General features: G+C 38.6%; 2 long non-coding RNA genes across 2 annotated transcripts; both read right to left on the bottom strand.

The window, feature by feature from the left end:
- Positions 1-30915: 30915 nt before the first annotated feature.
- Positions 30916-37426, bottom strand: LOC104001488 (uncharacterized). The gene is made up of 4 exons (XR_010147998.1): positions 37288-37426; positions 33127-33186; positions 31266-31359; positions 30916-31120 (listed from the first exon to the last, which is right to left on the bottom strand). It is a non-coding gene; the product is annotated as an uncharacterized LOC104001488 (long non-coding RNA).
- A 10649-nt stretch (positions 37427-48075) lies between these two features.
- Positions 48076-59658, bottom strand: LOC134807468 (uncharacterized). The gene is made up of 3 exons (XR_010147997.1): positions 59575-59658; positions 58291-58401; positions 48076-48176 (listed from the first exon to the last, which is right to left on the bottom strand). It is a non-coding gene; the product is annotated as an uncharacterized LOC134807468 (long non-coding RNA).
- Between the last annotated feature and the right edge of the window lie 12431 nt (positions 59659-72089).

Genomic DNA, 72089 nt, shown 5'->3' with positions numbered 1-72089 from the left:
CACAAAACTAGAAATGTCATCAGCTGACATTCTTACTAAAAAAACTAAATATAAAAAAACTATTAATATATAGGGAAAAGATTATTCAGCTTTACAGAAAGGTAGCCATCAATCTGAGTGGTTGCATTTTTATTAAATGCAGAGGAAAACATAGAGATGTTTGCCATTACCATCATTAACTAAACTTTTGGGGAGGTCTTACTGAATGGAATAAAAAAGTAAAATTTAAAAATTAATATAAATATTAGAAACAATGAGATACTATGATCTACTTTGCAGATAATACGCTTGCATAGTAAAAATTTAGTAGATAGTATTTAGTAAAAGAATTTGGTAAGGTGGCTAGATACAAGGTAAATATATAAAATAGTGTTTCCATGTTAGCAATAACTATCTAAAAATGTAAATGGTAAAAGTTCCAATAAAAGAGTTACAAACAAAAGTATAAAGTCTTATTGGGGATATGAAATATTATCTGAACAAAATTAAGTATGTTCTTGAATGGGAAATATAAATTATCCTAAAATTAACATAAAAATGTAATGTCTCCCCAATTTTAATCCCAACTCTCTTATTTTGGGAGAGGGGAAGAAGAGCTAGATAAAATTATCTTAGGTTTTAGAGAAAGAACAAATTTCTGAAATAGTAATCATGAATTCTAAGAGTATTGAAAAGGAACTTGACATTACCAGTTAACAAAGATAAAACCAATATAATCAGAAATAAATGTATGAAAAATTAAGTGTGAACAGTTTATAAAATAATGATGGTGCAATAAGTTATCTTCATATCTTACCTATCTTGTACCATATATAAAAAATTTCAAATAAAATTTTTAAATAATGTAAAATTCAAAAAAAATTTACTAAAATGTGTATGTATAATCTAGGATTTGGGATGATATATATATATATATATACACACACACACACACACACACACACACACTTTTTTTTTTTTTTTTTTTTGAGATGGAGTCTCGCTCTGTCACCCAGGCTGGAGCGCAGAGGCGCGATCTCCACTCACTGCAAGCTCCACCTCCTGGGTTCATGCCATTCTCCTGCCTCAGCCTCCCAAGTAGCTGGGACTACAGGCACCTGCCACCACGCCCGGCTAATATTTTTGTATTTTTAGTAGAGACAGGTTTTCACTGTGTTAGCCAGGATGGTCTCAATCTCCTGACCTCATGATCCGCCTGCCTCGGCCTCCCAAAGTGCGGGGATTACAGGCGTGAGCCACCGCGCCTGGCCAACTTATATATATTTTTAACTATACGGGTAAAAAAGTTCAATTAAAAAGTCAGTAGGAAAACCATAGTTTGTGCAAATATATTTGTAATGCTTTTTAAAAATAAAGGATTGATTAATATTAAAGAGGTTTTGTTTTAAAAAAAAGTTTTAATTGATCATGGATATGAATTAGCAATTCTGGGAAGTACCAATCCAAATGTCCAATAAATATGAAAATCTATTCAGTCTTCCTAGTATTCATTCATTCAACAAATATTTATTGGGTTTTGAGCAAATTGTTAATGAGATATAATTAAGTTTTAAAAGGATTATTCTGATTTGCTGAGAACAGACCAAAAGAGGGTAAATCCAGAAGCAGAGAAGCCAACTGGGAGAGGACTGTAATAGTCCAGGCAATATATGATATATAAATTTGGTTGTTAAGAAAACATTGAATTCTGAATAATTTTTAAAGAAGATTATAAAGAAGATAGAAGGGGAGTACTCTGGAGGAGTAGGTTTGAAAGAAAATAAGAAGGTCTATTTTGTGTATGTTACATTTATAGCACCTATTAGACATATAAAAGTAAACTGTTTGGTAAAAGTGTCTAGAATTCGGGCATTAAGTCCAGATTGGAAATATAAATGTTGGAGTTAAGAGAACACTGATTAAGTAATAAAACTAAATGAGGTCACACAGAGAATTAGTGTAGATAGGGAAAATGTCCAAGGGCCAAACCTTCGCCCACTTTCATATTTAGAAAGTGAAGAGAAGTAACCAGCAAAGAAAACTTAATGTATTCAATGATAGGAAAAAAAAACAACAGTAGAATGTGATATCCTAGAAGTTAAGTGAAGAAAGTATTTTAAAAAGAAATTGTAATAAATCAACCGCTGACGGTTAAGAAAGAAAATAACTGAAAACAGATTTACTCACATGGAGGTCACTGGTGACTTTGGCAAAATGCATCTGTGGAGTGGTGGGTCAAAGTGTTGAGTAGGGTAGGTTCAAGAGAGAATGAGTATTGTTTTAAGCCAGTACATTTCAAGATAATTTCTCATACATTAAAAGCCAGTACATTTCAGGATAATTTCTCATACATTAAAAGTTAACTGATACAAAGAGTGTGGTATCAAGAAAGTTTTTTTGAAAGTGAGAAACTTCAATATATTTTATGCTGATAACAATATTCATAAATAAAAAAGAAAAATTGCTGGAGTGAAGTCTTTGAGCAAGGAAGATGAAATCCAGTACACAGGTGAAAATGTTGACCTTTGATAGATATGTGGATAATTCTTTGGCAGTAACAGGAAAAAAGGAATAATGGGAACTAATATAGGTAGATTGGGAGATGTGGTGTTAGGAGTGTGCAGAAGTTCTCTTCTGATGGCTTCTATTTTCTTGGTGAAATTGGAAGCAACATCATTAGCTAAAAGTAAGGTAGGAGAGGAAGTTTTGGAGATTGGTGCAGAGAAAAGATGTAAAATCAAAATCTAGCTTAGTGGAATGAATGGTTTATAGAAATATTTTAAGATTGTGGGCAGCTTTAAGGATATACTTATGATTTTGTGGTCATGAATTTCAACTGAGAACAGTGTGCACAGTTTCTTATTGTTTCCAGTACATTCACATGGATATGTGCTGACTAAACAGAGAGTTGAGGATTATGGCTGGCAAGCACAGCAAAAGGACAGAAAGACAAGGGCATCATTTCTTATAGTGAATGACAATCGAAATTATGCTGAATAAAAGAGAAAAATGATTTCAGTGAAGTGAGGGATAGTAAGAAGGTGGTAGATTTAGGTGGAGTAGAAATAATTTTGGGAGTTGGAATAACGGCAGAAGTAAACTAGAAAGACGGGAAGTTGTGGTCAGAAAACAGAATAACTGAAGTTATGGTTATGAAAAGCTTTTAGTTATTGGTAATAAGTCTTACATTATGGCCCAGAGAACAATAGTTGGCTAAGATAGAATATAGGACAAAATAATTAGAATAAAGGAGATTTAGGAATTGAAAAACCAGGATATTTGAAAGATTATGTTGATATTACAGTCACTAAGATGAAATGCAGACAGGAGCAGTGTTGGGGGCAGTATCCTCAAACCTGAAATTCAACCACTCAGGAAATAACGAAGAGTGATTAGTGAGTTCTACAGTTGCCTCCAAAAAGTTGAGGTAGGATGTGGTTTAGTTTGACAGATTTAATATTAGTGACTTTTAGTGTAAGAGGGAGACATAAGAAAAGTAGCAATAAAAACCTAAGTGAAACTTTGCTACTTCCACATCAATGGTGGAGATTTGAGGAAGACTTTAATTAAGAGAGCACTGTAAGAGAAGTAGGGTCTTCAAGGAGACTCAGGTTTTATTCAGTTAGGACAGTAAGTGACATAATGTTCAGAAAATGTACATAAATACATAGTATCTTTCTTGCTCTAGGCCATTATTTCTCTCTATTTCTCTCTCTCTCTCTCTCTCTCACACACACACACAGCTACTTATAAACATATGCATCAGACAATGCCATCTCTTACTCCTCTTTTTCAAGTAATCTCCCATCATAGGTAGTAAAGGTGTTAGCACCAAATCACTGTTTTCTCTTCCTTAATACATCTGACTCTTGCTGATTTCTTTTCTTTTCCTTTCTCCTTCTCCTTCTTCTGTCTCTTCCCCCTCCCTCCTCCTCTTCTTCCTCTTCCTTTACATGTAGTTTATTCCAGAGATTGCAGAAAACACAATTTAGAGAGTATGCAAAATGAGACAGGGAAAGAAGAAAGCCAGTGAAGGATGCAAACATGTGAGTTATGTTGTGAGCTACTGTACACAATCTTTCTAAAGACCCACTGAGGAACCATACTGAATGTAACAGAGTGGCTCCACCCAGGAGTCAGGGATGTGGTGGCATTTATATTGCTGCTTATATCAGCTGCCAGTTTTGTTTTTGCTACCTTTATACAAATTTCTCCTTGCTTTTTTTTCTTTTTATAGATTCAGGGTATACACGTGCAGATTTGTTACATGGATATATTGCATAGTGCTGGAGTTCGGGCTTTAACTGTACCCATCACCCAAATAGTAAACATTGTACCCAATAGGTAATTTTTCAAGTCTTACTTCCATCTTACCTTCCTCACTGCTGATTTCAATATTCCCCAATGCTGATTTCAATATTCATTTATAATGTTCATTTTAGATCTTAGCCTTTCAGTTCTCAACTTCCTTACTCTCAATGATCTTACCTGCTATCCCAATTCAGCCACCCATTTCCATTGTTGAAACCTAGATAGTGTCATTGCCAGTAATTGTTGTGGCAGATGTTGACAACTAGCTATCCAAAGATCATTTTTAACTCTCCCTTGCCTGCATCTACAGTAGACAGTGCAAAAGCTAAAAGCTTTATTCTAGGGTCCCACATGGTGACCACATTAAATATAAATGAAAGTCCACAGCCTCTTTCACTTTCTCTTTCTTCTTGCCTGGAGCACAGACATGTGACTTGGAGTTGCAGCAGTTACTGGAAGCCATGAGGTAAGAATCATAAGGATCAAAGCCAATATATTGAAGGTCATAGAGCAAAACATTGAAAAATGTCTAAGCCTTCCACTTCTGGCCATGGTTTAATTTGTATCAGTCTAATTGTCAAACTGAGAACTAGAAGAGCAGGATAAGATGAGGGTGGGGGAGAACTGATAGAAGACATGGAAGAAAAGATATGAGAAGTAATAATCTCTGGGAAAACAGAAGCCACGCATATAAGAAATACTACTATTCCACTGTGATAAATACAAAGAAAACCATATTGAGAAACATCACAGTAGAATTACTGAACACCAAGAGCAAAGCAAAAAATCTTAAAATCAGCCAGAAAAACCAGACATAATACCTTCAAAGAAGCAACAATAAGAATGTTAGCTGACTTCTCTAAAGAAACAATGGAAGCTGAAGGAGAAAGTAAAATTTATGCCAAAATATTGGAAGATAATAACTGCCAACCTAGAAATCTACAATCAGCAAAACTATCTTTAAAAAAATCTTTTAGGCCAGGCGCGGTGGCGCACACCTGTAATCCCAGCACTTTAGGAGGCTTAGGCGGGTGGATCATCTGAGGTCAGGAGTTTGCGACCAGCCTGACTAACATTGTAAAACCCCATCTCTACTAAATACAAAAAAATTAGCCAGGCGTGGTGATGCATGCCCTGTAATCCAAGCTACTTGGGAAGCTGAGAGAGAAGAATCGCTTGTACCTTGGAGGCGGAGGTTGCAGTGAGCCGAAATCATGCCATTGCACTCCAGCCTGGGCAACAAGAGCGAAAGTCTGTTTAAAAAAAAAAAAAATTAAATCTTTAAAATTTTAACGTATGAAAATTTTAAGATAAAGAAAAAGAATATATTAATTACTACAGAACTGTATACTTAAAAATGGTAAAGATGGTAAGTTGTATTTTATCTCAATAATTTTTTTTTTAAGAAAAATTGCAGCAAACCTAAGGAAACATAAGGAAAACACTACAGGAAGTTCTTCTGGGAGGCAGATATTTAAATAAATAAATCAACATTAGTAAATTTAATATATGGCATATCTAAATGCATATAAAACAATAATGCCTTGTAGAATGTATAATGTTTATAGAATTAAATACATAATAATAATGCAAAAATTTGCAAGGAGTAAATGAAATTACAGTACTTAATGTTCTTACATTTTCGGGAAATTGCCTTAAGTACCAATATGAGGACGATTCTAATAAATCAAGGATTTATACTGTAATAGGTTAACTACTAAAAGTGCAGTGAAAATTTAAGAAGCAAAACTAAGAAGTCAACAGAAAAAAATAAGAATAAAATTAGGCAAAACCTAAGTTAAAAAAATAGCTAAGAAGAGAGAAAGTTGTTATAAACATGAAATTAATAGGGAACAGATATAAAATGGTAGATTTATGAACATGAAATAAGCACTTCAATTAGAAGACAAAATTTTAAACTTGACAAAAATTAAAACCTATTTATACACCGCTTTTGAGGGACACACCTGAATTATGACATGTAAACATTTTTTTTAATCTCAAAAGGATACACCATGAAACGCTAACTTAAAGAAAATTGTCATAGCTATGTTAACACCAGGTGAAGTAAAGATAAGTCAGTGCATTATTAGACATAAAGGGGACCATTTCAGTGACAAAACTGTCAATCAACTAAGGAGATATAACAATTCTACATTTTTATGCATTGAATAATGTAGCCTTCAAATAAATACAATTTAATGAACTAAAACCAGAAAAAGACAAATTCTAATTGTAATGGGAAATTTTAACATAATTATCTCAAAAAGAGATAAGCAAATACATACAAGAGGTAAAACAAGTAAGCATGAATAAGATTTGAACATTAACAAACCTGACCTAATTAATATATATCAGCACTATACTAAAAACTTCAGCGTGCACATTCTTTTCTGGTTCACATGAAACCAGTACCAAAAATGAATATATACAAATTTCTAAGAACTAACATCATACAAAATATACTTTCTGACCATCATGAAATTAAGTTTGAAATAAAAAGCAAAAAAAAACACAAATATTTAAGAATTAAGCAAAACCTGTCTAAATAACCCTTCTATCAAAGAAGAAATCACAGTAGAGAATTAAAATAAGATAATAATATTATGATAAAATAATAATGAAAAGACTGCATACCAACATTGCAGGGTACTGCAGAAGCTTAACAGAGCAGCAGTTCTTAAACGTTAGCATGCATTAGGACTACCTGAGGCCTTCTTAAAATACAAGGTGTTGTACCCCATCTTTAGAGCTTCTTATTCAGTAGGTCTGGCACATGGCTTAAGAATTTGCATTTCTAACAATATTCCAGAATATACTGATGTTTTTGGTTAAGGAACCACATCTTATCCTAGGATATATAAATAACTTTATGACAATAAATTTTATTTTAAAAATATTTTTTAGAAAAACAAAATTTACCAAAATTCGCACAAAAACAAATATGAAATCTTCATAGCTTTATCTATAGTTGACCCTTAAGCAACTCGGGTTTGAATTACATGGGTCCACTCATACACTGGTTTTATTTCAGTAAATATACTGAAAAAATTTTTGGAGATTTGTGACAATTTATTAAAAGCTCTCAAATATTTAAAACATATAAGAAAAAGTTGGATATGTCTTGAATGTATGAAATATATGTAGATACTAGTCTACTTATTTACTACCATAAAACATACAGAAAGCTATTATAAGAAGTTTAGGTTTATCAAAGTAAAGCTTTATGTTTAACTAAAGTTACGTACACAAACATACACCATACATGGTACCACTTGCAGTCAAGAGAAACATAAACAAATGTAAAGATGTGGTTTTAAAATGGCATGAAATTAACTGTAGTTCACACTGTACTACTGTAACAGTTTCATAGCTACCTCCTATGGCTATTGCAGTGAGCTCAAGTGTTGCAAATATCCATTTTAAATGCCTTGTGATGCTAATCATCTCTGCATGAGCAGTTTGTCTCAACAGTAAATTGCACATCACAGAAAAAAAATGGCCTCTTGCAGTTCTCTCATATTTTTTATTGTGTTTAGGGCAATACTTTAAACCTTGAATCACACCATGTGATCCATACGAAGTGCCACTAGTGATGCTGGCAATGCTCCCAAGAAGCACACAGCAGTCACGACATTACAAGACAAAGTTGAATTGCCGGATATGCATCAGAGATTGAGATCTGTAACTGCAGTAGCCCTGCCATTTCAAGAGAAATAAATCCAGCAATAAGGACCATTGAAAAAATGGAAAGGAAACTTGTGAACCCATAGCTGCAGCTACACCAGCAGGTGCAAAAGCCTTACACTTTTTGTCAGATACCCTTTTATCTTATATTGAAAACGCAGCTGACAGCTTAAAGCAAAAAGAAGGATCTAAAGCTGGAGAATTTAATGCCAGCAAAGGATTGTTGGATAATTTTAGAAGGAAGTTTGGCTTTTAAAATGTCAAAATAATAGGAAAAGCAGCTTCTGCCAGTCAAAAGGCAACAGATAACTTCCCAGATGCCATTAAGAAAATGATTGTAGATAGGCGAAGCACAGTGGCTCACACCTGTAATCACAGCACTTTGGGAGGTCAACGTGGGTGGATCACCTGATCCCAGGAGTTTCAGACCAGCCTGGGCAACATGGTGAAATCCTGTCTCTACAACAACAAAAAAAATGTGTATATATATATATTTATATATATATATATATATATACACATATATATATATACACACACATATATATACACACACACACACACATACATATACACACACACACACACACACACACACACACACACACACATATGAAGCCAGGCATGGTGGCATGCACTTGTAGTCCCACCTACTCAAGAGGCTGAGCTAGGAGGATCACTTGAGACTGGGAGGCGTAGGTTGCAGTGAGCCCAGATCCCACCACTGCACTCCAGCCTCCAGCCTGGGAAAGAGAGAGAACTTGTCTCAAAAAAAAAAAAAAAAAAAAAAAGAAAGAAAGAAAATGGTTGAAGATAAAGAACATCTATCTAAACAGGTTTTTAATGCAGATAAGAGTGCCCTATTATAGAAAAAAAGAAATATCACAATGAACATTTATTAGTAAGGAAGAGAAGTGAATGCCAGGATTTAAGGCAGAAAAGGATAGTCTAACTCTACCGTTTTGTGCAAAAACATTTGGGTTTATGATCAGGACTATTCTTATCTATAGAGCTGCTAATCCCTGAGGTTTTTGTTTTTGTTGTTGTTCGTTTTGCTTTGTTTTGTTTTAGAGACAAGGTCTCACTGTGTTCCCCAGGCTGGAGTGCAGTGGCTCAACCATGACCCACTGCAGCCTTGAACTTCTGGCCTCAAACAATCCTCCCACTTTGGCCTCCCAAAGCAGTGAGATTACACACATGAGCCACCATGCTCAGCCTTCCCCTGAGATTTGAAGGTAGAAAATAAACACCAGTTGCCAGTCTTTTTGTTGTACACAAGAAGGCCTTGATGAGAACCCTTTTTCTGGATTGATTCTGTCAGTGCTCTGTCTCTGAAGTCAGGATGTACCTTGAGAGTAAGAGACTGCTTTTTAAAGTTCTTTTGACATTAGACAATGCCCCTGGCCACTCAGAACTCCATGAGTTTAACACCAAAGGCACCAAAGTGGTCTATGTACCCCCAAACACAATGTCTCTGATTCAGCCTCTAGACCATGGGGTTACAGGATCTTTAAGGCTCATTGCCCATGACACTCTATGGAAAAAATTTTAACACCATGGGTGAGAACCTTGATAGAGAAAACATCATGAAAGTCTGGAAGAATTACACAATTGAAGATGCCATCGTTGTTTTAGAAAAGGCCATGAAAGCCATGAAGCCTGAAACAATACATTTCTGTTGGAGAAAACTTTGTTGAGGGGTTGTGCGTGACTTCACAGGATTTATGACAGAACCAATCAAATAAATCATTAAAGAGATTGTGAATATGGAAAGCAGGTATGGATGGATTTCAAGATATGGGTTTTAGAGAAATTCAAGAGCTAATAGACACCACATGCAAGCAGTTAACAGAAGACAACATTATGGAGATGAATGCTTCTCAACCGTACCAGATGGTGGGGAAGAAGTCATAGAAGAAGTGGTGCCAGAAAACAAATGGACATCAGACAATTTGGCAGAAGGGTTCCAATTATTCAAGACTGCCATTGACTTCTTTCACTACATGGACCCTTCCATGATATAGGCACAGAAACTAAAGCAAATGGTGGATGAAGTATTGGTACCATATAGAAACATTTTTGGAGAAAGAAGGTGCAAAGTCAGACAGAAATTACTGTACTTTTGTAAAGTTACACCTAATGTGCCTGCCCCTCCTACCTCTCTTTCCACCTCTGCCACCTTTGAGACAACAAGGCCAACTCTTCCTCCTCCTCCTCAGCTTACTCAATCTGAAGAGATGAAAATGACCTTTATAATGATCCATTTCCACTCAATAGTAGATCCATTTTCTCTTCCTTATGATTTTCTTAATAACATTTTATTTTCTCTAGCTACTTTATTGTAAGAATACAGTATATAATACATATAACATATAAAGTATGTGTTAATCAACTATTTATGTTATCAGTAAGGCTTCCAGTTAACAGTAGGTGATTAATAGTTAGGTTTTGGGAGACTCAGAAGTCATACATAGTTATCTGACCACATGGGGGTTGGTGTCCCTAACCCCCACATTGTTCAAGAGTCAAATGCATTGATAAATTTGAATCTTTCAGAAACATTACACCAAGAAAACTCCAGACCCAAATGACTCTACCAGGGGAATTTTCCAGCCACTCAGGGGAAAAAAAAATACATTAATCTTACACAATACCTTCCAGAGAATAGGGGAAAACAAAAACAAAACGGCAGAGCTTCTTTGATGAGGTTAGTATATCACTAATCAAAGCAATAGAAGGATATTACAGGAAAAGAAAAAATATGTAGTTCAGTCACTCTTATGAACATAGATCCCAAAGTCCTAAAAATAAATAAAATAAATATGTAAACAAACTGCATCCATCACTATATAAAAAGAGGGAGCCAGGGAGGGAAAACTGAGTTATTGATGGCAACAGTAAGTAACTGTCTTGGATTGTCTACCTGGAGGCTTCTTGATAAGTATCAAAATTAAAGACTTGGCTGGGTACAGTGGCTCACGCCTGTAATCCCAGCACTTTGGAAGGCCGAGGCGGGGGGATCACGAGGTCAGGAAATCGAGACCATCCTGACTAACACGGTGAAACCCTGTCTCCACTTAAAAAAAAAAAAAAAATTAGCCGGGTGTGGTAGCGGGCACCTGTAGACCCAGCTACTCAGGAGGCTGAGGCAGGAGAATGGCATGAATCCAGGAGGCAGAGCTTGCAATGAGCCAAGATCGCACCATTGCACTCCAGCCTAGGTGACAGAGCGAAACTCCGTCTCAAAAATAAATAAAAAATAAATAAATAACAAGACTTAACTATAAAGACAGCCTTAGTTAAGTTTGCTATTATAGGCAACTAAGTGATTTATTTACTGACATTATTCTCTTATCTACAAAAATCACAATCTAAGCATCTAACCATTGACTCCTATATTTCCAGTACCCCAATTTCAACAACTGTTCATCCCAACTTTGAATCTAGTCCATTAACTTGGTCACCTTTTCACTGTCCACCCAGACCTCACTTCCCTTCCTTCCCACCTTAGCCCATGGTCTATCACCATTGTCATTTCTTTATGTATATCCTCAACTCTTTTGGCATCATACTTCATTGCATTTGCCTGACAAAAGCCCAACTCTAGTTACATTAAATCTCTGCACACTTCATGACTGCACATAAGCAGCTCCCATGATTGATAAAAACCAGCCACACTGCTAACCAGTCTCACTTTAAACCACTAACTGTGAGCCTTTGGAACTGCCCAGAAAACTTACCACATTTTCTCATCGGTCGATTCTCCCCCTCTTCATGTTGACAGTTTCACAGCCAGTCCTCTACTTTCAAACATCCCGTACTTCTTCCTGCCCTCCTCACTCCCATCTGATGACTCCCTATTCTACTACCAAATAGAAACAATCAGAAGATAATGCCATCATCTTCTCCCACCAACTCTACCAACGTATATGCAGCTCAAACCTGCCTTGCTACTAGTTCACTTCACTATCATAGAAGAACATCACAATGACCCTGGTTAAAATCAGAAAGATGCTTAGAAAACATGATACTAGAGCAGTGTTTCTCAAAATGTGGCATTCAGACCAGCAGCGCCAACATCACTTGAAAACTTGTTATAAATGCAATTTCCCAGACCTATTAAATAGGAACTCTGGAGGGTGGGAACCAGTACTCTGTGTTTATGAAGGCCTACAGGTAACTCGGATGCATGCTAAGGTTTGAGCACCCCTGATCTAAAATGTATGGATCTAGTTATGTTTTAACTCCTGCTCAAAACAAAGTAGCATATAATAACTCATTGTTTTATTATTAGGAGGAAAGAAGAGAAAGAGGAGCACATTTAAGTACACAATTTTTGACTTGAAGAAATGTATGGAAACTTGAAATTGCCCCAAGGTTCTAGCCCATTCCTTTTCTAGATGAAATTAAAATCCAAGTATAGTAGTAACACATCCAAGTTCATATAGCTAGCCTTGAATCTGCCCTTTAATAGTGATGTGTAATGCGCAAATCTATTAACTCCCTCCTAAAATAGAGAGCTAATCTCTACCTTTCTATATTACTTTCCTAGGACTGCCAAAACAAATTACCACAAACTGAATGGCTTAAAACGATGGAAACTATGGACACAGGGAGGGGAACAGCACACACTGGGGCCTGTGGAGAGGTGGGGAGGGACAGCATCAGGATAAACAGCTAATGCATGCAGGGCTTAATACCTAGGTGACGGGTTGATAGGTGCAGCAAACCATCATGGCACAGGTTTACCTATGTAACAACTGCACATCCTGCACATGTATCCTGGAACTTAAAATAAAATAAAATAAACAAACTTATTCTCTCACAGTACAGAGGCTGTTAGAATCCTAAATCCAGATGTCAGGAGTGTTGGTTACTTCTGGAAGTTCTGAGAGGGAATCTGTTCCATGCCTCTCTGCTAGCTTCTGATGGGTGCAAGCAATCTTTGACATTTCTTGGCTTGCAGATGCATCACTCCAATATCTACCTCCATTTTCACATGGTATTCTCCCCTACATGTCTGTCTCTGTGTCCAAATTTTCCTTTTCTTAAAAGAAAATCAGTCATTTGATTAGGGATTACCCTAATCCACTATGACCTCATTGTAACTTGATACACATTTTTAAAGACCTTATTTCCAAATAAGTGTCGGTTACATTTACATGTACTGGGGGTTAGGACTTGAATATCTCTTTAGAAGGGAGAGAGAAGATAATAATTTAAACAAGTAAACTTTTCTACCATCTAAAAGCCATGGATAGGGGGCAACAAATTTTCTCTGCCTAAAGGAAAATGGAAATCCAAACTTCTCACACAATCCACTACTGACTCACTGTGAAGTGTGAAGCACAGACCAGCACATCCATTGACGCTCAGGACCACTGCCTACCACCTCAGCCTGCCCCCCTATGACAAATGTTATATGTGCTTGCTTGTTGCTAACTGGCTACCTCGACCACCTATTCCACTTACTGGACCAAGGATGCTGATTCCTGAAATCTGCCTCCACGGCTGCCACTGCCCATGGGACCATCCCAGTGCAGAATGCTCCATCTCATCCCACATCTATTAGGCCTCTCTCCAAGGCCACAGGTGAATCTAAATCTCGAGAAGCAATAAAATGACATAAATTCATATTATTTTATTTTTTAATGTACAAAAACATTAGTGTTCTCAGTAAGAGAATTGTGGTATGAATATGTTGGTGGGATTAATCATCCATATTTTACTTTCTAATGTGGCCGACCAAGCAGTTGTGCTAGAAGCAGAAATTACAGCAGCTCTGCCATTGTCTTCTTTGCTCACTCTTGCATTGTTAATTTTTGTGAATCCATAGTTTTTTTCAGTAACCTTTTACAACCACTTTTCAATTTGGAAAAGGGTTACTATAGTTAAAACCAGATATTATAATTTATAAATTCACTGCATTAGGCTCAGGTAAACCACAATACACTGTCAACCCTTCCATGCTGTAAAATTTCTGCTTATCGTTCAGGATATATTGGGAAATGTACATTATACATGACTGCTTCATGTAGGTCCAAGAAAAGGGGAAGAATAAGGAGAAAGAGGAGAAGGAAGAAGAGGAGGAAAAAGGAGAGTAACAGAAATAGGAATTAGAAGAAGTAGGAAGAGAAAAATCAGAAGAGCAGAAACAGTAGCAGCTGACACCACCACTAGGATCAATTTATATGTTTAATAGTAATAAAATATTTATTGTTCATAACTAATATTATGTAACTAGTATTAGATTAACATTCTAACATTTCCTTCACACTCCAATGGTTCATCTTATACGTGCATTTTGAGAACACCATCTAGGTGATGTCACCATTCATCTGAATTAAGCACCAAATAACTTGCTCTTTCAGTTCTTGATGTTCTTTCAGTTCTTGTTCTTTCAGTTCTCAATGTTCTCCTTTTATCTCTGCACCTGGTCTTTTCTTTTGTCATCTGTTAATACTTCCCACCCGACCTCAAGCTTCTGTGCTTCTAGATTGCTTAACTATTCCTTTAAAATGATCTTATGTTGCCTAGAGACATCCACTCTACTAATCCCTGTCATCGTCCATATATATCCCCTTTACGGTCTTCACTTCCTTTCCAATATGACACAAAAGACACAACCAAGTACATTGGTCAATGTCTAGGATTCTAGGGTCCCACAGACCTGAATGTGTAATGCAGGGTGAGTTGCTTTACCTCTCTGAGCTTCAGTCTCTTTAACATGAAAAGTGGGGATAAAATAGAAGCTGACATAGTCTTCTTAGGAATATTTAATAAAATAAGGTATGCAAAGTATCATCTAGAATGCTTGTGGTTCTGAAAAAGATCAGTCAACTGCATGAATGTCAGTGAGTGGCCAAGTGGATGAAGTCTAAAAATAGTGAGCTTTGCAGCATAAATGAGTAAATATTCTGTAGTATTTTGATCATTTATGCCTGTTGATTTATTGGCTTCCATTCATCCCCATCTGGACTCTGCATCACCCTAACACAGCTGAAGATAAAAATGCTGACAGTTTGCCACTGTCTGCCTTCCTCACAATCTTGTCATTTCATTATTGATCCTTAATACTTCTCTAGATCTTGAATAACTCTCCTCTCCCAGCTTCACCATTGACAGCTCGATTTGGACACTATCAACGGGTTCAGTGTTAAAAGCGCTGAGACACAGAGAAGTCAAAAAATGCAGGGTGAGTAGGCTGGGATAATATATATCCTGAGATCTACCTCCAATACTGCACTGTAACGTTTAGGATTGGATTTATATATTGCTTTTAGGATTGGAATTTAGGGTCATAAAATAATTTGGTTTAGAAAATGATTAACAGTTATAGAAAATTAAGTTGGGGGCTTAGAAATGCTTCTCCATTTCTACCTGAATAATGCAGTCATCAGCTTGACAATGAAACATGCTCAGTGGCCATTCTTCACACAGTGCATGTGGTATTTTGGGTCCAAGTCATCAGTAGCTGAGCAGATAATTTTTAAGGACAAAGTGTCATTCTTGAATTTTGGGTTAATTTGTACATGCCAGGTTTGATTTTGAATGCATAGACTTGGTGAAAATGTAGGTACATGTGGCTTAAGCTGTCACTTGCAGTAACACTTTCTCACGTATATGTTCCTGAAGTCTCACATCTATAAACTGCAAATGTGGAACAATTGCTCTGGCAGTAATTGCTAAAGCACACAGGAAAGTTTCTCCTTCAGATATTCTCATTTCTCTGGTTTCCAGGCAGTCTCCCATCCACCGCACCACCCCACCCCACCACATTCATTCTCATTCTGCCTCAGATCGTTTCCCCCAAGTGGTCAAACCTTGTAAGTCAAGTGGCATTTCTGTGATGCCATTCTTTCCAAAATTCTGCAGATGGGCTAAAACTAATGAAAGCTAAACCTGAGCATAAAAGGCAATGACTTTTATACCTCAGGTACACACAATAGCAATCATTTAAGTTTACTGGAAACTTCATATTTTATATTACTAGAACCCAGAATAGAATTCTGAGCACTTAAATTGGGCTTCTAGGATTCTATTAGAGGTTAATTTACACTGAAAGCATCTAGGATATGTAATTTTATAAACGTTGAAGCCCGGAAAATGTTCTTAGTGTTTATAGGTTGGAAGAAAATAACTGAAAATGGTAACAAAAAGAAATAGTCTGTTTATGCTTTTTTAGGATTATGTATAGGGTTACATTTTGATAGTCTGCCCAGAATTTTAAAACATTGGATATATATCAAAAGTGCTTCAGACATGCCTTCATCTTTGCCTTTATTATTTTAGAGACACAATTTCCCTCCACCTTGGCAGAGGCTGTATGCCATAATTTCTCTTCTGCAACATGTATATCAAGATAGCATGGCCAGACCTCAATTGAGAACCTTCATGCTTTCCTGAATGCCAAACAGACACAGCCATTTAAGATGATGTCACTTCAGAAGACATTGCTAACTCTGAACCCATATGGTGCGGAGTAAAATTGAAATGGCCAATTTCTATCAGCCCTCACAATATGGACAGCCATTTTCATTCAGCCCTATGCAATTCCATTCAGGTTCTCCATCTTTTTCTTAAGTTTTAGATACCAGGGCTATGTAGTGTGCATTTTATGAGCTTAACTACTGGTGAACAAAACAGGAATACTGTACTTTGTGAACTGTTTATACTAAGCATGTTTATTCATTCCAGCATTATTCTGGCTTTTAAAACATGCAACATATTTCACACATCCTAAACTTGTTCTGTTCAGTAAGTCAGAATGCCTTTAAATCTTTCAGTGGTACAAATAACAGCAAGTAGTACCTAAGAAAAGAGGAGGCATGAGCATACATTTCACCCAGTAGCACTTGTATGCAAAAAAAAAGGCTAACGTTATTATTTGGGAATTGCAAATAATAAAAAAAAATAATTTTTGCTAGGAGGACCAGATTTTGAACTTATGTATCTGCAAGGTATGCTAAGACAATATTAGACTTAAAATGAGGCTGGGCGTGGTGGCTCACACCTGTAATCCCAGCACTTTGGGAGGCCAAGGTGGGTGGATCACTTGAGGTCAGGAGATCGAGACCATCCTGGCTAACACGGTGAAACCCTGTCTCTACTACAAATACACAATACACACACACACACACACACACACACACACACACACAAATTAGCTGGGCGTGGTGGCAGGCGTTTGTAGTCCCAGCTACTCGGAAGGCTGAGGCAGGAGAACGGCGTGAACCCAGGAGGTGGAGGTTGCAGTGAGCTGAGATCACGCCACAGCACTCTAGCCTGGGCAACAGAGCGAGACTCCATTTCAAAATAAAAATAAAAATAAAAAAATAAAGAAAAGAAAATGAGAAAATTGTGGTGAGAAAATAACTGTAATGGATGTAATTGGACCAGGATAGTCTGCTCACCAGCTGAATGTGCTGATGGGGAACATGTTTAAGAGGAGACACTTCTGCACGCCTCAGCCTTAAGAAAAAAAAAAAAAAATTAGAGAAAGTAGAAATGGCCCAAAGGTGAGTAGCTTTGGTAAGCTACCTAACGTCTATATTGCTTCATTTATTTGCCTTCACAATAGGTTGCACTTATTTTTGTAAGTCTTGTTCAGAGGACAAAAACAAAGTAGGTTGGGGCTAGCCATGAGCAGCTGGGCGTGTGTCATGATATGAGGGTACCAAGGACTGGATCAAACGTGGAGAGCAGAGCATGGTCAAAGCCAAAGCTTTACTGTGACTGTTAAGTCCAGAGTATGAAGCTGAGGTAAAAATAGGGTAGTAAGTAATGAAGTTTAAGACCAGGACATAGAGTGGGACATGTACTAGGTATTAATTAAATGTTCGGGGGGATATTATTAACGATGTATTCTGTGATTTATGAATAGGGACCAGAGAGCCCCTTCCATGTGACGCCTATGACAGCACCACATCAGCTTCAAGGAGAGGTGTCAGCAGAACGTAACTCATATTTCAAACCTCTCCCAGCTCTATAATCTCACAATCATTGTTCCTCTTTTTCTTCAAGGCCTCAACTTGAAACCAACCCAGTCCAATTGCCCCATGGGTTCCCATCTTCAGAGAAACTTCCTAATCTCTCTATGAGGACTTAGAAGGTTATTTTCAATAATCTCGTTTGTCTTTTACTTGCCAAATTTCTTATATTTCTTCTGTTTTTTTCTTTCAACACACTTTTTATTTTTCCCTGCAACACACTGCATTAGGTCTTATTCTATGCTTTATTCTAACATATTTATTCTTTATTTACTTTCTTCTAATGTATTTTATTTCACTAACATGTCATTCTATTCCTTTTGATTTCCTTGGGAAGCAAATTCAATGGTGTATATATTAACAGTCTTAAAAATTATTGTCCTGTTTTATTTTCCACAAAGAAAAAGTCACATTATGATAGAGTTTTCTATGTACTTTTTGGTCTTTTTTTTTTTTTTTTTTGAGACGGAGTCTTGCTCTGTCGCCCAGGCTGGAGTGCAGTGGCGTGAACTCCACTCACTGCAAGCTCTGCCTCCCAGGTTCAAGCCATTCTCCTGCCTCAGCCTCCTGAGTAGCTGGGACTACAGGTGCCCATCACCATGCTCAGCTAATGTTTTTGTATTTTTAGTAGCGACGGGGTTTCACCATGTGACCCAGGGTGGTCTCGATCTCCTGACCTGGTGATCCGCCTGCCTCGGCCTCCCAAAGTGCTGGGATTACAGGCGTGAGCCACCACACCTGGCCTCTTCATGCATTTTTCTATAGCCATATTCACTGAAATATTTATGCTATTGCTCCCTAAATATTTAAGAAACATGATAAGTTACACTATTTCTTAGTTCAGGCTGCATTTTATCATAAACATGTTGCCTTTTCATGAGATGCAGTGTTGGCTCCTAGGTCTTGGACCATCTAGAAAGTGTGCCAGTCCATGCATCCAATAAAATCCAAGTTTGGAAAAAACATTCATTCTCCTTTATATCAGAGTCCAGGATAATTCCGGTTTCTTTGAATTTCAAAGCATTATTAGAGTGTGGGCTACATTTTCTTGCAACTAGTATTCCTTCCTATATAATTTTTGCTGTTGTTTCTTGAATTACTAAACGTTTTTAAAAATTCGGTGTATTTCTATCATACAAGTCAAATTATAATAAAACTCAAGTCTCTACTTGTTTTCATTCTGGATTCTTTTCTGGGCCAAGGAGAGCCCAAATTAAGATAAAAAATAAACCCCTGGGCTGCGTGATAACACTTAAGTTCTAGTGCTCAATCCAGGGCCACCACATTGAGCCAGGCAGGCCACATATGCCCAATATTGTACAAGGTCCTCAAGTTGTGCAATTCGGCAAAGCCACGGATCCTCCCTGATGCCATGACTTATTAGCTTTATGACATATGACAACTTAACTACATGATCCTAATAGTATCCCAGTGCTTCACCATGCAGTTGTATTGTGAAAGCATTTCATAAATCGTATTGTTCTATACAAATCCATCTCCTTTTCTCTTTGATAATCTCAAATTCAAGGAGCTTTAAATATACAATATGTTTTCATTATACTTTTGCTGTAAAACTGCCACTGTTTCCTGACATTTAAATTTTCTATATAGGCTCAATCAATAGATATGGATATGTTTTCGATCTCTGAGTCACCTAATACCTAAGTGCTCTGAACAGGTGTCAGCTAAGAAACATATAATCCATTTAGTGGAGACCTATAATACTAGTTTTGTTTTCACAGATGGTGTTGGATTATTAAAGTGGAAATAGGCCAAGAAGTTTTAAAAGTACCTTTCCATTTAAGAGAGGGACATGTATTAAGCTGGACCTTGTATTATTTAAAGCTATGGTAAGTCAATTCAGCTCTAATCTTCTCATAGCCCAGTCTGACTAAATCTATTATTTTCTATGGCTCCTAAATTTTAGTTTTCCTGTTACTAATCCCTACATCATACAAATAGTTTCTGGGAAGAAAATATATCATTCACCTTCAGTGTGTTTAGTTCGTGGCCATATCCTTTTATTTTCAGAAGGCAGGTAATGGATACTAACGTGTTGAAACAGAGTTAGGAAAAACAAATAATGCTAAATCTACCACAGTTTGACCATGCGGAAGTCACTTAATTTATCTTTAACTCAGTTTGGGTATCTGTTAAATAAGGCAATAAGGTTTTTTAAACTACTAAGTTTTTTAGTTTATAGAAGTGTTAAAGTAGTTCAAAACGTGTTACTTTTTGAGATATAAATCCAAAGTGTTATCATTATTTACCTAATCATATACAATATCTACTATTCGTCTTTTAGTTAATAAAGGTGACAGTGTTGTGGAGCAGAAAGATTTGGAGTTAATGAATTCAGCTCTTTCACTTAGCTCTGTGATCTTGGGCAATTACACTTGTATGACTTTGGCTGCCTAGAATCTGACCTACCTTTATATTTCTGGAGAATTCCCAATGGTATGTGTTCTGTTGAACAATCTCCTTTTACAGAACCTGAAAAGAGCCAAAACCTACTTGTCTCTCTGACTCCCACCACCAGCACCAAGAGCGTTGGCACAAAATCTGGGCTTCTCCAAGCAAGTGCTTCCATCTGAGACTCTGAACTTGGATTGAGTAAAACAGGCAAAGAGAGAGTGGAATTCATTTTGTCAATGGGAATTGCAATGGTGGTACTCTTTTGGTCAGGATGGAAGTTCCAGGAGTTTCCATTTGGCTATTTCTCCCACGTGACTTTTATCTTATTGTCAAAATGCCGACTGAGAATTTAGCTGATTGTTGATATATGTATTTCAGCTTTATATTGAGAAACAGAGGGAAAAAAAATGGGATGGATTCAGGGTGTGATTTTTATATCAAAATTATAGTTATCATCTGACCTCTCAAAAACTGTCACTCAAAAAAGTGGATTCAACAGTGTTCGAGGTTCCAAACAATTAGTTTTTACCTCAGAGTTAGTGCTGATTAAGTCCAAAAGCAATTTTTTTTGTAATTTTTAGGCTGTCCTAGTCTATAGGGTAGGCTAGAGGAATGTTTACACTAATGACATGAAGCCATACTCTACTGCCCATCCTCAAGCATATTTGGGCTCCCCTCAAGTGATGCTGGATATGTAAAAGTACTGTTATCAGATTACAGTAATTTTCCTCTCTTTATGAGGATACTCTCCAGGCAAATGAATTTATCAGAAACTACATTGAATGTAATCCTAAAAAAAACTAAATTTTTTAATGTGCTGAAACTTGAATATCTAAAATACATTAAAATCTCAAGCATATGTAAATGCTAAATAAGTAAATACCATTTAATTGAAAGATATTAAATCTGTCATTTTTTTATTACAAAAAACTCACTTTGAGGTACACGCTGCATCAGACCATTTTACAGTTGAAGAAATAGGCAGCGAGCAGTAGCCTTAGAGGATATTAACTTAGAATTTAAAACTTGTGGGTTTTTTAATTTAAAAATCAATCACTCTATACATAAAATCCCAAAGGTACCAATACTAAGAAAATATTTTAATTTCTTCCATTTTAGAATATTCAATAAATATTTGATTTCAGAATTAATTTCACTACTTTTGAAACATGTATTTTGAAAGGAAAATAATTAAGATGGATAATACCACATTCAAAATATACTTAATCTATGGATCATATTATGAAGTATCTCTTTAATCTAAAAAATTATTTTAAAAATTTTAACAATTGGGGCTTGGGATGAAACTATGATAATTAACAGAGTGGGTGGCCTAGTGATTGTCAAGTTGACCAATGGAATAGAGTACAGAAGCCCAGAAACAGAAATATTCAAGTATGGAAATTTGGTATACGCAGAGATGAGAAAAGAAGGGACTCTTTAATAAATGGAGTTTAAAAAACAGTTATCAGTTATGAGAAAAGATAAGTTTGACTTGCATATCATGTCATAATTTAAAAAAAACTCTGAATTGAATAAGGATTGAAAATGTAAAAACTGGGGAAGGTGGCCAATTAAAAGCAGCTAGTGTGTGCTGCTCTCATGGAGAGAAATAGAAGGAGCAAGTGAACACAGTGCCTTCAACTGAAACATCCAGGTGGATGCATTGGGATTCATCAAGAAAACAATTCAAGCGATGAAGAATGGAGAAACGCAAGGCAGTACAATCATCAAGCCAGAGGAGGCTCCCCAGCCCAGGGAAGTGGTGAGTGAGTGAGCAACCCCGGACACCCATGCTTCTGCCATGGATCTTTGCACCCCTGTGTCAGGAGATCCCCTCAGGAAACCACTCCACAAGGGCTTGCAATCTGATGCACAGAGCTACAAGGAGTCTTTACAACAGCCACTCGGGCACACATGAATCCCTGGGAGCTTTGGATAGCCAGGCTTCCCAGCAAAAGTGGCTGCAACTCTGGCAAAGTGGGAGGCTAGGCCCTCATACATACATACCCCTTGGAAAGCAGCTGATTCCAGAAGGCTGAGCAGTGATGATCTGCAGGCCCCACTTCCGTGACACTTCACAGGACCCGCTGACTTGGAACTCCGGTAAGCCACTGGTAGCAGCATTGCACCTCTCTGAGGGAGCTCCCAGAGTAAGGGGTGGCTGCCATCTTAGCTGTTTCTCAGTTTTAGCTATCGTTGCCTTCAGTGTAGGTGCCCTGTGAAAAAGTGGCCAGACTGTTTTTTATGCAGGTCCATGACCCCCACTCAGTGGGACCTCCTGATGGGTCACCAGCCCTTCTTGCTGGTGTTTTCCAGCTGGCAGTGGTTCTGAGTCTCTCTGAGACGGATGCCCCAGCTGGGGGGATGGACCGCCGTCTTTGCTGTCTAACAGCCTTAGCCATTGTTGCCTTCAGGCTCTAGGGAGTCCGAGGAAACCAGGGAATGAAGCGCTCCCCAGCACAGTGCAGCAGTTCTACAGAGAAGCAGCCAGACTGATTTTTCGTGCAAGTCCTTTATCCTGTTTCTCTTTACTGGGCAGAATCTCCAAACCGAGGACGACAACCACCCCCATAGATGTGTTCAGGCAAGCAAATAGGTTCGTACCTCCCTGGGATGGAGGTCCCAGAGAAAAGAGCAGGCTGCCATCTTTGCTGTTTTGCAGGCTTTACTATTGACACCTTCAAGCACAGGAAAACCCAAGGTCACTAGGGACTGAAGTGAACCCTCAGCATACTGCAGCAGCCCTAGGGAAAAGTGGCCAGGCTGGTTGTTATGTGGGTCCCAAATTTTGTATCTTCTTACTGGGCGGGTCTTCCAGGATTGGGTCTCCAGCCACCCCCTGCTGGGACTATTGAGCCAGTAGGAGCTCTACAACTCCCTGGGACAGAGCTCCCAGTGAGAGGGGCAGGTTGCTATCTTTGCTGTCTTGCAGCCCACACCCTTGCTGCCTCCAGGCTCTGGGGAGTCCATGAAGCCCAGGGGCTGGTCTGGATCCCCAGCACAGAGCACCCACCTCACAGAAAAGTGGCCAGACTGTTCTCTGTGCAGGTCCCAGTCCACACTTCTCCTCACTAGGCAGGGCTGCCTGACGTGGGACTCCAGTAAAACTGCCTTGCCCCTGCCTGATTACCTCAATTAGAAACAGCCCAGCAGTTAAAGGAATACCAACATGCAGAGATGAGAAAAAAACAACACAAGAATTCTGGCAACTCAAATGGCCAGAGTGTCTTGTGTCCTCCAAACAACTACGGTAATTCTCCAAAAAGGGTTCTTAACCAGCCTGAGTTGGCTGAAATGACAGAAATAGAATTCAGACTATGGATAGGAATAAAGATCATTGAGATTCAGGAAAATAGCAAAACCCAATCCAAGTAAACTAACAATCAAAATAAGACAAAATAGGAGCTGACAAACAAATAGCCAGTATAAAAAAGGGACCTAACTGATCTAATAGAGCTGAAAAATACAGTACAAAAATTTCACAATGAAATCACAAGTATTAATGCAGAATAGATCAAAAAATGTCAGAACTCGAAGACTGGCTCTCTGAAATAAGACAGACAAAAATAAAAAAGAATAAAAAGCAATGAGGAAAACCTCTGAGAAATATGGAATTGTGTAAGGAGGCCAAATATACAAATTATTGGCATCCCTGAAAGGGACAGGGAAAAAGTGAAAAACTTGGAAAACATATTACGGGATATTGTCATGAGCATTTCCTCAACCTCACTAGAGAGGCCAACAGTCAAATTCAGGAAATACAGAGAACCTCTGTAAGAGATCTACTGTAAAGCACCTATAGTTAACAATACTGTCTTACATACTTAAAATTTTACTAAAACTATAAAGTAGTTCTTAAGTGTTCTCATCACAATGACGGTAGTAGTAATAATAATAAGTGAAGAGGGTGTGAGGGAATTTTGGAGTTAATAGATATCTTTATGGCAGATTGCAGTGTCTACTTATATCCAAATTTATGATGTTGTATACATTAAATATATATAGCTTTTTGTATGTCAATTGTACCTCAATAAAGTGGGTTTTTTTAATATATAAAAAAAGAAATGCCTGTAGTCCTGGCTACTCAGGAAGGTGAGGCTGGAGGATCACTTGAACCCAAGACTTTGGGTCCAGCCTGGGCAACATAGTGAGATCTCATCTCGAAATTAAAAAAATAATAATAATAAGACATCACAGTATCAAGGCTAGTAATCTTTTCTGTGGCTTTCATTGTACTGCCTGATGACACACGGGATTATAATGAAATATGAGGTGTCCTAATTGCAGTAACTAGACATAAAATAAAGTAAAATGAATTTGGAATGGTAAGAAGGGCAGTAGTTTTTCAGGATGTAAAGAAATGAGAAACAGGAATACGATTGTTGAAACGTAAACAGGAAGAATCAACAATATGAGAAACATGCAAGTGAATAGAATTAAAGACCTCTGCCATAGAGTATTCTAATTTAATCTGCATTTGGCAAGCATTTCATGACACAGCTTCATCCACTTTACCACTAAGCTAGCCAAGACAGTGGTCCTCAAATTTTAGCTGAAATCAGAATCACCTGGGAACCTGGTCTAACCCTCAGAGCCTCAGGTCTATCCTCTTCAATAAGCCTGCCCCTCTCTGTTCTTTCTGAGTTCTGGTGTTGTGATATGTACTAAAGTTTGAAAGCCAGCGATTCAGAAAATACACAGAGGGAAAACTCATAATGTCACCAATAGCTGTAATTATTCCCCAAAAGATAGAACAGAAAACTATTCTTTTCCCTCGGTGCCCATGCGAATCTGTTTTCTGAGGCTCTTTGGATCATTGTAACAAAACCTAGGTAGATGCCATGTCTCTTCTGATCACTCAGAAAATATAAAGTCCTCTAGTCACTTTTAGTTACAAAAAGCTTGATTTCGGTATTCAAAATATTCTGAAGTAATAGTTAAAGCGCCAAACTTCATTTAAAGTTTATCCTCTCCTGGCTCAGGCTAAGGAACAGGTTGCTAGACTGCAGAGTGGAAAGAGCAACGTTTTTGGGTTTGTTTGGTTTTTTTTAAGTTTTAGGTGTTTTTTTTCACTGCCGAAAACGTTCACCCCACCTCCCTCTCTCAACAACTGGTTTCAGATCATCTAGATCTATGGGAGGCATATTAAAAAGCAGTAAGGTCCAAGAAAGTTCTCACTTGACATGCACCAATATGGTCTGGATTTGGTTTCTCCTGATTCTTGGAGCATTTTTTACTTCCTATGGAACCCTGTCACTGGCAATGGAATCTCCTCTCCCACTCTTGCTCTTTAAATACAGCTGAGGTCTCTTCTGCCTGGCCATTTACAACTTCACTCTGATTTTTTGAGGTCCATTACACTCTCCAAGGAGACAATCACCACTCCAAGGTGACTTCAGGTGTGTTTCTCTCTTCCATTTGGCCTTCAGGAGCCTTCCTTCCGAAGACCTTTGGCAACACAGGCTGTTCCTAAGGCAACCAGCCTCCTCTCTGGACAACTGCTGGGCTGGTCAGGGCAGCCTGTGCCTTTAGGCTTTTCTAGCAGCAATTTCTGCTCCATGACTCCAGGCTCACAAAGCAACCTCTTACCCTGAATCCCCTCTTACTCAGCTGGAGGGGAGTTGAAGGAGACATGTCATAGCAGTCCAATTCAAGTAATCTCAACTTAAAGAGATATAATTAAAACTAAATAGCATGAAAAGGTAAACACAAAGCAATCGGCCACAATGTATTAGGTAAAATAAAGAAAAATGTAACAATAGCCATATTATTTGAAGAAAGTAGAATTGAAAGTAGCTTTTTTTAACATGAGTAAAAAAAGGGTCATTAAGATAATATGAGGTAAAACTCATAAAATATATCAAAATTCATAAAGCAAAATTCTTGATATTTAGCAATAATTTGACATAGAATTATTCAATTTTATACATATTTTCTGTCCTTTAAACAATTACACAGAATATATATTAAAAATTAGAATAATGAAATTCAGAATTTTATATATATCAAATTTTGTAAGCATTTAAACAGAGTTAACAAGTGCACATAGTCCTTAAAAAACTATATATATAATAATAAAGTCTATATATATAAATAATATAGTTTTATATATAGTTTATAAAATATGATTATATATAAAATAAATAATATATATAAAACATATAGTATGTTATATATATTATATTTTATGTATGATATAATGTTTTATTTATTATATAATATTAATCTGCAAAAAAAACTAGATACATTCCAAAGTGTCAAAAATGTGCTACCTATATTCTTTCTCTAGTAAAACTAGATATTTACAGATGAAATACTGAAGAAAGACCCAAGTCAGTTGACAATTTGAAACATTTCTTAAATATTGGAACAAAAATATCAATCTACAATTATAAATTATTCAGGAACTAATGATGATGAGTGACCTCTATTCCAACATTTTCAGGAGATGGTCAAGGCAATTTTGTTTTTAATTATGATTTAAAATCATTTAAAATGAATTATTTGTCTTTTATTTCATAAAGTTAAATCCAAGAATTTGGAAAACAATCCATAGAAATCTAAGGAAATCAGAAAGAAGATATTAATAATTTGGAGTTTTGGGAATACAATTCTAGATAAATCAAAATGCCTACCTTTTCATTTATTTATCTAAAAACTTATTGGCTGCTTAATTTGTGCTCAGCATTTTTCTATACATAAAATAGGCAAGATTCACAGGTCTTGTGCTCAAGAAATTTAAATTCAGCAAGGATTTATTATTTATTTACTTCCTTTATGTAACTAGATGGTTAAAATGTAAGTGATAAGCTCCCTGATAGTAATAAGTACAGGCAACAGAGAGAAGGTAGCTGGACCCCCTACCAGCCATAATGCAGCAGTGATGGTTTGCTGAGGGACAAATTACATAAACTAAGTCCGGAGGGTAAATAGCATTATCCATCAGGAAGGAGAGCATTCTCAGCACAAGGAGAAGAATGTGAAAGGAGAGAAAAGTGAGTATGTTTGGAGAACTAAAGATATTTCAACATTGTTAGATATTAAATGATGAGATGTAGTCTGAGAGAGGTAAGCTTTAACCTATCATAAAAGCTTTATAGAAAATATTAGGCCGGGCGCTGTGGCTCACATCTGTAATCCCAGCACTTTGGGTGGCCAAGGCTGGCGGATCACGAGGTCAAGAGATAGAGACCATCCTGGCCCACATGGTGAAACCCCGTCTCTACTAAAAATACAAAAATTAGCTGTGCATGGTGGTGTGCACCTGTAGTCCCAGCTACTCGGGAGGCTGAGGCAGGAGAACTGCTTGAACCCGGGAGGCAGAGATTGCAGTGAGCCAAGATCACACCACTGCACTCCAGCCTGGCAACAGGCAACAGGCAACAGAGTGACACTCCATCTCAAAAAGAAAGAAAGAAGGAGAGAGAGACAGTGAAAGAAAGAAAGAAAGAAAATATTAAGGAATTTCAACTTCATCCTGAGGAGGTAGAAAGGATTGTGTATAGGAGTGTGACTTGAGAAGATGTATATTTGAAAAATGTTATGAGATGGGAAGGATACATAGCCTCTCCTTTTCAGGGTGAGACCCACACTATCCTAGGAGGAGAAGGAGTTCGGAAGAAGAAAGGAACACCCCAAACCCAAAACATATGTAAAGGGAGCCAGAAACTGAGTACCAAAATATACTGACTACTAAAAAACAGAAGTGCCAAAAGTGAAGGGTAAAAGTAAAAGCTGCCAGAGAGAAAGGGACAAGAAGAACATAAATCTTGAGTGAAGAGTGGAAGTGCAATACTATAAAATTAACAGAGACTTTATAAATGACTAGAAGTGAGGGAAATTGGCACAGCATCCATTGATAATGACAGGAGAATAATTTCAGCAGAGGGCTGCACCACAATTTCATTAGGTTTCCTTTAGGTATCCTGGAATGCTACTTTCTAGAAACTGGCCATCAGTCTTATTCTGTAACTTTAATTCTCCAACCAATTTAAAATGATTATATTCTCATCCCCAAGATGCCTAATGGGCTGAACCGTAATACTTAAAATTCAGGTTTGTCTATGAGTTAGTGGTGATTGCTTGGAACTGGTAATAGTGGTTACTCTAAGCAAGGACTTTAAACAAAACAAAAGCTTTATGAGAAATTTCTGGCTAATATCTTTCAAATAGATTATTAATTAATAATACTGGAAGGTTTTAATAAAATCATGCTAATGTCATTCTCAGCAACAGTGTTATTATAGCATCAACTTATAACCAAAGCAATATATATTAGAAGTGACTGGCTAAAATCAGAAATGTGAATTATGGGAATATATGAAATGGCAACAATAAGTTATTAGAGGTATGATTAATGAAGCATCCGCCATGTGGCAAGTCTCACCCCAGAGCCACTGAGCCCTTCTGAGTTCATCAGTTTGGTTACCAGTTATTTCCCAATATCCATTAATGGCAGGCACTAATTTTATTTTTCTCTATAGTATTCTTAAAGTACTCTTAAGGATAAAGTAGAAGGGAAGTGAATCATTTGTTCTTGCTGTAATGACTGGCCAACTCAAAACATTAAATGCCAGCTCTGAGTGTTATGATGAATGCCACCTTAAATACATAAAATGAAAAACTTAATTATGTTGACATAATAGATGAAGTCATAATTTGCAGAATTTTAGTAAAATCGGAATTCTAGGATTACATATGCATATGATTAGCTGTTCATTCATTTATTAATTTATTCACTCAATCACCTGTATACCAAATATGTATTAAGTATCTGTTATGTGCCAGGAACCTGTTCCAGGTTCAGAGAACACAGTGAATAAACAGACTGAACCCTGCTCTCAATGAACATCTTCATGTTACTTGATATGAGTTCATTCCTTGAAGTAAGAAAAATTCATTATGAATTGCCTGTTTTAAAGACAGGGCATGTGTACTTTGAAAGATTTAGATAGAGATTGGTTTGTGACATATAGTTTCTCTCTTTCCCAAATATATTTAAAATATTTATTGCCTCTCTTTGACAAAAAAATGAAATCATGGCTCTCTGTTGAAGGCCAAGGAAAAGGATCCATAATATATTTACATTTCTATCCTTGAAAAAGAATTCTAATCACAACAGAAGACTTTTTTTAAATAAGCATTTTAAAGAAATTATAATTTCAAATTTGAAATCTGTCAGCCAAACACTTAATTCATCAGTCATCTGCATATTTCAAGACTCAGTAATCTCCAGATGTGTCTCAATTATACCAATAAAATAAGACTAAGTACATGTCAACCCATGTTTTAGAACTTGCATAGCTTACTTCTAATGCCTTTGTTCTGCTTACATATTGTGAGGAAGTGTTTATCTTTTTGCATATTTCTGAGTGATAGCATATAAAGACATACAGTATTTAGGATTTTTAGAACTTTTTTACTTACTCATGAAACATTATCACTCATAAATGCAAAAGGCATGCATAATGATAAGGAAACCTCTGTGGTTTTCTTTAAATTCAGAAAGAACTTCATTAAAATTCCCACAATTTTATGACTGTTGCAGTCTAGGCCACATAATTTATTTTTATTTTGTGACTTGCTACAAATAAATTCTTGCTTAGTCCCAGACTTCTCTTAGCTTGATAAAATTTAAGAGCCTCTTTTAAATTTGGATACATTTTGACATCTTCAGTGGGTTTTATATGTACTCAAGTTGTTCTTTCCCTACACAGTTTTCTCGTATTATCGAATGAGCTAAGGAAAAACTGATGTTATTACTATGTTTGGTGAATTTTCAAATTTAGTATTAAATGTGTGCTCTTTTGTAAAAATCTACTTGTAATTCATGTGTTGAAATGTTTCTTCACCCAACATGGCACATGTATACATATGTAACTAACCTGCATGTTGCGCACATGTACCCTAAAACTTAAAGTATAATAAAAATAAATAAATAAAAAGAAATGTTTCTTCATCTTTTACTCTAATTTAATCCACCAATTGATCAATCATTAATTCAACATTTATCTAGCCCCTACTCTGTTCAACACACTACTCTGGTTGCAAAAAATATAAGTGAAGAAAATGAACGAAATTCCTGCCCTCATAGCACTGTCATGCCCTCTCAATAGTAAACATTTTTTTTTAGAAATGCAACCTTCTAACCACAAAATTTAATTGTGCTCCACTGTCTTCAACCTCTCTTAAAGTTTCAATTATTTATAAGCATAGTTTTTCCAAAAAATAGATTTCAAAATCACAATAACATAAAGCACATTTCACATCTCTCTTGTTTCCTAAATTTTTCCAGGGCTTACTTTCCAATTAGAAACACCTTGTGTTATAAATGTCTCTTCTTATATCTAAAATTTTTGGTAAAACAATTGGCACAAACAACAGAATGCTCGATAGTTTTACCATTGAAAATATGAATACGAATAATTTTTAAAATTTAGTAGTATACTTTAAAATTTCATACGTTGAGAAAATGTAGAAATTGTGGCAGAGGTTGATAGTAGTCCTCCAATGGATATTTTCTCCTTTCTTTGTAATTCAACCTTGCCCTTGTTGGGTTCTTTTTCGTTTCTGCCAGCTAGAACATCAATAAGATGCTGGAGTTTAATCAACCACAGCAGACTGTGAGGTGGAAGCCACTTGGTGATTGTGGGCCAGCACCAAGATCGAAGGCATTTGGATCCCTGGTGATCACAGACCCAGCATGTCATCTCTGCAAAGGTGACATTAGATTCTATCTGAAGAAGAAGACATCCATATTGTTTAAGACATTGTTATTTGGAGTTTTCTGTCAGTAGCAGGCAAACCTAATTCTAACTAACATAGCCTACAACTTACTTTCACAAATTTAACAATCTATGCTACATCCTGTATAATTCTTACCATCTTGATTATTTACTGAAGATGACGAAATGTTCAGTTATGTCACATGCCTATTATTGGCAACAGCATGATTCACCAACTCTTGGAGATTTTCCTGAAAAATAAAAACACTAGTGTTTGTTATGACCTTATTTGTATATAATCACAGATATATAGAAATAAACCAAATCAATCTTGAACAAAATAGCGAATAACTGGTGATAATAAAAATATCTATATGGAGAGAGACACAGCTAAAAAGGTAAGAGGAAGCCCCACCAATACCAGCTAAGCACGGGGAAGGCAATGCTGGAGTATTTAATTGAGTCATTTCAAGTTGTGTATATGACTTTTACTTGCTTTTATCAAATACAATGTTTATTTCATTTAACCACAGTAAAACGAAAGCTGTGACTTGTGTTTCACAGTGAGTATAACTGATTTAATGGAATTGTTGCAGTTTTATCACTTTTCTGAGTTAAAGTTTGCCTCCCCTAACTATTCTGGAAAATAAAAATTCACATATTCTCTGTTCTTTTTTTCCTTCTTCTACTTAATTCTATCTTACGCATGACATTTTATAGAAGGCTCATCTTCATTTTCTAATCAAGATGGCATATATTAAAAATCAGATCCGTCATGTGTCATGCAACTATCATACGACACTGATTATTTTTCCAAATTCCAATGATTTACAACTGCCGTTTAATTGCCTGAGAGCATTTTAATCCGGGGTAGTTAACATTACTTGAACTGCTACATCATTTAATTGTAACATTATAGGTTTACAAGCAAAAGCAAGCCTTGAACTAGAGACAGCAAGTCTACGAAAAAAAAATCCAAGAGGAACTATCTAGTTTTAAAAGTTGATGTCAGAAATATCTCATTTCGTTCAAATAAACTACTGTGAAACAACACACTTTAAAACACGTAAATAAAGAGCTAAGTACCTAAAAGTAAAAAATAATATCTAGATGAAAGAGATAATTTATGTGTTGGATAGTGAGACTGGGCGTAAAAAGTCTGGTTCCCAAAACATTTATGAAATATTTACACCATTCCTCAGGAAATAGCTAGAATATAAACAAAGTACCCTACCTAGAAGAGCTTCAAAAATCATTTTTATAGTGGCAATTAATTTAATTTCTGAAACTCTGAGGAAATTACAAATCTATTGTGAATGTTTATGGTACTTGATAAATCAAGACCAGAAATGTTATCATCATTAACAATCATCAATAATTACAAAACTATTCAAGAGAGTCACATAAGAAAAAAATACTTTTAGCTGAGATGCAACTGAGCAAAAGTATGTTTCAAATTGTTTTTTAGCATGATACACAGAAGTCCAAGTTACATTTTAAAATTTTTGATTCTACTACACACAATTTTAATAGATTTTAATACATTACTAAACCAGAATAGCAAATGCTATACCCTGGTATCACACCAGCTAAAAAAAAAAATATGATCAGAAATTCACTTATTTCATAAATATAAAAGTGTGAAAATTTATGGACTTTCTTTTTTTATAATTCTAAGTAAGTTTTTAAAATGTTAGCATCTCTGTGTTCCCCACTGCAGCACAGAGAAGCACTATGGTGTTGCGATTAAGAGTGGTTAATCAAACTGTCCTGGGTTCAAATCCAGGTTCTGTGCCATCTGTGTAATCTTGAATAAATTACTCATCTCCACTTGCCTCAGTTGTAAAAATAAGAATAACATTTATCTCATAAGATCATGTAAGGAATAGCTTGCAAAGCTCAGAGCTTCAAGTAAGAAGTGGGCATAAAAATCCAATTCTGGCCTCATTTACTCTCATTTATTTACTCTTTTTTAGGTCTTTGAGCAGGAGCCCAAGGAAGGAAAAATAAGGACACACATTTTTGGCTGGATTAGTAACATCTTTCCTTTGTCTTCATCCACCAGGGTTCTGGGTACACTGAAATGAAACAAGAAATTTAAAAAATCTTATTTTCCATGTCAGAAGCTATTACATCATTCCATTTGCAATAACATACTTTAATCTTCTCCAGGTTTCATAAATTCTTGGGACAACTATAATAAATGTTATTTGCTTGGAAAGCTAAAGAAGAACACATAGTTAAATTTTTCAAAGTATAACCCCCATTACACTAATACTGAAGGAGAAGCTAAGTGGTTGAATTGGAAGGATAGGCGATAATATTGCTATGCTACTGAAAGAGTACCCATTCAGGAAATATTAGGAAATCTTAGTATTTGGATCCAAAGCCCTTGCCAAGAGACCTTGGCAGATGCAGCGAAGCAGTCCTTTATTAGATGTGTCAGTCTCAGCTGCACACATATCTTTGTAGTTAAGATGTAAATGCTCCTCCTCTAGTCCCAATGGAGATAAGTGCTGAAAAACCTCTAGAGACAGGCTATTTAACAACTAGTGAGATTCCTTGGACTACCCATGTAGAATCTCCTTCGTTTCATTGAGGTTTCCTCCCAATATACTCAGATAATTGATTTTCTTTTTGATTTTTTAAATTAATTCCACATTAGATTCTGTATTACTATGAACCACACTACCGTTTATGGATAATTAACATCTGGTTGCAAACAACGGTCTCATTGTTTTAACCTCATGTGGGCTTACAGGATTAATGGAAAGTTCACTGAAACCAACACTTCCTTATTCTGTTTAAGGATTATCAAAGATTTATGAATTCATTTTATAAAATTTCCAGCCTTAACCATACTTTTTAAACACCTTCTAAAAATCAATTACCTCATTTTCAATTAATTAAGCCAATTAAACTATGAAAAATGTTCACGTGATGATGGCTCCCCAGTTAACACATTTCAAGAAGCTGTTTTGCCTTTCACATATCTTCTGTTACATGCCAAGTACTAATCTCTACCCCGATCCTCTCTATATTAATCCTAATTTTTAAAGGTAGAGACCCATACATTACATCTTAATATGTATTTTTTACATTTAAATTGTAGTCAAGCTTTTTAAAAATTATATCACAGTAAAATGCCTATTTTGCCGTTGAAACAGTTGCAATATGACATTAACGTATGAAAGCATCCTTATGAACCCCACAAATATGTACAATTATTATGTGTCACTTTAAAAAAGTAAAGAAAAAAAGAGCACTTAGCGTTTCAGCAAATCAAGTCTTGTAAGTAATGCAAATATTGTCTTCTAGCTTCCCAGAAAGTGTGGAATATTGGCCTTCCTTTTCAGATTCATGTGAAAGCTTGGTAAGTATTACTCTTAGATAGATGAGATAGATGAGTGTTCTAAGCTCATCTTTATGATGCCTACTTACACTCAGATGCACTGGGTCATATACCTTCACCAGATCACAAAGCCCAGGTCAGATACATATGTGTGATGGTGTGTCACTTTCTACCTAGATGAAGGCTACCATTCCATCAGCCTTCAGTGTGTTTCTTCTAGGGGCATAAAAGGTAAGATGGCAAGGATGCCTAATGCTGAACACTAAGTGGACAAGTGACCTCCAGCAGGTTAGAGTAGCATAAAAGAAGGCTGAGTTAGTCGTGAAAGGAGCTAGAAGCCAACAGTATTTATTTCCTAGCTATGTTCCTCTCCTAGCCTCAATTTACTCTTACATAAACAGAGTAAAATCAACATGAGTGACCCACTAGAGCAGAAGAGGGTGAAATATATAGGAGGGCAATGATTTAGACCAGGCAGAAAAATGGGCTTGAAGAAGTCTTTCCCAGAGTAGTTGATGCTTTAAGAGAGGTATAGGACTCACCTGGGTGAAGAAGATTTTGAAAGAAAGGTGGCTTAGACAGAAGGGATAGTGAATGAGCAAGGTTATTGTGAGGATTCATGAGATAATCAAAACATTTATCCCACATTGTGCTTGGTCCTTAACTGTTAATACGTTCGCTCTTTAGTCCAACAAGGCAGATGTTGCCTAATCCAACAAGAAAATGTTTGCTTTTGGCAAATGTGCTGCCAGCGACATTCTTAGCACTCAACAGCAGAGCACCTTAGAACTATGGAAAGGCATGTCAAAGCCACTGCACTAGTGTATGACTTCTGCCATTGCACAGAGCCCTGCACTTAGGAGGTTTCTAAGCTTGTTAATGCTTTGCTGTTGCTGTCTTAAAATTCTTAATAATTTTGAACAAAGCACTCACATTTTCATTTTTCACTGGGCCCCACAAATTACATAGCCAGTCCTATTTGTGCTATCAGATAATCCCAATTTGTGTAAATCAGATGGATTGACATTCTGGTTTTCTTACTTCCTAGCTTCATGAACTTCTAGGAGCTTTAACGATAGAAATATCAAAATTTTTTTACTCATTTGTGACGATCAAACATATTTTGATTATAAAACTAATTTTTATTTTATAAAATATTACAGAAACAGAGAGAACAGTATTCAGTCAGCTACTGAGATCCTTGTTTATTTAAAAAATATTCACTATTTGGAATGATTTCAAATATCTGGAAATTAGTACATGCCTATTGCCATTTCCTCTCTCTTCTTCTCCTTCTCTTTTTCTCTGTTCCTGTTCTCTCCTTTACAACTGAGCTTATAGTATATGGTAAATACTGTACTGAGTGCCAAAAACACAGATCCAAGCAGACACAGTCTCTTCTCTTGAGGAGCTTATACTTACATAGAAGAAATAGAAACAGAAAATGACAAGGTTGGTGAAGTAATAGCAGTGTAATAGGCATTTCACAGAAAAAGCACAGGGTGCAATAAGAATATACAAGAGAGCAGTAGCTAAGATTTGGGGAGGTGATGTGAGTGGAAGTGGCTCTGGGAAGTCTTTCCCAAGAGAGTTGATAATTCAAGAAAGGGACAGGATTTAGATGAAGGAAGGAGGCATTGGAAGGAAGGTGTTTTAGGCAAAAGAGAAATTGTATGTGCAGTCATAAAAGCTTGAAACACAGGTTTCTTATGAGAAAGCACAAGTAGTTCTATTTATTTGTGTCAGAGATGCATGTGGAAGAGTGAAGAATGAGGAGGCTGGAAAGGGAAATAGGCAAAGGCCAGATCCACGGGTATTATAAGGGGTAAACCAGAGTTGTAAATTCACCCTGAATGTTCCTTGAAAATTATGAAAAGGTAATGAAAGTAGAGAGATGATATGGCTAGATAACAGTGGAGAGATGCAATGATAATGCAACTTAGACAAGAAATATTTGTGGAAGAACAGCGGACTCTAGTGATACTATAGAGTGGAAATTCAGAGCAAGCTTCAGGCCCTCTAGAAATATTTTATGGAGCAACTATTATGGAGCAAGTACTTTGTTATGTTCAGAGAACACAGAGATAACTAAGATAGATCCCCTCTTCTCCAGAAGGGTCGAATGCAATGTAGTGAGTGCAGTGAGCATGCTATACCCATAATATTGAACGGAAAAGGGGCCCCCAAACTTCCTAAAGGACATAGAGAGTCTTTTGCAAAAGAACTGACACTAAGTCTCAGAGGAATGTCCTGAATCGAGACTTAAAAGATTAAAGGAATTAATCAGACACAGGATGAGGTAATTAGAAAGAAGGAAATATTCTAGGCAAAGAAAGTAACATAAGCAAAGAAAAAGAAATGAGAACTTATGTAGACGGTGCAGAGTCCAGGGGAGAGGTGGATAAGAGACTGAACTGGAACAGTAATTGTAGAGATGACAAATAAAAAGGAAAGCCAGATTTATGGAATGTTTAGGAAGCATTAGCATGACTTTGTCATTGTTTGGATGTGAGAAGTGATGGAGGTGGAGGAATGAGAGGATATTTCTTTTCCACCTTGCCTTTTTTACCCCTTAAGTGCCAAAAACCACAGACAATTTCCCAAGCTATTAATTCTAGCTAAGTGTTTTTCCTCCACAGGCTATGTTTTAGGAGGACAGTCTGTGGTATAAATCTACAATCAATGTAAATTAATATAACTACAGTCACACTACTTACTGATTCCAAAACAGATATACTTGGAATCCCAGCACAAACTCGTTTTTTCAAATATAGCTCCAGACACACTCATGGTCAACATGTCCCCTTGTCAAACAACAACTACTTACCATCAACTTAATACATCATATACAAGGTGTAAAGATATCTCCTTTCTCAAATCAAATTCAAGTGGTTCCACTGTAGAATCACAGAATTTCAGGTTGGAAGGCATCTTAATAGTTATAGAATCCAAATATTTGGGACGCTCTGCAATTTGAATTTTGTATTCACAGTTTTCATGAGGTCAACAGGCTAGAGAGCAAGACAACTTACCACTTGCTTTCATAAGTTTTTCTTTAAGTCCTAGGTCTGAGAAATAAAATGATTTGAGAACCTGAGAACAATAAAATATGACTACTGATTTCATAGCCCCATGTACTTTCAAATTCACTTTCCTATGTTGTCAAAGCAAGGTTGATTTTTTTCCCCTCCTCATTTAAATGTTTCTCATGCTTTTTGGTGTAAGAATTATATTAAAATGAAATTAATCACTGCTTGTTTTTATTTTGCCTGGCTTCTTTGACAGGAGAAAAGAACACAGACTAAAAGGAATATAAATCCAAAAGAATGAGTGAAATGGGAATGCACAAGGCATGAGCAATAAGACTGTTCTCTCAGAAACAATGAGAATAACTGCTCTACAGCTTACAAACCAGAAACTTACACGTTGTATCTCATTAAATTTTATTTTGAATATTGAGAACATTCAGTGCGTGGATAATATTTAAAAGTCATAACTCCGGAGGTAGAACCGGTTGATGAATAAAAAAGAACTTCTAGTCAAAACATAATTTATCTATTATGTACAGGACAAGCCAAAACCTTGTTTTGCCTCCTGGAAAATTATTTACAAGAAAATGATTGCTTAGAATGTTCCTTCTTAAGGAGGTCCCCCAAATTTCTAAATATAGATGGTTACATAAGCTAATTCAACCTAGAAAACAAGCACACCCCCTACTTATGTATATACATGTCTTACCAGATTTATAACCTATACTATTTGGAGCAAGGAAAAAGGATTTACATATTGAAACAAAAGGAAAATTATAATTTTTTTATTATTTGATAAGGCAGTCATAAATTTCTGACATAAACACATGATTATAAATGGAAGGTGTCTTTCTAATGTATCATACTAGATATGCTATAAGCTCTGAAACATGAGATCAATCCATGACTAATGGCCAGATAAAAGTCATGACTGAATAAATGGGATAACAGCCAAGGAACAGATTCCTGTGAATAAATAATAATCAAATGCCACACATATAGCTTAATTAACACTGCCCTTTACTTATTTTTAAAAATCTTGCATTAATTCAGTGAATATTTGAAGATGTACTATATGCTAGACTTAACTCAATTTGTAGCAAGTTAATGATCATAAATAGGTGATGAAATCTAATCTCTTCCCTAAAAGATTTTTGTCTCATTCACTGCTGATCTTGTGTGCTTTTTTGTTGTTGCTGAAATTGATAAATGTTCACCACATTCAGTAATACTTTCCAGACTTCCAGACAAATGAATTCATAACATACACATTCGCTTCCCGTTAAATACACAAGTTTTATAGTTTTTGTTTCCAGAGAATCCAGACGAAGTTTATTTTTAAGAAGAATTAATGAAATAAGAAAATGATTGCTTCACTGAATAGTCTAGACTCAAAGCCACCGTTGGTCTAGATAGTAACTTCAGTGACGCACTTCTTTTTTCCTCAGGGACCTGTTCCAATTAAAATGAATCTACTCTCCTGTAAAGCTGTTTTTATCTGGCTACCACGTACTTAATGAGAACTTCAATACCTGCTCCTGACAGGTTCAGATAGGCTTTCAGGACAAATTCCTTTATTTTTGCTATTTTATTTTTATTTCTGTTTATTTATTATTTATTTATTTATTTATTTATTTATTTATTTATTTATTTTTGAGACGGAATCTCGCTCTGTCACCCAGGCTGGAGTGCAGTGACACGATCTCTGCTCATTGCAACCTCTGCCTCCCAGGTTCAAGAGATTCTCCTGCCTCAGCCTCCCCAGTAGCTGGGATTATAGGCGTGCACCACCACACCCAGCTAATTTTTTGTATTTTTAGTAGAGATGGGGTTTCGTCATGTTGGCCAGGCTAGTGTACAACTCCTGACCTCAGGTGATCCGCCTGCCTCAGCCTCCCAAAGTGCTGGGATTACAGGGATGAGCCACTGCACCCGGCCAATTTTTGCTATTTTAAATATCGACTTTGTGATAACTTTTCCTAATATTTTTAAAGAGATGGTCTTATTTCCTTTTATCTTTTCTACTATAGTTTCCTGGAAAAGGGAAGACTTTTTTAGGAATGGAATTTTGTCATTTCTTTTCGTTGTTCTGAGCATATATCTGTTTTTTGTTCATCTGCTTTACTTGCACTTGAGGGCAATGATCATATTTATGGTTGTATTTTGCATTATAACAAAAAATATTTTCAAACCATAATTCATCAGTTTAGTATGCCTCTGCAGATTATGCAGATTAATATAGACATGTTTATATTATGCCAATCTACTAATATTAATGTAGACAGTAGTGATTTTATAATGTTCCAAATAGCTAATTAATTAAGGTTTTCTAGGATTGACACTCTGGAATTGAATTTCTCTAAATATTAGTCTACAGAGAATGCTTATGAAATTAGACTGTGGACATATACAAACTAGTGTTAAGGGCTCAATAAAAGAATCTTATTAACCTCAATTCTTCTCTAATTATTCAATGTTCCATTAGGTAACTTGATAACTGTATCTATTCCTTAAAATGCTGAACTGATGTCTCTCTCAATTTGACTCAATGTCTTCAACAACTTTCCCAAGGTCACACAGCCAACAACAACCTAGAAATGGATTAAGATCTGTATAACTGAAAAGCTTGCACGTTCCACATGAGACAGAATTCCATCAACACACTGTCCCCGCCTCCCGCATATCCTACTGCTTTTCTTATATTTCTATATAAGTGACGAACAACCTAATCTACTAAGTCACTCAAGTCAGAAAACCAAAAGTCATCTCTAATGGAATGGATGTTTGTGACTCTCAAAACTCATGTTGGAATTTAATCCTTCATACAGTGCTATTCGGAAGGTAATGAGGTCATGAGGGTGGACCTTTATGGGTGGGATAGGTGTCCATATATAAGGGACCCCAGAAAGCTCTCTCACTCTTTCCACCATGTGAGGATACAATGAGAATAGGGCAGTCTGCAACCCTCACCAGAAGCCAACCACGCTGGCACTCTGATCTTAGACTTCAATCTCCAGAACTGTAACAAATGAATTTTGTTGTTTGTAAGGTACCTAGTCCATGGTACACTGTTAAAGCAGCCTGAACTGACTAAGACACCATCTGAGACTGCTCTCTCTCCCTCAGAGGACATTTATAATTAGGCCCTCAGAAGAGCTGAGTTTACTTTTTTGACATTCCTGGTGCCTGACCCTTTATTTCCATTTCTTCTTCCACCATGTTAGATAAAGTCTTCATGCTTTTCCCCAAATGAAGTTCTCTTCCCCTCCATCATCAATCTTCTATACATTCCTATAATGTCTGGAAATTAAATAACAGGTGTTCAAAAACTATTTTTTTAATGGATGACTGTGTAGAGCAATTCCACTATTCCAGGTAGGTACTTTAGGAGCTAGAATTCCACATAACTGAAATGAGGCAACATAGGCTCAAATCAACTAACCCTTACCAATCCTCCCATCATAAATCCTCCTTAACATAGACAAACTTTCTAAAAGGAAAAACTAACTTCATGTACACACACACACACACATACACAATTCTTGAGTGACACCTTACAAGATAACTTTCAATTTCATTTAGCATGTGATATATTGTTCCCTGTGATCCAAGCCCTTCTAGCTCTTCCTGGCATTCCACACCTGTACCTTATTCTCCAGTTATGGTTAACCACTCAGTCTTCCATGAACATGTCAAGGGTTTTCTTGTTTCTACAACTTTGTTCAGCTACTTAAATTATCCTAATGTATTTTGCTTTCCCCAGATTCTTCAGTCAAATGGTGTCTCCTTGGTGATGCCCTCTGTTAGTTTATCTTATGGAGATATTGTGACAATGTGAATGACTGACCAACATTAATGTCACCCCAAATAATTGGTTTAAATCAGGATAATCTCATTCTTCTATTCTACACAGATTCAGAATGGTGCAACACGCAACTCTAGCCTACATCCTCTGTTACTTTGTATGTTTGACATCTATTACAAAACTTTAGTTTCTTTAGTGGCAAGAAATCTATCACTTAACTTTGTAATGGTCATATATATAACTCATCTAGTAGATACAATCATATATGTAATCATTTATATCGTAGGTATTGTCATTTAGAAAGCAGAATTATATTTGCATTTGTGATGGTTAATATTGAGTGTCAACTTGATCGGATTACAACAGCAAAGTATTGTTCATGTGTGTGTCTGTGAGCAAGTCACCAAAGGAGATTAACATTTGAAAACTGGGAGTTTCAGATTCACCCTTAATCTGGGTGGGCACCATCTAGCGCAGCTACGATGATAGCAGTGAGAGGAATGTGGAAAGACTGGACTGGCTTAGTCTTCCGGGCTACATCTTTCTCCTGTGCTGGATGCTTCCTGCCCTTGAACATCAGAATCCAAGTTCTTCAGCTTTGGGACTCTCCGACCTTCAACCATAAACTGAAGGCTGCACTGTTGGCTTCCCTACTTTTGAGATTTTAGGACTTGGACTGGCTTCCTTGCTTCTCAGCTTGCAGACAGCCTATTGTGGGACCTCATCTTGTGATCATGAGAGTCAATACTCCTTAATAAATTTCCCTTTATAAATACCTACCCTATTCTTACACTGACAAAGCCATCAAAATGGGAAGGAGAGGGGAGAACAGCAGCATAAGCTGCTGGCAGAGGTAGGGAAAGACCAGCAAGAAGAAGAGAGAGAAAGAGAAAGTCAGAGGAAGAGACAGAGAGCGGAAGAGACAAAGAGATAGAAAGTCAAAGAGGGAGTCAGAAACAGAGACAAAGAAAAGGAGTCAGAGAGAAAGAGGGACAGACACAGAAAGTCAAAGAAAAAGTTAAGAAGAGAGGAAAAGACAAAGAAGAAGTCGAAGAGAGAAAGAGAGAGATGGAAGTAGTAAAGAAAAAACAGTGTACCCTATTCCTTTAAAAGCCAGGGTAAATGTCTGTCTACCCAGTCAAGGCCTATTCTACTTATGTGGATCTTCAACCCATATCGGCCTCTCAAACAGTTTGCAAGAAATAATGAGATCTATCCTTACTTTCCAATCCCAAATAGACTCTTTGGCAGCAGTGACTCTCCAAAATCGCTGAGGCCTAGACCTCCTCACTGCTGAGAAAGGAGGACTCTGCACCTTCTTAGGGGAAAAGTGTTGTTTTTACACTAACCAGTCACGGATAACATGAGATGCCACCCGGCGTTTACAGGAAAAAGCTTCTGAAATCAGACAACGCCTTTCAAATTCTTATACCAACCTCTGGAGTTGGGCAACATGGCTTCTCCCCTTTCTAGGTCCTGTGGCACCCATCTTGCTGTTACTCGCCTTTGGGCCCTGTATTTTTAACCTTCTTGTCAAATTTGTTTCCTCTAGAATCGAGGCCATCAAACTACAGATGGTCTTACAAATGGAACCCCAACTGAGTTCAACTAACAACTTCTACCGAGGACCCCTGGACCAACCCACTGGTACTTCGCCTGGCCTAGAGAGTTCCCCTCTAAAGGACACCACAACTGCAGGGCCCCTTCTTCGCCCCTATCCAGCAGGAAGTAGCTAGAGCAGTCATCGGCCAAATTCCCAACAGCAGTTGGGGTGTCCTGTTTAGAGGGGGGATTGAGAGGTGACAGCGTGCTGGCAGTCCTCACAGCCCTCGCTCGCTCTCGGCGCCTCCTCTGCCTGGGTTCCCAGTTTGGCGGCACTTGAGGAGCCCTTCGGCCCACCGCTGCACTGTGGGAGCCCCTTTCTGGGCTGGCCAAGGCCAGAGTCGGCTCCCTCAGCTTGCAGGGAGGTGTGGAGGGAGAGGCGCGAGCAGGAACTGGGGCTGCGCGCAGCGCTTGTGGGCCAGCTGGAGTTCTGGGTGGGCATGGGCTTGGCGGGCCCCGCACTCGGAGCGGCCGGCCGGCCCTGCGGGCCCTGGGCAGTGAGGGGCTTAGCACCAGGGCCAGTGGCTGCGGAGGGTGTACTGGGTCCCCCAGCAGTGCCAGCCCACTGGCGCTGTGCTCGATTTCTCGCAGGGCCTTAGCTGCCTTCCCACAGGGCAGGACTCGGGACTGCAGCCAGCCATGACTGAGCCTTCCCCCCGCCTCCATGGGTTCCTGTGCAACCCGAGCCTCCCTGACGAGCACCGCCCCCTGCTCCACGGCGCCCAGTCCCATGGACCACCCAAGGGCTGAGGAATGCGAGTGCACGGCGCAGGACTGGCAGGCAGCTCCACCTGCAGCCCCGGTGCGGGATCCACTAGGTGAAGCCAGCTGGGCTCCTGAGTCTGGTGGGGACATGGAGAGTCTTTATATGTAGCTCAGGGATTGTAAATACACCAATCAGCACCCTGTGTTTAGCTCAAGGTTTGTGAGTGCACCAATCGACACTCTGTATCTAGCTGCTCTGGTGGGGCCTTGGAGAACCTTTATGTCTAGCTCAGGGATTGTAAATACACCAATCGGCACTCTGTATCTAGCTCAAGGTTTGTAAACACACCAGTCAGCACCCTGTGTTTAGCTCAAGGTTTGTGAATGCACCAATTGACACTCTGTATCTAGCTGCTCTGGTGAGGCCTTGGAGAACCTGTGTGTCGAAACTCTGTATCTAACTAATCTGATGGGGAGGTGGAGAACCTTTGGATCTAGCTCAGGGATTGTAAACACACCAATCAGCGCCCTGACAAAACAGGCCACTGGGCTCTACCAATCAGCAGGATGTGGGTGGGGCCAGATAAGAGAATAAAAGCAGGCTGCTCGAGCCAGCACTAGCAACCCGCTCGGGTCCCCTTCCACACTGTGGAAGCTTTGTTCTTTTGCTCTTTGCAATAAATCTTGCTACTGCTCACTCTTTGGGTCCATGCTGCTTTTATGAGCTGTAACACTCACCGCGAAGGTCTGCAGCTTCACTCCTGAGCCAGCGAGACCACGAACCCACCAGAAGGAAGAAACTCCGAACACATCTGAACATCAGAAGGGACAGACTCCAGACGCGCCACCTTAAGAGCGGTAACACTCACTGCGAGGGTCCGCGGCTTCATTCTTGAAGTCAGTGAGACCAAGAACCCACCAATTCCGGACACACTATTAGTTCTGTCCCTCTAGAGAACCCTGACTAATACAGACTGTCATGTAGGAGACTTAATCTTAGTTGCAACTGTCATAGAGTAGGCATTTAAATGTTGACATAGTAAATTGATATTTAAAAGTAGTGTTTATATGATAATTTAAATAAAGATGTGACTTAATTTGAACGTTTTTCAGCATAATGCATTTTTGCCACTCTATTACTATAGTTGATGTATTAGCCTGTTCTCGCACTGCTATAAAGAAATACCTGAGACTAGGTAATTTATAACGAAAAGAGGCTTAATTGGCTCACGGTTGTGTAGGCTGTACAGGAAGCATGACACTTAGGGAGGCCTTAGGAAACTTTCAATCATGACAGAAGGTGAAGGAGAAGCAGGCATGTCTTACATGGGCAGAGCAGAAGGAAGAGAGAGGTGGGGAGATGCCACACACCTTTGAACAACCAGATCTCATGAAAGCTATACCATGAGACGGATGGTGCTAAACCATTGGAAACCACCCCCAAGATCCAATCACCTCCTACCAGGCCCCACCTTCAGTATTGGGGATTACATTTCAATATGGAATTTGGATGAAGACAGATCCAAACTATATCAGTTGGTGTTTTTTCTTAGAGATTTCATCCAATATTTTCAGATTCTTTAGACTGTTTATGGTACACTTTTTATATTTCAGATAGCCCTGTCCTTAAAAAGATGTGCTACAATGTATGCCATTATACTCTTTTCTTCTTTCTTGAGATTCTATAATTGAATCTGATTTTGTCATGTTTCCTCAATATATTCTTAAAACAGTTGATCTGACCATACATTGCCCCATTTCAGTTATATGGAATTCCAGCTCCTACAGTACCTACCTGGAATAGCAGTACTCCTCCAAACACTCATTCATGCAAAAAAATAGTTTTTGAACACCCATTTTTAAATTTCTAGACATTATAGGAATGTATAGGTGGCATTTTGGTTCTCAGTTTCTCACAGTATAAGATATAGGAAAGAAATAGAGCAATTTGGCATTAGAAAGCTGTTATTGAAACACCAGGGGTTTGGCCTAGGTCCTGCTGCTCACTACACAGAAAGCGAATCACTGAGGCAATGAGTGTTGCTAGGGAAGAAGGGTTTAATTGGGTGCTGCAGCTGAGGAGATGAAAGATCAGTCTCCATTCCCTGACCAAATAAAATTGGGGGTTTATGGAGTAGGGAAGAAATGTAACTCTTTGTGGGAAAACAGGAACTAGGCAGGAAGCAATCATGATGAGTGAGGGGCTTGGCCTCTCATGGTCTGGATGTGAGGACCTGGTGAGTTTCAGTTCTTTGATACGTTTTGAGACATCTAGTAGTCCTTTCCTGAGGAAGGAACTCAGATAAAACAAATGTAAATTTCAAGCATTAAGACCAGAATTATTTCCATGTTTAAATATGGTCAATTTCTATGTTTATTTAAAAAAAAAAAAAAAAACCTGTATATAGAACGATTTAGGTGGTTTTAAAACCACATAAATGTTGGAGGGAGATATATGTAGATTCGGTCCCAGGCCTTAAATTTCTAACTGCCAGACTTTGGAGAAGTTACATGTCTGTGAGATGCTCAGATTCTCCATCTGTAATCTGGAGTAAACTGTTGGGTTATTGTAGGATTGTATGTCTGTGAAAAGTATTTTGCATTCTGCCTGATCTTTAGTAAGGAATCAGCAAGCGGTAACATTTCAACAGAAGTATTTATAGGCAATCATGAGACACAAGGAAGAGAATGTCCAAGAGGAAAATAGGAAGGCTTCATAAAGGAAGTGTCACAAGAAGATAGACTTGAAAAATTAGTGTTGTTTTGCAGGTAGACAAAGGAGGGAGGACACTCCAGGTAGAGAGAGCAATGTGAGTAAAGGCACAGATACTTATGATACAGGATTTTTCCCTGACCCCTTCATGGGACTCGCTATAGTCCCTTTCTTCTAATGGTAACATATATTCTGAAAAAAAATATATGGTTGGTTCTAACGTCTCCCTGTTGTATTCTCATTTCATTATCTGTGTAGAAGGTAAGCCCACAGTGCCTTTATCATAACTTGGCCCGTTTTCCTGATGCAATACTTGACTTGTTGATAGAGTTGGGCTGTTGAAAGTATCTAACTATAATCTTGGCAACAAATATTATACCAAAAGGTAACAGTTTTCCTTCATAATCAGTTTTTTCTTAAGCGCACTAGCAACTCTATTTTTACCTCTTTTTTGACTCATCTACACAACAGTTGAGCTTCTGCCACCAAATCTACTTGATACAATTCATACCACTCTCTCATGACAGTCATTCCCCATTTTTGTCCAACAGCTTTTTAAGAAACTCAATACTGAGAATTCAAGTGCATTGACTCTCCTTTGTTTTCAATTATCTTCTAAAGATTATCTGAGTTTTTCTTTTCTTACTACCTTAGTGCTTCCCTCCGTGTGTGTGTATTTGTGTGGTATTGTAGATTTCTGAGCATAATTAAGATCACCACTAGTGTCTCCTATGAGTATATCTTTACTGAGAGAATAGTGATATCAGAAATGCACTCTACACCTGAAGGCAGAAGATATTTATCTATTAAGTTTAGCTGTAGGCTGGTCTACCTTCTCGTCCTTTTCTTAGGATAAAGGAAGGTATGGAAATAGGATTCCCATGAGAGGAATACTATTCCTCTAGTGTAAGACATGATATAGAAGACCATGAAATTCCTTATAATAGAATACGAACGAAGTATTCAATTATGTTTTTAAGTCACAAAACACAAAGGCAAGTAAGGTTTTGTTCACTAAGGCTAAAGGGTTCTCTAAATCTTAAGTCCTAAGGATTCTAGGCAATTCTGAAAGATGCAGCAAGAATGACCCACATGATCTTGCAGTCACTGAGGCTAAGTAGGGTACACTGCCTGGAGTCTGACATAAGTGGTGAAGAAACAGACTCTAGAGCTATGATATCACTTGTAGCCATGTCATCTTAGGAAAAGACCCTCACCTCTCATATGCTTCAGTTTCATCACCTCCAAAATAGTTTTGGCCTCATAGGTTTTTTACGAAGAGTTAAAGAATTGATACATTAAAGCTTGGCTGGGACATGGAAAGCCTTAATATATGTTGAATATTCTGGTTTATAATTCCAATGAGACTACTAAAGCAGAAAGATGAAGAAAAAACAAAAGTGCCATGCTGATCTACTCTCTCTAAAGCTAAAAGGGTTTGTCTTGGCCTGACTACCAAGTGTTTATTTTACGTGATTAAGAATGGTTATGCACTTTCTACAAGCTAAAATTTCACTGGTGCATATATCACGTAGCCCTCCTTCCCTAGTGGCTTCTCCTGCTCACCCCCTCTTCCCAACTGTTTTTTATCCATAAGACAAACATTCTTCTCTGGAAGTCTTCACTATGTGCACAATTGATCCAAACGGGTCAGAGTTTAACTCTTTATTCCCTTGTATCTTTCCCCTTGCTTAGTTTTTAATTATGCTGATTCAATGTTAAATTCTAAAAGGATATTTCCATTCTGTTTTCAACTCTTACCTTTTGATATATTTTAAATGCTTCATTACTAACATTTTTCGTAAAATAAACACACATATCATTCCCAAATCATGAAGATGTGTGATCCAAAACCATTCATTCTAAAAGAAAGAGAAATCCAGATCAGTAAAGGGAAAATGGGTCAGAAAAAAACACTGATGCAAGTTTTTATTTTAAGTATATTGTGCTTACATTTCTTGTAAAATTATAATTATCAGGAACCAGCAGAATTTGACTTATGGTTTTTATTCTATTTAAAATCCAACAGGGCCAACCAAATGTCATAAAACTGATTTTTTTTTCTTCTTGCCTGATTGAATTAAGACGTGACTGTTTTGGTACAAAGTTATCCTCAGAACTCAGTAGTTGACTTGAGCTTTGTTTAAGGGAATGAACAGTAAGGAAAAAGTTAAAGGAGTTCACCAAGACCAAGCAAGAGAAACATGGGACTGAATGCTCTCATGAGTCCACTACAGAATAAGATTTGTTTTAAATGAATGCGGTATCTCAGTTCAGATCTCTCAGTTTGGGGTTCTGTAGCAGCTGGCAGTCATTCTACCTTTTTTTAAAATTTCCTAATTACAGTATATGTATCTAATCATTCTGTCATACGTTTCATTTAACAAGCAAGCTCTAGGCCTTCTCTGTGTCACAGAAGAAAATATATTTTCATGAAGATTATAAGAAGGCAAACGAGGAAGGGAAACCATTTCCTGATAAAAGCTGTTTCTAAAAGATATAAATAGAAGCTTTTCCAGGACTGTAGCTTGATGCTATATTGGGAATCACGTAACATTTACAATCCACTTCTATGCAAGGCAGTCTTGTGCTAAAGAATTGCTAAAAGAGACAGTGCCTTTGGAATGCACCATATGTGTTATTCAAAAGCAGTGGCAAGTCGAAGCTCCTATCTTAATCCTCGCTTGTTATTATGGTAAGTAGCTTTCTGGTTTTTCGCTTTGTCCAGGTAGCATTGCAGTATTTTGCCCATTAGAAGCAGATAGTGAAAACTCTTCTCAAAATTCAATTTACTTGATCTGTTGCTACTATGATAGAATTTAAATTAAAGTTTTTTAAAAAATGGGATAAAATCTTACAGTTCAGCTCCTTTAGAATGAAAGAAATAGATTTAACACAAAAAGGGAAAGAGAATTCATTCAAATATCTAAAACTGTGCCAATGCATTGATCTAAAATGTTCATGAAAAGCTAATAAGAATGCCTAAAATTCTGAATTTAAAAACTTATTTTAATATATGAGAGTTTATTAGAAATACCTACTCATTGCCTTCCTAAAGAACCTGTGATATGTGAAAGTTTACATCCCAGTGTCTCAGTTTTTTTGCATAAATTCTAGATTGTTCAATATTTTAAACATTTCTTAGAAAGAAATCTTACAAACAGATGTGCATAATAAAGTTGTTTGTGAAGCTCTCTAATTAAAATAATTCTGTGAACTTGGATACCAATGTCACTGTGATATTTTCCTAACACTAAATTTTATCATAAATTTTCAAGTTATAAATGGAATTCTTAACCTGAAGATGATGTAAAAGGATAGTAAAATTATGCTACCTGTAAACCTGAGGAGGGATGATAATCATAGGACTATAGACAAAATTTTTCTCAAGAATATCAAAGGGCTGGCCAGGTGTGGTGGCTCACACCTGTAATCCTAGCACTTTGGGAGGCCGAGGTGGGCGGATCACGAGGTCAGGAGATTGAGACCATCCTGGCTAACATGGTGAAACCCCATCTCCACTAAAAATACAAAAAATTAGCCGGGCGTAGTGGCGGGCGCCTGTAGTCCCAGCTACTCGGGAGGCTGAGGCAGGAAAAAGGCGGGAGCCCGGGAGGCGGAGCTTGCAGTGAGCCGAGATCGTGCCACTGCACTCCAGCCTGGGTGACAGAGCAAGACTCCATCTAAAAAAAAAAAAAAGTGAATTGATAGTTCAATATAGCACTTATAATTTCAAGCGTAATGCCAAATAAGTAGAAAATGAATAAGTAACCTCTGAGCGAGAAGGGAAATGAAATAGTAAGAACAGTGGAGATGAGTAGAAAGTAGAAAATAAGATGGTAGATTTAAATCTAAATGTATAAATGAATAATTACATTAAATGTAAACAACGCTACAGTGAAATGATAATTTTTTCAGAGTAGATATGAACAATTCTTTTTAGCTAAAGACATATATAAATGAAAATACGTGAAGGTTGATGAATAATGAAAAAATCAAACAATAATCAAAGTTGACGTTGGCTTCAAGAGGCAGTGTAAGTTTCCTACAGCCCGTTTTCTGCTGATTATAACTGAAAACTCTGCGTGGGCAGGGGGAACTGTCTGAGGCTCTCTGAAACATAAAGGGGAAGGGAGTTAAAACTTGAAGAAGTGGCCAAGGTGGGCAGATCACGAGGTCAGGAGTTTGAGACCAGCCTGACCAACATGGTGAAACCCCGCCTCTACTAAAAATACAAAAATTAGCTGGGCTTGGTGGCGTGTGCCTGTAATCCCAGCTACTCAGGAGGCTGAGGCAGGAGAATTGCTTGAACCTGGGAGGCAGAGGTTGCAGTGAGCCGAGATCGCACCATTGCGTTCCAGCCTGGGCGACAGAGCAAGACTCTGTCTCAAAAGAAAAACAAAACAAAACAAAACTTGAAGAAGTAATCCACACACAGGAGTAAGTTTCACTTTTTTTCTTCCATTTCTGCTCCAAGAGTGGACCCCCGTTGGACAGTAGTACAATGCAGACATCTAAAACTCAAAACCCCACCTTCTCTTTTTCCAGATTAGTCATGAAAAAAAGCTCTAGCAGGCAGGAGAGTAAAAGAGACAGAGCCATAAAAAGTTTCTCCTCATTCTGTTTATGAACTCACAAGAGTCTTGTCCTAGGTTCTGAACCACCCATGCACAGGACAGACAGAAATCAGGATAGCAAAGGCTTAGAAAACTGAACAGAGATGTAAGGCACCATGCACAGAAAATGAGTCAAAGCTCATAATATGCAACTAATTAGGTTGATTACCTGCTAAAGCAAAAACAACATCCTCCAATGGAATCTCACAGAAGCCAGAGTCTACACTCATAACATTTACAATGTGCTGCATAAAATCCAAATTACCTGACAAAGACCTATTCTTTTTTTCTTTTTCTGAGACAGTCTTGCACTGTCACTTCGGCTAGAGTGCAATGGCGCGATCTCGGCTCACTGCAACTTCCGCCTCCCGGGTTCATGTGATTCTCCTGCCTCAGCCTCCCAAGTAGCTGGGATTACAGGCGCACACCACCACACCTGGCTAATTTTTTTGTATTTTTAGTAGAGACGGGGTTTCACTATGTTGCCCAGACTAGTCTCAAACTCCTGACCTCGTGATTAGCCTGCCTCGGCCTCCCAAAGTGCTGAGATTATAGGCATGAGCCAATGCACCCAGCCCCAAAGACCCATTCTTAACGGAAAGGCAGCTGTAATAACTACATCCATACAAAAAGGAAAACAAAAAATAAATGAAAAATAGAAAATCACAATAGAGATATATACACTATAAAAAAGAGAAGTGAAAACTTAAGGACTAAAAAAATACAATGCCTGAAATAAAAATGTCAATTAATGGTCTTGAAAGTAGAATGAAGTGACAAAGAAAAGATTCTGTGAATTTGGAGATATGTCAATAAGAAGTATCCATATGAAGAACAGAGAGAAAAAATGTTTTTTAAAATATCTATAGCCTAAAGGATCTATGGATTAACACAAAAAGATCAAAGACGTGTATTTAGCCCTAGATATTTATAAAAGTTTAAGTATGTATATGATAATCCTCATAATTCCACTTTAAAAATACAGAGATGTAACCAAAAAGACAACAGATAAATTAAAATGAAATATTTAAACAAAAACTGTCAATCCAATAGAAGGCAGATAAAGAAGAAACAAAAAACAGAAAAAACAAGCACGTTCCCGCTCCCCAAAATGGTACACTGAAATCCAACCATATTAATAATTACATTAAATGTTAATGATCTCAGACAAGTGAAACAAAATACTGCCTTACAGGCCAAATCCAGTCTGCCACCCATTTTTGTAAATCAAGTTTTATTGGAACACAGCCATGCTCATTTGTTTATATATTATCTATGGCTGCTTTGTATGACAATGAGAGTTGAATAGGTGCAACAGAAATTGTGTGGCCCACAAGGCCAAAAATATTTATTTGGTCCATTACAAAAAAAGTTCACCAACCATCGGTCTAAATCTCTGCTATGCAATGGAAATATAATACAAGCCACTTATGTGATTTTTTTCTGTAGGTACATAAAAAAGTAAGCAAACTTAAAAACAGGTGAAAATAATTTTTAAAATATATTTTATGTAACCCAATGTATCCAAATTATCATGTAAACACATAATCGATATAAAAAGGTATTTAAAAGATATTTTACGATCTTCCTACTAAGTCTTTGAAATCCTGTGTGTATTTCCAATAACAGCACAACTTAACTCATACCTGCCATATTTCAAGTGCTCAGTAGCCACATGTGGCACATAGCCATGGTAATGCATTGCACAAGTCTAAACACTTCAAGAGATGAGACTTTGGTACGAGAGATCAGCATGTGTTGCTTGGGAAGAATGTAAATAATGGTAGCCAGAGAGAGGACTGTGATATATTAAATATGGCCACACAAACATTGCAACTCCTGTCATTAAGTAGTGGAATCTATTTACCTATTCCTTGAAAATAGGCTTACCTTCTGACTTGTTTTGACTAACAGAACGTGATTAAAAAGTGTTGTATGAGTTCTAGAGCCTAATTCTCAATAAGTCTTGCAGCTTTTTCTTTACATGCTTGGAAATTACCCTTGTTGTTTAAGGAAGCCTGGATCCAACTTTTGACGGATAAGAGATTTCACAGATCATTGATTACAAAGGCAATAGCCAACACCAACACCCCAGACATGAGAGGGATGCTACCTTCGATGCAGCCTCCCTGCCCGGCCCCAGTCAAGCCACCGATGACTGCTACTACCTGAGCAAGCCCAGGTGAGGCCTGCGGAAAACAGCCTGGCTTACCCAAGGCAAAATTTCAGAATCATGGGCACATACATGGTTGTTGTTTGAAGCCATTAGGTTTTGGAGGGCAGGAATGTAACGCAGCAATAGATGACTGACAGAATATAATTCTATAACCCATGTCACCTGTGTAAGGCCTTTCTGGGAAGTAGGATTTCTTGCGAGCAAACTTCTATGCCTTTTACTAAAGTACTGAGAAAATTTAGCTGCTCTCTTGGGATGAAAAGATATTTAGGGCTATTTTTAGCCCTCTCTGCCACTTATAGTTTCTAAACAGCTCTTTTCATTGCCTATTGTCACGTCTATGGCCAGGACACATCTGTAAGACTACACTTTCTGGCATTCCAGTGAAAAGAGCCATTTAGTCTCTCTACTCTCAGACTTACATTCCTACATTTAATAAGAAATGCTGTAATATTCCCTTTTTCTATGTTTTCTAAGATTATGGTTGTCTAACTCCCTCCTTCCCTCTACAGCTTAACAAGATTAGCTTATACGGTGGTGGAGTGGGTGGCTACTTCTGCCCAGTCACCTCTTTTCCTAATTTTTTCCTGTCTTAAAGCTATTCATGACAGATTCCCTTTGAAAAGCCTCTGGCTGGCCAAAATGCAGTCCGGTCACAAGTCTAAAGTATACGAATGAGAGTGAATAGAGAATGGGAAATACACTGGTTGTTTGCACATTATCCTACACTATGGTTTCAATGGTTGTCTCCTCTGAAATTTATGTTGAAGCTTAATCCCCAACGTGGCAGTATTGAGAGGTGGGCCTTTAGGAGGTGACTGGGTCATGAGGGATGGATTAATCCATTCATAGATTAATGGATAAATGGGTCAATGGATGGGTTTTCACAGGAGTGGGACTGGTGGCTCTGTAAGAAGAGGAGGAGGCACCTGAGCTAGCACACTCAGCTCCTTCACCATGTGGTGCCCTGCACCACCTCAAGACTCTGCAGAGTCCTTACCAACAAGACGGCACTCACCAAATGCAGCCCTTAGACCCTGGACTTCTCAGTCTTTTTAACTGTAAGAAATAAATTCCTTTTCTTTATAAATTACCCCATGTTTCAGGTACTCTGTTATAAGCAACACAAAACAGACTAAGACATCTTACCACATTCATCTATCCAAATAAGTTGCAAGTATATGGTCAGTAAGTTATCTTATAAGTGCTCCCACATTGAATGCATGGTAAATGCCAAATATGTAATTGTAATGTATTGGTTGAGCCAATAAATCCATCCAGATAGAATTCATGCCCTTCACATGTTGGTTTTACTCTTCTCTGGATGATGGTGTTACCTCCGATCATTTTGTACTCAGTTGGCATAAATTTTTCTCTAAGGCTGGGCACAGTGGTTCACACCTGCAATCCAAGCACTTTGGGAGGCTGGGACGGGCGGATCACCTGAGGCCAGGAGTTCAATACCAGCCTGGCCAACATGGTGAAATCCTGCCTCTACTAAAAATACAAAAATTAGCTGGTCGTGGTGGCAGGTGCCTGTAATCCCAGCTACCTGGGAGGCTGAGGCAGGAGAATTGCTTGAACCCAGGAGGTGGAGGTTGCAGTGGGCCGACATCGCGCCACTGCACTCCAGCCTGGGTGACAAAGTGAGACTCCATCTCAAAAAAAAAAAAAAATTTCTCTAAACAGCCATGTAGACCATTAGTGTCTACTGGATAATTTTCTACTCAGAGACAAATAGAAAAGTGAATATGAGAGAGAAAGAGAGAGAATTATTGTTCACTTCATACCCATGAGAACATATTCTTAGTTCCCTTTTGACAGAAAATAGAGAAGTCCTTAATCTATAATTTTTGATGCTTTGATTAACCCAACAAAACAATAGCTGTGGTTTACAATCTGCTTCAATCAAGTAGATTTTATAGCTCACTGATTTTCTAAAATATCCTCATAAATAGATTCTATTATTATTACTATAAGACAGTGTTATTATACCAGTCATTGACACAATGTATGTGGGAATCAGTGCAAGACCCTGGAACATTGGTCTGGCATGAAACATAAATCAGATGCCATTCATTATATGAATGAATAAAAATACGGCTGGGTGCGGTAGCTCACACTTGTAATCCCAGCACTTTGGGAGGCCAGGGCAGGCAGAACACTTGAACCCAGGAGTTTGAGACCAGTCTGGCAACATGGAAAAACCCCATCTCTACTAAAAATATAAAAAATTAGCCAGGTGTGGTGGCACATTCTTCAAGTCACAGCTACACGGGAGGCTCAGGCAGGAGAATCACCTGAGCTCAGCAAGTCAAGGCTGCAGTTAGCCATGATCATACCACTGCACTCCAGCCTGGGTGACAGGAGTGTGACCCCGTCTATAGATTCTCTACTAATTTTCTAAATTATCAATGTGATTAGGAAATGGCAATAGCTCAGATTTATCTAACAAGCAGCATTTTTTCAAAAATCCAAATTCTTTTTTTTTTTTTTTTTTGAGACGGAGTCTTGCTCTGTCGCCCAGGCTGGAGTGCAGTGGCGTGATCTCGGCTCACTGCAAGCTCCACCTCCTGGGTTCATGCCATTCTCCTGCCTCAGCCTCCCCAGCAGCTGGGACTACAGGTGCCCACCACCATGCCCGGCTAATTGTTTTTTGTATTTTTTTTTTAGTAGGGATGGGGTTTCACCGTGTTAGCCAGGATGGTCTCGATCTCCTGACCTTGTGATCCACCTGCCTTGGCCTCCCAAAGTGCTGGGATTACAGGCGTGAGCCACCGCTCCTGGCCCAAAAATCCAAATTCTTAGCTATCTCTTTTCAGATCCTATTGAAACTTTAAGACAAAATAATAAAAATATTTTTGGAAATAATATAAAATGAATACATAACATGTTTTCCATACATATGTAGGTCAAAGTGATAGCAGCGGTGTCCCATCCAGAGTGGTCTCTGCAAAGATGCCGACTACAGCAGGGGGAGGCATGGCTGGGGCTGCATGCCCTGTGGAGCTGGCAGGGCCGGGAATAGGTGGAACCCTGCCCCCTACCCAACTGGCAGAGCGGGAGCCCCACACTCCCAGGCACAATTGCAGCTGCTCAGCTGTGGCTCTGGACCCAGGCATCCCTGCATTCTTAGGGGCAAGGAAGCCCTCTTTCCTAGGCAGGCTTGGAGGTACCTGCTCCTGCTCCCTGGCCTTTCCCCACTCCTTGCACCCGCTCCAGGACAGAATGAAGTCGTGGCTGAGCCTGAGCACTGTTGCAACCCTGCTGGCTGTGCACACACTTGGGGTGGGACTGACACACCAGCCTCCTGCTGCCTTGGGCCCCTCCAGACTTTGGGCACTAACCTAGCATGGGAGGGAGGCCAAGCTGGGGGCTGAGGGCAGCTTGGCACAGGCCTGCAGGTGCCCCTCTGTATGAACAGCCTGGGCATGGTGGACAACAGGAGGCACACAGACTTCTGGGTAGAAAGGGGTGGGTTCCTGGTGAAACCCCACCCTCAAGCCAGGGATGGCCTGAAGCCTGGGGGCTGGGCTGCCAGCTCCAGGTGGAGGTTGCAGCCCATAGTGAGAACTTATGGTGCTTTTTCGCAGCCACCCATGGCCATCCATGGACCAATCGACATGTACTTCCTCCCTTCTGAGCCCATTAAAAAAAACCCAGACTCAGCCAAACTCAGAGAGCTGTCAGGACTACCAGCTGCAAAAATGAGTTACCCATTTTAGGTCTCGTTGACTGTTGGGATGATCTGCCTGCAGAAAACAGCTACCCACTGCAGTCTCTTCTCCACTGATTGCTGAGAGCTGGGTACTTGTTGGGACAACCTGCCTGCTGAAAGGAGCTACCCACTTCGGGTGTCCTGTGAACTGTCCCGTGCACAATGAAGCTCCTCTCCGCCTTGCTCACCCTCCAGTTGTCCACGTACCTCATTCTTCCTGGATGCGGGACAAGAACTTGGGACCCATCAAATGGGCAGGACTGAAAGAGCTGTAACACAAACAGGGCTTAAACATGTCCCCCAGCTCACCAATTTGCAGTTGATGAGAAGGAGACAAGAGCTGCAGCCCTCTGGGGAGCCCAGACCTAAGGGCTCCCGGAGCCAGGGCTGTGGAACCCTCTTTGGGCTCTGCAGTTCCTGATGTCTCCAAGCTTCCAGGCAACATTGTGTTCCCCTTGTCCAGATGCAGGTGCCCACAGTGGGAGCCACATGTGGTACATCTGGTCCAGCTGTAGCCTATCAGTGAGCCAGCACCTGTGCTGGCACCTGGAGCTGCCCACCCCTCCACAGGAGCCAGCATGCCTGGCTGTGTGCAGTGGCCGGACCCGTGCTCACTCACCCACATACCCCTTGCCACTCCATGCCTGGCTCACCCTTGGCAGGTGTGGAATTCAGGCCAGTAGTGCAAGCTGAGTGCAGCCTGCCAGGCAGAGTGGGCGGAAGGAGCCCAGAGAGACCCAGCAATACTCAGGCAGAAGGCCCCGCCAGCTACAGAGGTTTCCAGCTGGTGAAGTAACACCCCAAAGAATCTCATAACAGATGTTTACAAAGTGAGCAAACTCTGCTGTCTTATTCTAGAGAGATAGCAAGCAGAATGACATTGGCAAATATGGGAGACTCTTAGAAGGTCCTGATATAAATTTTGAAAAAAAAACTTTATGATGTCGAAAAGCTAATTTCAAAGTCTGATTAAATATTTTAGCTTATTAACTTCACTTAGTAAATAATTTCAAAGTCTGATTAAATATTTTAGCTTCTTAATTTCACTTAGTAAATAACTACTTCCAAAAATGTAACAATGTAGGTAAATGAGCATCCCATAACAAAAGGTCCATTAAAAGACAGTTTTTAAGAAAAACTTCCTGATTTTTACTACTTTTTATCCAAAAAGAAGAAAAGGAAAAGCAAAGAAAATACCCTTAGTACAATTTTTATTTCTTTGTTGCTTTTGTTCTCTCCACTCAGTTTATTTTCTTTTTGAGTCCAGGTATTTAATTTCATCAAGCCAAATGGTTGCATCATTATAAAAGATTTTGATTTCAAATAATACTGGATTTGATGGAACCAGTGATTCTAAACAGGCATAACAATGCATCAGGACTTCTCAGAGAAACACAATGGAATAATAAAATATGATTCATAAATATAAAATTTACAATATTAGTAATTTTGTTGAAAATACCTACTGAGCCAAGTTTTCCTTGGTGCCAAAGTCACTCCCCAACAGTAAACATAACAGTTCCAAAAAGTGGAGTTCCAGTAGCCTGAGAAAGTTAACACTGTTCTTGAAGGATTAACTGAAATCCAAAGAAAACACAAACCCGTAAGTGTAGAGAGTTTCATTAAACTGAAATTAAGAGCAGTACTTTGAGAGACTGCTACAGAGAAAGCCAGGTTAAAAAGTGTCTTTTCAGTTGAAAACAATAATAACCACTTAAAAACTATTCAAGGTCATTTAAATACAAATATTATATTAAGTCTATTTGACCATAGTTTTTGGAAGGCTTAAGACTTTTGGGGATTTTTAAAAAAATACAATATGCAAACTTTTTAATGCGTATATGTATTTTCCCCTCAGACTCTTAAAGCAAGCTAAATTTCCACCCAGATATGTAAATATGCATACACAAAATGCCTTTAAGTTACTCTCTTTCTTGGCTCAGAATCCTGTGTATAGTATGTATGATGTTAATGAAGTTAATTACAAACCTGTGGTCAGGATGCGAACCCACCCCCATGACCTCAGGGATCTTATTCTATCTGTTACAAACTCTTTCTCCAATACCTTCAACATCTCTGTTTACCCAGGCAGACTGGCACCCTTAATTGTTTCTTCTCTGTGGGCAACAGAAGCTCTATAGGAAAAGTGGTGGCTACGTTCTCAATGCATAAGCAACTTCAGGATCTACCTCCTAGGGTTCACTCTAAGGCTTTTCATGACAGCTTTATTTCCTCGTTTGTTTTTGTTTCCATCATCTCCAATTGAGGGTTTCCCTTAGATACATGACAGCTGAAAACTCCACCTGCCTTTTAGTTCTCTCCCCTCTTGGAGGACTTTTTCCTTTGTTCTGCAGCCCAGAGGCCAGTCTCACCCTCACTCTGCTGACTGTTTTCTGGGTCTTGGGCTCACCTCAGGGCCTGGCCTGTCCATGGCCCCGCTTTACTCTTTATCCACATATGGAGTTAGCAGAAACCGAATCTTTTCTTACAGCTTTTAAATATGTTTCAGTCTGTCTCATCTAAAAAAATCTTTCATTACTTAAGTTCCTACTGTAGGTTCAATCCCACTGTCTCCTTCTCTTTTTAATCAAGCTCCTTGAAAATATAGCCTGAACTTCAGTCTCTATTTCACGACCCCCAGAACATTGGCTTCTGTTCCCAGCAGCACAAAGAGCTTGCTCTTGCTAAGGATGCCATTGGCCACATCACTAGCTCCAGGGGATACTCTTGTAAATTTATTTCAAACTCACTGTGGCTTGAGACACTATAGATCATTCCCTCTTTCTTGGAATTCTCTCTAATGATATGTGTGGCACTTCATTCTTCTGGCTTCCTGGAAAAAATAATTACATTAAGTACAAATGAAAATTATCTGAAACATTCATAAAAGTATGAAGATCGTAATATGAAACTTCTTAATAGTACTACACATTGAGTACAAAGCAGCAAAAACTGCAGACAGGTGCTACATGTCGGTCTTCAGTATCTACTTGTTTCACTTTACCGGAAAGGTGCTAAGTGGGCCAGGAGTCATTCCAAGTTGGTTTTGATTCTTGAGGACAGGGAAGATAGTCTGGGGCCCAAACCAGATCTACAGCCTGTACCAGACAAATTGTATCAAAGCCTAATGCTTCACCTGGAGGGTCAACTCTCCAGAGCTAAGATTCTCCTACAGTTGAAGCAGGTATGGTAGCCTGAAGTTTCCTGATAGAAAAAGAAAAATAAAATGAAGGAAGAAGTGAAAAATTGGACAGGCTCAATTCTTTGTCTCCACTGTAATTTTCAGAGTGGTTGATGTTAGGTGCAGGGCTGAAGGCTGGCTGGAGGGAACGAGGTGCTTTCAATGATATGCTGGCTTTTCTGAGTGGAAGGGTAAGTGTCAGATCTGCTTTACCCTCCCACAGAAGTTTCTTGCAGTTCAACAGGTATTCCTTGAATGTCCACTATATGCCAGGCATTCTGATGGGCAATAGGGTCACAAAGACAAGGAAGGCACAACCTGTATCCTCAAGGAGCATCAGTTTGGTGAACACTTGATTTTATCAGGTGAGGATCAGAGAGGCTCCTCTCCAGTGAAACATCAGGATCCTTAACTCATCTGGTGGATTCTCCCCATTCTTCTCTGCTGAATTCACCCACCCAATTACACTCCTCAGTGCCCTGACAATCCTGTTTGTACCTATGCTTCTGAGCTTTCCTAATGATACCTTGGATAAAGATTTTATTACTATCCTCAGTTTGTTAAAGGAAATTTCATTTCCTGTGAATTTATTATTATGGGTATCAATGTACTGCCTGCATTAGTCTTTAAGAGATGCTGTTTCTGTTGGATAAAACATTGGCAGAGTCTTTTGGCTCATCCCATGTTATCCACATTTCTGTTCCTTTTGTAAGTATTCCTATTGCTTTGGGATTTTAGTTGTTAAGAGGATAGTCAAATAGAATCAAAACAATTATGCAATAATGTGCATGCCAAGGTTTCCTGGCATCACTTACCAAAAATCTACAGTGTTACACTGTATTGCCCAAATATTTTATTTACATTCAACTTGTCCCAAGGTATTGCTAAGAATAGAAATGAATATATAGCCTGTTTGCTCGGAGTATTAAGCCACATAGCCAAATTTGGATACGTTAATGTTGTATCTGTATCTCCCTCATGAATAGAGAATATGGAATTGAAAAATGACTAGCATGGAGGACAGAATGACTCAGAAATCTAAGAATAGCCAAATCATGTGAAAAGACCCAAAGGCTGCTTCAAAATGAACTGCATCTGCCTGACTCGCAAAACTGGCAAATTACACTATTTAGATCTATGCAAAATAGCATTTCACCAGCATTTTATCTGCATATTTAATTTTGCTTTGGGTTAGTACAGATTTTACCTTCTTTCTGTGAGATAATGTACAGGTTCAAAGGTGTACTCTAACTCAGAAAATAATCAAATTTGTTTTGTTTCTGTCAGATTATAAAGTCATAACTTGGAGTCTTCAAAGTTGTTTTAGGAATAGATTTGAAAATACACTTTGGTTGAACCAAATGCTCCTCAGAAGTCTAGGAGACACCAGCCACCAAAGCACTGAGAAAGGAAGATAAAAGCCTCTGTTACTATGGGAGGTCCAGTGTTGCCCTAGATAAGCACTTATCCAGGATTCTGGGAATACTCAAACCTTCTAAATAGAGTGTCCCCTCTGCTTTAGGATCATTAGCTGCTTTATTGGAATCTAATTGGGAAGACAGCCAATATTAATATGGGGAGACACACTCTTCACTATGCTCATCACCACACTCACCACCAATATACCATCAAGGAAAGAATGCAAGAGGCAGTCACAAAAGCTGAATGTCCTGCGTTAGCCACCATGTCAGTTACCCTCATTACCATCACACTGTGCCCCCTTGAATTCCCACAATTTGCTCAGCAAACAAACCTATATCCCGAACCTCTCCCCTGAAAGTCCTTGAAGCCCCTTGCCTTTGTTAAATTCTGGATCTCATCTATGGGCTCAGCCTCCCTGTGGCCCTCTCACATGAAGGTTGTTTTCCTCAGAAGTACTAAAGGCATCCTTGCAACCACCATAGGCATCTTTGCAAACACCATTGCTGTCTCCACACCGTTATTTCATCTGTAAATCCCCTGCTTCTTCTAGTATCACGCCAACTGGAAAAAATACCCAACTCCTTTATCCTGGCTGTTATCTACTGGTCTCCCATTTATCTCCCCTCATTTATTGAAGATGTTAACTTCCAGTTAGCTCTCATCATGCACAATGACTCCAACATCAATACAGATGACTCACTCAGCAGTCTGGCTTCTCAGTTTCTTGACCTTCTCACTCCAATAGTTCCCTTCTGGTCCATTTGGCCACTTACTTCAAAGAGCTCATTCTTCACTTGTTTACGCAAAAATGCCCATCCCTAAAACTTTGATCACAGATGCTCCCTTCTCTCACCGCTACCATTTAGCTTTCCACCCATATGTCTTAGATGCCTCACCCTTGGATGTCAATGAGCCAATCTACCATTTTCTGCAGTTACCTTCAGCCCCCTCCACGCTTCAATTTCCTCCTTCTCTGTCTTAGATGATGTGGTCCTTCTTTATGAATTCTCTTTCACAATTATTTTTAACTCCCTTTTGCCACTTTTCCCTTATGTACCAGCTTACTAAAACTCTAATCCAGTATGGATTAAACCATTTATGTTCTCCTTGCCAGTGAATATTGCACAGAAAAATTACATGACCAAATTGACTTTTTATTTTACTTTATTTTTTTCTTCTTTTGTATTTGTAATAATGTTAAGGAGTGCAAATGCAGTTTTGTTATGTAAACTTATTTTGTAGTGGTGAAGTCTGGGCTTTTATTATAACCATTACTTGAATAATGGACATTGTAGCCATTAAGTAATTTCTTATCCCTCACCCTCTCCCACTCTCCCACCCTTCTGAGTCTCCAGTGTCTATTACTCCACTCTGTTGTCCATGTATACACGCTATTTAGCTCCCACTTATAAGTGAGAACATGCAGTATTTGACTTTGTTTCTGAGTTTTTCACTTAAGATACTGGACTTCAGTTTGTCCATGTTGCTGCAAAAGACATGATTTCATTCTTTCTTACAGCTCAATTGTATTTCATTATACACACACAGACACACACACACACACACACACACACACACACACCACATTTTCTTTATCCAGTCATCCATAGATGGATGCTTAGGTTGATTCCATATCTTTGCTATTGTGAATAGTGCTGCAGTAAGAGTGCTTTTATTTTAAGTGCATTTTCTTTTAAAAAGTCAAATTCAATAACAAGTTGACTGTTCAATAACAAGAGCAATCTGTTGTGTTTTTCTAATAGGCTTGGTTTTCTATCCCAAGATGATTATTTCACACCTGTTTTGTCTCCTCAAACTTCATCCTAAGGTATTCTTGGTTATCCTTTCAGCTGAAGACTTCGCCTTATATGTCAATAGAGAAAGTAAGAATGGCCAGTGGGAAATTCTTCAGCCCTTCACCACCGCTTCTACATACAAATAAGATTCTAAAGAAAATGACCTCAATCAGATGGCAGCATAGGAGTTTTTGGTGCTCATCCCCTAACGGAAGCATCAGTTTGAATAAGCATCCATGCAGGCTGTACCTTCATGAGAGCTAAGGATTCCAGGTGAGAGAGTATATCACCTCAATTGAACACAGCAATAAGAAAAGAAACACTGAAGATAGTAGAGGACACAATTTCACTTTACCCATGTCACCCCCTCCTCCAAGCCCATGTAGTGCAGCTCAGAGAGACATACCCTTCTCATGGGGAAAAGAGAGTGAAATGAGTACCCAACTTCACCACCAACCCCAGGACCAGACCCAGAAAATCCCAACACCGAGCCAGCCCCTGTGGATACAAGCTCCAGGCCCACCTGCCCACTGACCCAGACACTGGGCCAGCCTGCCCAAGAACTCCAAAAGCAAGCTTGCTCGTGGTCCCTGCCAGCTAACCTACCTCGAATCTCTTGATAAGCTGACAGATGAAGGGCTCTTCCTGCCAAAGCCAGTCTGTAAAGATTGGCAAAGGTGCCTACTTCTCCCAGTGCATAAACACCCAAAGCCAGGCCACAGAAACATGGAACGTCATCACTGACTCTTCCTTTTCTCAGGACATGTCACCATTTCATGAATTTAAAAAATCTGTCTATTCTTTCACTAAAATGTGTCTTAAATCCATGCACTTCTCTTCATTTTCATTGCCAACAAGATAGCCTAAGTCACTAACATCTCTTTTCTAGATTTCTCTATGAGCCTCTTAACTGAGCTACCTATTCAGAACAACCCCATGGGCATGAGACCAGTGCAGTCACCCCGGCCCTGCACTTAAAAGAGCCCTGAGTTTTGTTTAATGCTCTGCTGTTGTTGTCTTGAATTTTTAATAATTTTTGATCAAGGGGACCACGTTTTCATTTTGCACTAGAACTCACAAATTACGTAACATGTCCTGTTCCCATTTGTAGTCTTGTTTCTTCTTATCCACTCTATGCTAGAAGTCAGGGTAATATTTTAGTAATGTTAATCATGACACTTCCCTGCGTAAAACATACTGATGGCTTTTCATTGCATTTGTTTTTATTTTTTTATTTTTCTGTAAGCTATTGGGGTATTGGGATACAGGTAGTATTTGGTTACATGAGTAAGTTCTTCAGTAGCGATTTGTGAGATTTTGGTGCATCCCTCACCCGAGCAGTATACACTGCACCATATTTGTAGTCTTTATCCCTCATCCCCCTCACACTCTTCCCCAAGCCAATGTCTAGAAAGGTTTCTCCAATGTTATCTTCTAGAAATGTTATAGTTTCAAGTCTTAGGTTTAAGTCCTTAATCCATCTTGAGTTGATTTTTGTATAAGGTGAAAGATGAGGATCCAGTTTCATTCTCCTACATGTGGCTTGTCAATTATCCCAGCATCATTTGGTGACAAGGGTGTCCTTTCCCCACTTTATGCTTTTGTTTGCTTTGTTGAAGATCAGTTGTCTGTAAGCATTTGGGTTTATTTCTGAGTTCTCTATTCCGTTCCATCAGTCTATGTGCCTCTTTTTATATCAGTACCATGCTGTTTTGGTGACTGCGGCCTTATAGTATAGCTTTAAGAGGTGACGGCGTGCTGGCAGCCCTCACAGCCCTCACTGGCTCTTGGCGCCTCCTTGGCCTTGGCGCCCACTCTGGTGGCGCTTGAGGAGCCCTTCAGCCTGCCACTGCACTGTGGGAGCCCCTTTCTGGGCTGGCCAAGGCCAGAGCTGGCTCCCTCAGCTTGCCGGGAGGTGCGGAGGGAGAGGTGCGGGCGGGAACCAGGGCTGCAACTGCTTGCAGGCCAGAGCAAGTTCTGGGTGGACATGGGCTCAGCGGCCCCACACTCGGAGCGGCCAGCGGGCAGTGAGGGGCTTAGTACCTGGGCCAGCAGCTGCTGTGCTCGATTTCTCGCCAGGCCTTAGCTGCCTCCCTGCAGGGCAGGGCTCGGGACCTGCAGCCTGCCATGCCTGAGCCTCCCCACCGCCGGCCGCCGTGGGCTCCTGCACAACCCAAGTCTCCCCGACGAGCGCCGCCCCCTGCTCCACGGTGCCCAGTCCCATCAACCATCCAAGGGCTGAGGAGTGCGGGCACACAGCTCGGGACTGGCAGGCAGCTCCACCTGCGGCCCTGGTGCGAGATCCACTGGGTGAAGCCAGCTGGGCTCCTAAGTCTGGTGGGGACTTGGAGAATCTTTATGTCTAGCTAAGGGATTGTAAATACACCAATCAGCACTCTGTATCTAGCTCAAGGTTTGTAAACACACCATTCAGCACCCAGTGTCTAGCTCAGGGTTTGTGAATGCACCAATCGCCATTCTGTATCTAGTTAATCTGGTGGGGACTTGGAGAACCTTCATGTCTAGCTAAGGGATTGTGAATGCACCAATCAGCACTCTGTATCTAGCTCAAGCTTTGTAAATGCACCAATCAGCACTCTGTGTCTAGCTCAGGTTTTGTAAATACACCAATCAACACTGTATCTAGCTGATCTAGTGGGGACCTGGGGAACTTTTGTGTCTAGCTCAGGGATTGTAAACGCACCAATCAGCACCCTGTCAAAATGGACCAATCGGCTCTCTATAAAACAGACCAATTGGCTCTCTGTAAAATGGACCAATCAGCAGGATGTGGGTGGGGCCAGATAAGAGAATAAAAGCAGGCTGCCCGAGCCAGCAGTGGCAACCAACTGGTGTCCCCTTCCACACTGTGGAAGCTTTGTTCTTTCGCTCTTTGCAATAAATCTTGCTACTGCTCACTCTTTGGGTCCACACTGCCTTTATGAGCTGTAACACTGCGAAGGTCTGCAGCTTCACTCCTGAAGCCAGTGAGACCACAAACCCACTGGGAGGAACGAACAACTCCAGATGTGCCACCTTGAGAGTGGGTCTTGCAGGAGCAGTCCACTTCCTTCAGAGGGTCTGTGGGTTCTCTTGGGATTGCTGGTTTGTTCTTGCAGTCCATCTGCAGCTAAAATTCACAATGCAAGCGTCCGCATGCTGCTCTGTCCACAGCTGCAGTCCAGTCCTGCCTCCCATCCACCATGATTCCTTAATCTCTTTCCATTGCGTTTGAATAAATTTCTCACTCTTATGATCTGCAAAGACCTGCCTGGTCAGGCAGCAACCCTCTCTTTCCAGCCTCATCACCCTCACTCACTAAAGTTTCAGGCACACTGGCAACTTTCAGCTTATTGTACATGGTGGTTTCCTTCCTGCCTCAGATCTTTTGCACAGGCTGTTTCCTCTCTTTAAAACACCCGTTCACATAATACTTCCATCTCATGCCTCAAGACTCAGCTTAAATAATAGCGTTTAATTTGTCAGGTATGCTAATTGCCCTAACACCACAAAAATCTCAGAGGTTTATCACACACTAAAAAAAGTTTATTTCAGAGTCATACACAGTCCAATTAGCTCAGCTCAGGTTTGTAGGGGCAGACTTCCTAGTGGGGATGCAGGGCCCAGCCTCTTCTAATGAAGTGGCTCCATCACTTTCCAAGCCCCCAGATTCCTGGACTGTATCTGCTGTATGCAGCAGGGATATGAGGGAAAAACGTGTGGAGGGTCACAGGAGAGAGGTAGCACCAGGGATTGAAGGGGAGTTTGTCAATTTTGCCCACATTCTGTTGGCCCCATTTAACTGTACAGGAGGTTGAGAAATGGTGTTTAGCTATGAGCTCTGAAGGCCAAGGAAATGGGTTTCAGTGCATACGACTATGTGACCTCTGCCACTTAGGGAGATAACGTCCCTTACTATGATGTGCATACTCACCATCCTGTAAATCCCTTACTATCCTGTGTAAACTCACCTTCCAGTACATCCCTTAGTATCCTGTGCATAATCACCATCCTGTACACCCCTTACTATCCTGTGCAAACTCACAATCCTACATACCCCTTACTATCCTGTGCAAACCCACCATCCTGTACACCCCTTACTATCCTGTGCAAACCCACCATCCTACACATCCGTTACTATCCTGTGCCAACCCACCTTTCTGTACATCCCTTACTAAGCTGTGCATACTCACCATCCTGTACATCCCTTACTATCCTCTGCAAACTCACCATCCTGTACATCCCTTACTATCCTCTGCAAACTCACCAATCTGTGCATCCTTTACTATCCTGTGCAAACTCACCATCCTGTACATCCCTTACTATCCTGTGCATACTCACCATCCTGTACACCCCTTACTATCCTGTGCAAACCCATCTTCCTGTGTGTCCCTTACCATCCTGTGCAAACTCACCAATCTGTACATCTCTTACTATCCTCTGCAAACTCACCAACCTGTACGTCCTTTACTATCCTGTGCATACTCACCATCCTGTACATCCCTTACTATCCTGTGCATACTCACCTTCCTGTACCTCCCTTACAATCCTGTGCAAACTCACCAACCTGTACATCCCTTACTAACCTGTGCAAACTCACCTTCCTGTGTATCCCTTACCATCCTGTGCAAACTCACCAATCTGTACATCCCTTACTATCCTCTGCAAACTCACCAGCCTGTACACCCCTTACTATCCTGTGCAAACCCACCAGCCTGTACACCCCTTACTATCCTGTGCAAACTCACCAACTTGTGCATCCCTTAATATTGTGTGCAAACTCACGTTCCTGTACATCCCTTAGTACCCTGTGCAAACCCACCATCCTATGCATCCCTTACTATCCTGTGCAAACCCACCTTCCTGTGTATCCCTTACCATCCTGTGCAAACTCACCAATCTGTACATCCCTTACTATCCTCTGCAAACTCACCAACCTGTACACCCTTTACTATCCTGTGCATACTCCCCTTCCTGTACATTCCTTAGTATCCTGTGCACATGTACTCTCTAGGTCACATCTCTTAGGGAGATTACTTGCACTTTTGAAGACAGTGCAGAATAATATTTAGAGGCACATGTTCTGGAATTTGATGTCAAACTCCAAGATCATCACTTATTGACTATGTAATCATGAGCAACCTACACAACCTGTCTCAGCCCTAATTTTTTTTGTTAAAAAGTGTAAAAATAGAATCCATATCACAGAATCATTATGAGAAGACATAAGATAATATATGAAATATGCTTAGTACTATGCTTAATGTTTTTGTTTTCTTTTTTGTTTGATTGATTTTAGACTCGGGGATACATAAGCACATTTGTTAATGGATATATTCCATAATGTTTGGGATTGGGCTTCTGTTGTACCCATCACCCAAACAGTAAACATAGTAACCAACAGGTAGTTTTGCAACCCTTTCTCTCCACCATCCCTGCCTCTTTCGGAGTCCCCAGTGTCTACTGTTTCCATCTCTATGTCAGTGTGTACCCATTGTTTAGCTCCCACTTATAACTGGACAGTATTTTATTTTCTGTTTCTGTGTTGATTAACTTAGTATAATGGCCTCTGGCTGCATCCATGTTGCTGCAAAGGACATGATTTTTATGGTTATTCCATAGTGTATATGTACTACATTTCTTTATCCAGTCAACCATTCATCGGCATCTAGGTTGAGTCCATGACTTTGCTATTTTGAATAGTGCTGCATGAACATATGAGTGTAGGTGTCTTTTTTTTGGAGGGGGCATGGGGGATGGAGTCTTGCTCTGTTGCCCAGGCTGGAGTGCTCTGGTGCGATCTCGGATCACTGCAACCTCCTCCTGGGTTCAAGCGATTCTCCTGCCTCAGCCTTCTGAGTAGCTGGGATTACAGACGCACATCACCACGCCCAGCTAATTTTTGTATTTTTAGTACAGAAGGGATTTCACCATGTTGGTCAGGCTTGTCTCAAACTCCTGACCTCGTGATCCACCCACCTTGGCCTCCCAAAGAGCTGGGATTACAGGTGTGAACCACCACGCCCAGCTGAGTGTAGGTGTCTTTTTGATAGAACAATTCATTTTGCTTTGGGTAGATAACCAGAAATGGGATTGCTGAGTCAAATGGTAGATCTATTTTCAGTTCTTTGAGAAATCCCCAAACTGCTTTCTACAGGTACTGAACTAATTTACATTCCCAGAAACAGTGTATAAGCATTCCTTTTTCTTCACATCCTCGCCAACATCTGTTAATTTTTGGCATTTTAGTAATAGCCATTCTGACTGGTGTGAGATGATATCTCATGGTAGTTTTGATTTGCATTTCTCTGATGATTAGTGATGTTGAGAATTTTTCAGGTTTATTGGCTATTTGTATATCTTCTTTTGAAGAAGTGTCTGTTCATGTTCTTTGCCCCCTTTGTAGTGAGGTTATTTGTTTTTTTTTGTTGTTGTTGTTGATTTGTTATGTTCCTTATAGATTCTGGATATTTGACCTTTGTCAGATATATAGTTTGCAAATATTTTCTCCCATTCTTTAGGTTGTCTGTTTAGTCTGTTGATAGTTTCTTTGGCTGTGCAACATATGATGAACAAAAAGCTAATTTTACTTAATATACGCAAAACTGAAAAAATGAACAATCATCCATAAAATGGTAAAAAAAGAATGTATGAACAGATATTTCACCAAAAAGGGAAAGAAATACTGACAGTCAAAAAACATATAAAAGAATTTTTTTAGTCTAGATTTTTAAAAAAACTAAACAAGAATATATTATGATGCTCACTTAAAAATTAAATAAAATAATTCAACTTTTTAGAGAGCAGTTTGCCAAAATTACTCAAAATTAAGGCATATATTATTTGACTCAGATATTTCCCTTCTAAGAATTTATCATGCAGATATATTCCCAGAGATTTCCCTTCTAATAACTTCAGTTTAATTAGGTCTTCAGTTTAATTAGGTCACAATTGTCAATTTTTATATTTGTTGCATTTACTTTTGAGGTCTTAGTCATAAATTCCTTGCTTAGGCCAATGTCCAGAAGAGTTTTTCCTGTTTTTTTTTTCTAGGATTTTTATATTCTGAGGTCTTACACATAAGTCTTTAATCTACCTTGAGTTAATTTTTGTATATGGTGAGAAGTAGGGGTCCAGTTTCATTCTGCATATGACTAGCCAGTTTTCCCAGCACCATTTATTAAATAGGATATCCTTCCCCATTGTTTATTTTTGTAGACTTTGTCAGAGATCTTAATGTAGACACCTTTATTAATATTCAGCACTATATACCCAGTGTCTGGCCTAGTATTAATATATTACACAAGCAAGCACTGAATGCTTATTGGTTAAATAAATGAAAAATAATAAGTAAAAAACTTTGCCTCATAGCTAGGACTCCAATAAAGACAAGAGTTATCTACTGGAACCCTCAGTTTACTAAGGACCTTAGTTGCTGGTGCTTAGCTCTCAGAAGGCTCTAATCTTTTAGGTGGTCTTAGACATGGCAATAACAAGCAAGCCCTAATGTCATCCAATTATTTAAAAACTGTCTAGCAATGTGTGTAAACTTAAATAAAATCAACATATCTCTTTCTCTTCCCTTAAAATTTTAAAGGCACTTCTCCATTTACATCATTTGATTTTCATGTTTTTTAAATCAGAAATTTTTCACACATGTGGGGAGCGCTGAGATTTCTTTTAAAGCAAGGATAATGATGAAAGGAATAAATTATTGATTAAAATTAGCATAAAACTTGAAATGTAGCATTACCATATCATTTTAAGATAGTTTGAAAAGTTAATCATAAAAGTAAATATGTGTTTTAGAAAATTTCAAATGCTATAGAATAATGCAAAGTACAAAAGAAGATATTGTCCTCCACTATTGAACCCCAAAGCTCAGTCTCCAAAAAGCAGTGTTTACAATTTTTCATGCTTGTTTTCAGAAAATGTCTATGCACATACAAGCCTAATAAGGTTTTTTTATTTTTGTTGCCAAAAGAAAAAATGAAAACATGTATACAAATTTTTCTGCAACTTGCTTTTTTTATTAACAATTTAGCTTTGATAGTTTTCTCCAGTGACCCATTTCTCATTCCTTTTACTGACTGCATGACATTCTATTAATAAATATACTATTATATTTATTAACCAGTCTCTTATTGGTAGATATATAAGTTGCTTATTCATTTGCTATTTCACATGACTCTGTAATTGGAATATTTGAATATACTTCGTAGAATTACGGGAACAGTTCTGTGTAATAAGTTATTAGAAGGGAAATCTCTGGGAATATATCTGCATGATAAATTCTTAGAAGGGAAATCTCTGAGTCAAAGAATATATGCCTTTAATTTTGAGTAATTTTGGCAAACTGCTCTCTAAAAAGTTGAATTATTTTATTTAATTTTTAAGTGTTTGAGCATCATAATATATTCTTGTTTAGTTTTTTAAAAAATCTAGACTAAAAAAATTCTTTTATATGTTTTTTGACTGTTAGTATTTCTTTCCCTTTTTGGTGAAATATCTGTTCATACATTTTTTTTTTACCATTTTATGGATGATTGTTAATTTTTTCAGTTTTGTGTATATTAAGTAAAATTAGCTTTTTGTTCATCATATGTGCTGTACATAACTGTTCCCATTTTGTCATTTTGCTTTGACTTTGTTTATAATTTTTACAATTGAACAGTTTACAATTTTTAATAGTCAACGCATCCATCTTTTCCTTTCCTGATTATTTCATGACGCATAGTAATGATTTTTACACTTATAAATAATATTCTATGCTCTTTTTTGGTGATTTTCAAATTTTCTTTAAATCTTGGATCTACTTGAAATTTGTTTTGGTATAATAAATGAAAAAAGTTACAAACTTATTATT

The sequence above is a fragment of the Pan troglodytes genome, chromosome 10 (genome assembly GCF_028858775.2).
Source record: "Pan troglodytes isolate AG18354 chromosome 10, NHGRI_mPanTro3-v2.0_pri, whole genome shotgun sequence".
In the NCBI taxonomy this organism is placed as follows: Eukaryota; Metazoa; Chordata; class Mammalia; order Primates; family Hominidae; genus Pan; species Pan troglodytes.
The sequence above is the reverse complement of the archived record's forward strand: the minus strand, read 5'-3'. Positions and strand labels throughout refer to the sequence as shown.